General features: G+C 37.4%; 2 protein-coding genes across 2 annotated transcripts in view; one reads left to right on the forward strand and one right to left on the reverse strand.

Moving 5' to 3' along the window:
* The first annotated feature begins 44,721 nt into the window (after nucleotides 1–44,721).
* On the forward strand, nucleotides 44,722–48,845 carry LOC107763389 (putative pectate lyase 5). Its single transcript, XM_016581883.2, has 5 exons — nucleotides 44,722–44,876; nucleotides 45,256–45,892; nucleotides 46,316–46,419; nucleotides 46,515–46,653; nucleotides 48,419–48,845. The coding sequence occupies exons 1-5, from the start codon at nucleotides 44,764–44,766 to the stop codon at nucleotides 48,638–48,640; spliced, it is 1,215 nt and encodes a 404-aa protein (XP_016437369.1). The 5' UTR covers nucleotides 44,722–44,763; the 3' UTR covers nucleotides 48,641–48,845.
* Nucleotides 48,846–66,752: 17,907 nt separating this feature from the next.
* The window catches only part of LOC107763390 (T-complex protein 1 subunit epsilon), a 10,262-nt gene continuing 4,925 nt past the window's right edge, over nucleotides 66,753–72,089 (reverse strand). Inside the window, exons 4-11 of the mRNA XM_016581884.2 lie at nucleotides 71,659–71,977; nucleotides 71,083–71,431; nucleotides 70,354–70,486; nucleotides 70,197–70,249; nucleotides 69,703–69,805; nucleotides 67,680–67,846; nucleotides 67,477–67,590; nucleotides 66,753–67,169 (exon numbers count right to left, since the gene is read on the reverse strand). Coding sequence (XP_016437370.1) covers nucleotides 66,999–67,169; nucleotides 67,477–67,590; nucleotides 67,680–67,846; nucleotides 69,703–69,805; nucleotides 70,197–70,249; nucleotides 70,354–70,486; nucleotides 71,083–71,431; nucleotides 71,659–71,977 — 1,409 coding nt within the window. The 3' untranslated portion in view covers nucleotides 66,753–66,998. The remainder of the gene's footprint in view (nucleotides 67,170–67,476; nucleotides 67,591–67,679; nucleotides 67,847–69,702; nucleotides 69,806–70,196; nucleotides 70,250–70,353; nucleotides 70,487–71,082; nucleotides 71,432–71,658; nucleotides 71,978–72,089) is intronic.

The following is a 72,089-nucleotide window of genomic DNA, read 5'->3' on the forward strand; positions in this document are numbered from 1 at the left end:
TGCTATGCTGAAATGAACACATCCGGCCTGATATAGAGCCCACATTCACATTTAGATCCATCCACGGACCTCAAGCCAATTCTGATCGTACCGCACTGGGCTAATAACCTTTCAAGGATCCACAGTAACCCTTTTTTCCCATGACACACAAGAACAACCGTCAAATCCAGAACAAACTTCCACAACCAAATGAACTGAGCGCCCTTCAGGCATAAATTCTTACCTTAGCGATAGTACCACAATCTCCATACTTGGTTTTAAATCTTTAATCAATAAAGTGGCTACATGTCACACTTATACAATCTTTCCGTGGGATACACTCCCACGACCTTCCGCATCAGGTAACAAGTCTGCACATCCATACCACCGGCTACACTAATGCTGTAAAGCAAATCAGGAATCCGCGATCAGTACGTAAAGCCCCTTACACATAACACCAATCTCAGGTGACGCTAAAGACAATACCAACTTACTCTAACTATCTGAATCCTTTCCTACTCATCCGAGCTCGTGACATTCTTGTCGATACCAAACTGTAACCTTGATCCTCAACTTTCAATTCCCATGCCGCTCACTGCACCTAACATACCAATACGTGAGAGTACAAGAATTCCATCATGACTCCTGATCCACTAATAGACTAAACACTCCATCACATAGCAACCTTTTACTTAACTCATTTTAGGAGAACCATTGCAACACGCGACTGAATTCCTATAACCGCAGAAAATACAATCCTCAAGTAGTGGTCTAAACTACCTTAACTCTTCCGGGATCCATCTACACATAACAGGCCATAATACTCGAATGCCTCCAAATAAAATCAATTACGGCGGCCGTTAAGCCTTGCACGTGTCACCACAAATCACATGTATAACTTAACACATTGAAGGAACTGATCATTGCCACTATCATGCCAATTCAACCATTGCTAATCAATCCGACTTCTTCTAATTTACTCTGGACTTGCCTTAGGAATAATAATAGCTCCATTCAAAACATCATGAACCCAAATCCGTACTCATCCTGAGTGACCTTATTTCACGAGACCACGTTATCTACAAAACCCACGAACCATCTCATACCCTCTTTATGCGCATATTCGCATCTTCAACTAGTACACCCATTTTGAAAATTCCTCTATGAGTCCGAAGTTATTTTCTCCCATTCCTCCAATGCCACACCGCAGACCGAAGATAACGTAGAACACTCCAAGCCACTTTCATAATCCGCTACTAAAGCTCGATACTTAACCATACTACGGACTCGAAATCCTTAGGCACCACATTTTAACTTTTAAATCCACTAGGACCGTTGTTGAGAGTCACCCACTCTGGCTTGGTTCCGACTATAATCAAACTCCAAGGCCCTGTTAGCACATGAACACCCTCTCAAAGAAGCACCCAACTGGATCACTTTCCTTGTACATAACCTCCACACGAAGCATAAACCCTGAGTCTTCCCAAAGCCTGAACATGAATCGATAAGGCCAATTACAACAAACATTCCTTAAATCCTTTGCTCAAATTACCACTGATGTTCTCTTTCCTTAGTCGTAATAACCCACTAATATGCCGATAACTAGAAACCTCACAAGTAGATAACCATGCAATCCAATCGTAGGCGGTGAGGCTCTCCCACTTAGCTTGGAGCTACCATTGCATATCTATGGAACCCATCAAGACTCCTTATCCCCCATTGACATGATTTTGCACAATCAACCCTCCAAATTCCTCGAAATCCTTCTGTTAACTCTTCATGAACACTCTGAATCACTAGCCACATTTACATATCTGACCTTTTACCGAATAGCCAGTAGAATCCTTCATAGAAGCTTCGTCAACACCACACGACCGCTAACCTACTCACAGGAGGTAACCCACATGTGGAAATTACATGTCGACATCATCCAACAGCGTTGCACCGAGTACAATTACTACGAAATCAATAAACCATCCTGAACCCGTGCTCATTCACCAGCTGTACAAGTCCGTTCACTCCCCATTGACATCAACTAAAGGTGCGACGATACATTCCAATCCAAAGTCATGTTGCATCCCTCTTCATATTAAGCAACTTTCTCATGTCACACCCAATCTTCTTCAATGTGACACCCAATATTCTAAATTAAGCCCGTAGACCTAGTCACTGTCCACCATGAATCCCAAATCACTCTAACTCCCCCCCAAGCCGTGTGGCTATCATACCACAGAACTCGTATGCTACTCTTCCACTCTCCCACTTTGGTCAAACCCTCTCATTTAAGCCACTACTCGACTTCTGTTTCTCACACTTAGCCTTCTAGAATTTTAACCACCACAAGACACCTCTCACATATCCTTCCTCATCCTTCGCTGCCCAGTTGTTGCCTTAAATCAAAATTTATCTCTGTAGCACTTGAACCAATCGATCACTACAAACTTTAAACTTTTTCGAAGATCATCTTTCTCGAGCCATCAATACTAGAAACACCGATTCGATTCCGAAATTGCTACACCCCGTTATTTCTAACACCACTTCTCTGGCACCATTTCACAATACCCCGCGTCGAAGGCGAATTGAAGAAGACCACAACACCGGCGAACTTAACGCATCCAATCAAGGATGACAACACCACATCACAGATTAAAATTCCACCGCGCTCGAAATACAAGTCTCGTTACTCCATCAACCCAAACCTGAACGTTCGTAGTCTGATTGCCTCTCCTACGCCGGAACAAAATGCTGAACCTCTAAGCCGTGAAATGAGAAGTCCTTCTATCAAGTCATTTACTGCCGCGATCTATAGATAAGCACCCTACCATTACACCAACACTATGCGATAACAACGCACGAATCATCATAACAATCAGTGTCAAATCTCAAATTATAGGCAATACTGATACTGAGCTGAAATGACAGAACGACCTTCCGCAAGGCGATGACAATAGCCCAATCAAATATGCAGGGAGAAACATCCCGTACCACATCTGCAGTACCATTAAAATTTTCTCGATCCCAAATTTATAACAAGCGTTTCACGTCGCATAAGATTGAATAGGAAGGAAATGAAGGCATAAGCCTCAAAGGAATCAAACCACACAATGAGGAATCAAGAAGGGAAGTGCTCCTAACCGCCCTGTAGCCTCTCGAAGATAAGTACAGACGTCTCCGTACCGATCCGCAAGAATCTACTAGACTTGCTTATGACTCGTGAGATCTAAGTGAACCTAGTGCTCTGATACCATGTTGTCACGACCCAACATCCATTATAGGTCGTGATGGCGCCTAACACCGCTGTCAGGCAAGCCAATAATAATTAATTAACTTAATTACTCATTTTAGTATTTAAAATCACGATTTTCTTCAATTTAATAACAAAAGATGGACTTTACAAATTAAATAAAAATATTTTCACAATTTCAATACCAAACAACCCATAATCACCTCAAAATCCGGTGTCACAAGTGCATGAGCATCAACTAGGAAGTAAAATAAAATACAGCATTTATCTGGAATACAAATTGGACAGGAAAAATATAAATACTCTGAAGAAGACTCTGATGGCTGCGAGTCGTAATATAGAATGCAGCTCACCTAGGTCCCCGCATTTAACCACGCCTATGCTCTCACGAGGCCACTAGATATATATGTACCTGCACAAAATATGCAGCAAGTGTAGTATGAGTACGTAAATCAATGTGTACCCAATAAGTATCCAGTCTAACCTCGAAGAAGTAGTGACGAGGGGTCGACTCCGACACTTACTATGGACTAAAAATAAAATGCCAATCTTATATTTAAGCATGGAATACTTAACATAGCTGAAAATTCAATAACGGGAAATAATCAACAATTTTTTTTACTAATAGAACTTCCCAAATTCATTTTCATCATTTAACAATTTATATCTCAAGCCAATAAAGCAGCGTCAATTATTATTAGTTCCAAATAGTTATCATGCGCAAGTCGTGTCGAGGTCGTACGGTCCGATCCAACATATAAATATAAATTGTGCACTGCCGAGGGTCGAACGACATGAACCATAGATGCATCTATTAGCCCTCCTTTTCGAACGACCCGATCTCATAAGAGTAGTGTAAATTTACCCCGCTCGCGGAATATATTTATGACGCAGTGGCACATAGATTTCTTAAGTTATTATAATATTCTTAAATTCTTTTTCAAAAAAATAAGAAATTCAATGAAAACTTTCAAGTCTTGAAATCCTCAATTTCAACTCTTTTCAAGGCATTTAATAAGCATAGCCGATCTCAATTCTTTTCAAGATAAATAATAAACATAATCAAATAACGGTATCAACAAGGCATGGTGTAAACCTAAAACTATCCGGACATAGGCATAACTAGTAGCTACGTACAAACTCTCGTCACCTCGTGCGTACGTAGCCCCCCTCCCCTCCCCCCCCCCCGTACGCCCCCCACAAATGAAAGCACATATTAATTCAATTCACCTATGGGGTTAATTCCCTCTTACAAGGTTAAAAAAGAGACTTACCTCGCTCTGAAGTTCCATAGCTGGCTCCCAAGCCTTTCAAACGATCCAATTCAATGCCCGACGCTCCAAAACTAGTCAATAAATGAGAAAATCCATAAATATATATACTCTAATACTCATTATAATCCTATTTACAATAATTTTCAACTCCGTTCGAAAAGTCGATAAAATCACCCTCGGGCCCACGTGCCCGGATTCCAAAAAATTTCGAAGATAAACTTTACCCATGACACTAGGAACTCAAATATATAATTTATCCCAAATTCCTTGTCCAATCTCGTGATCAAATTCCAAGAATACCAAATTCTAGGTTTTTTTAAAAAAATCCCAAATTTCTATAAATTTTCATGCTTGCATCCATATAAAAACCATGTATTTAACTTACAATGGATGAGAATAACTTATCTTGGCATAGATGATGAAAAACCCCACTTGAAGCTCTCCAAAAATCGCTCAACCAAGAGAGAGTGGAAGAAAAATGGGCCAAGTCCCGTTTTTAAAAAAATCTTCTCTGCCCAGCGACCCCTCGCATCTGCGGTCCTGAGTCCGCTTTTGCGGACTCGCTTCTGCGGCTGCATTGCCGCTTCTGCGAATCATCCCTCTCTCCTTCTTTTCTCTTTTGCGACCCTTTTGGCCGCTTCTACGGCTCCGCACCTGCGGCCAAAACCTTGTAGGTGCGGTTATACCAGAAGACAGCAGCCCCGACATTTCCCCTAAACACAAATTTGATCTGTTAACCATTCGGAATCCACCGAGGCTCCCGGGACCCCGTTCAATCACACCAACCAGTTTCAAAACATAACACGGACCTGCTCGAGGCCTCAAATCACATCAAACAACGTCGAAATCACGAATCATAACCCAATTCAAGCTTAATGAACTTTAAAACTTCAAACTTCTACATTCGACGCCGAAACCTATCAAACCACGTCTGATTGACCTCAAATTTTGTACATAAGTCACATTTGACATTATGGACTTACTCCAACTTTTGTAATCGGAATCCGACCCCGATATCAAAAAGTCCACTCCCGGCCAAACTTCTCAAAAGCCTTCAAATTTTTAACTTTCGCCAAATGACCCCAAAGTGACCTATGGTCCTCCAAATCCACATCCGGACGCGCTCCTAAGACCAGAATTACCATACGGAGCTATTTTCAGGCTCATAGTCCCAAACGGACATCGATAACATTGAAATATACCTCGACCCAAATTCATGAAATTCTTTCAAAATGCCAACTTTCCACAATAGGCTCTGAACGCTCTCGGGTCATCCAAAACTCGATCTGGACATACGCTCAAGTCCAAAATCATCATACGAACATGTTGGAACCTTCTAATCCTGATTCCGAGGTCGTTTACTCAAAAATAACCCTTAGTCAATTCCTCCAACTTAAAGCTTCTGAAATTAGAATCTTCTTTACAAATCAACTCCGAACTTTTCGAAATCCAATTCTGACCACACGTACAAGTCATAATACCTGAAGTGAAGCTACCCATGGCCTCAAATTGCCGAACTACGTGCTAGGGCTCAAAACGACCGGTCGGATCGTTACAAATCGGATATTATCTCATCTATCCATTTGTGAAAGCACCACCGAAGTTTTGTAAAACTGCAAAACGAAAGTAAAGAAATGAGTAAAAGTCTCTCTCTTACTTTATTCTTTCCTCTTTTTTTAACTAGTTTCTCGGCACGTGCGTTGCACGTGTATGCCGAATCATATAATGCACGAGTTTATACACTACTATCAATATTATTAAAATAATACTTTTAATAAATATACTTCAAAGAATAAAGTACATGTTTCTATGATCAATATGAATCATCGTACGATGACTTGTTTACCGGGGTGAATAACCTTGGATATCATTTGAACCTATGAAGATGAACAATCACAGTTTAATTAGATATATACATGTGATATTTTTCTTATTTTTTATTTTTATGCAGTACAAACATGTAATGAAGATTATCTCAAACTTCCTTATATTCTTTATTATGTTCCTTTCATCCGTTTCGATTGCTATGTCATGACCAAAACTATTAATACACCTTTCACACTATAAGTATATTACTTGGTATGAACAATCCTTAATCATATTCATTGTCACACATCGAAAGACCTGTAAACTCCTTATTAATCTCTATCTAGTAATAGAGAAATGATTCACCTTTATTATGTCAAAGAACAAAGAGGTTCTCTATCAAGAGAGATAAAATGATTTTTTTCGTGTTTAATATTATTTTTTAAAATTTGAAGCGAGGACATGCAGTTATTTTTTTTTTTTAAGTATGAAGTGTTGACCAAGATTATTACATTTCATTCTTTAAAGCAAATTATTGTCATTTTTCCATTACAACTCTAATCTATTTTAGCCAGGAGGACAGAGATGTGACTTGAAGTCACAAAACTCTTGCATGCTCTAATAAATGTTGAATTGTGCGGTAATCTTATCTAAAAGCTTAAATTATTAGAGACTATACTTGTAATTTCTTAAATTACTCTTTATATTATCTGATCAATACTATAGATTAGCCTCTATATGTAGAGCATGAAGGTTTCACATTTATACATGACGAGGCATGAATGCACACAATAGTGATGTTTGTTATGAAAATAATAGGATAGAACCAAAATCTATGATCGAGTTCTGAACAAAAATGCTGGCAAATACAATGTTAATATTAGAGCCTTATGACAATTGAATGTACTAAAATGGTTATTTGTTCCTATACAAAAGAAATTCAGATAGTAAGAAGAATGAACATAATCAAAATGGTACAAAAACTCTTTAATACAGGATGTTATGTTTAACCTAGCAAGAAAATATTGAAAAGAAAAAGTTCAAGAATCTGATAGCAAGAATAAAAATGACATATTTTTGTTTAAAAAGTTTTCTGATTAAGATCCCAATCATCTCGTCACTCTTTCTAATTCCCAATAGCAAAACCCTTTTTAATTGCATCTTTTATCATAAATAATAACATAAGTGCTATATCATGAATGTTGCTACATTTTGAATGTAAAATAATAATCAAGCCATGGAACATAATTGGGATCTTCTTCCATTCATTATGACCCATTGTGTTTCCATCTTTCTAATACAAGATGGTATATCATCACATTTTTTTAAAAAGTAAATAAATTTTTATGAAGTTTAAGTTCTTTCCTTTATCCTCATTACCTTTTTTAACGTTTTGGAAGCAATAAATCAGTCATTCTATATAGTAGTTCTTCGAAACCGACAAGTTGAAGGATTGAACTTCAAAGGAGGATATTGGCTTATAGATTCCATTTAATATGCTACATTTTAACTTAAGTACTAAGATCGAAAGTGTAATATAAGATTCATATCTCCTTTCCAGTTATGTCTGTAGGCTATAGCCATTCTAAAGGCTTCACACATCAATTGTGTTATCGTTGATTAGCAATTATTTGTAAAAGAAATATAATAAATTTTTGCTGCAGCAAGAATGAGCATTCTAATCTAACGTAGTATCGCCTTTGTAAAGGCAAATGAGTTATTTCAGATCCAAGCTAATGGCAAGAAAATAATTCCATATGCTTACCTTTACCAATGAACTCTATGATATTATATATGCACGGTGATCGTCTTTTTATATACTTATCATAACAAGGCTTTGTTCTCATTTTAAAAAACCAGCCAAAAGTTTCTCGGTTGTTATTTAAAAAGGCAGCAACGATCGAAAACAATTTTTTTTTTTTAAATGTACCCTAGGTTAGAAACTATTATGAACATTAGTAACTAATTTGAAGGGTAACATCCTCCAAATACATTTGATTTCTTTATTTAACTTTTCTATAAATCGAGGATTTAGATTTTTTAGAAGAGTGTTTAGATTTTATTTTTTAATATTTTAGTTTTGAGGTTCTAAATTTTATAATAATTAATATTAAAAATAATTTTCTAGAGATAGAAGTATTGCAAGAGAGAAAAGAAGTACAAAACTTCTACTGATAAAATGAATGAAAAGTATATTCAACTATTTGCTTTTGTTTATATTTGTCGAATATCATGTGTTTAGGCATCTTCTTAGAAATATATTTCTTTTGTTTTTTTGGGTCAATATGTTTCTTTTTACCTATCAAAACAAATAAGTCGTGTAAATGAAATACCTTATTCTTAAACATCAGAAAGTATCTAAACAAAGTACGCCAGAATAAATCGAGAAAGATAATGAGGTAAATATGATCACACCTCTTCCAATATCAAGAATGAAAAAATCTTGACTTTGTAGTCTACCAAATGGTTTCATATTTGAATAGATTTCTTTGTATATATCCACAACAATTATGCGTTATACGCTAAGTTACACAAAGAAGGAAAATAAATTTTTGATAGGCATTTTGATATACAAAAAACAAAATTGATATAAAGTTGTGATATACATTTTGGTATACATATTATTTGATGTATAATACATATAATATAATTATTTTTGTGTTATACACTTGGATATAGAGATAACAACAAATTATAGACAATTGTATCTATAATTTCATATTTTAGATATACAAATATCACGACCCGATTGTCCAACCTCGGGGCCATATGATGCCTAACGTCTACTTGCTAGGCAAGCTAACATTAGATAATCAATTAACCATTTTTAACAATTTAAAATAGAGTAGTAACAATTATTAACGATTAAAATAAGATGTATTACATAAGATAAACCCATAATATAATATGATCTAGTCTAATCCCAGAAATCTGGAGTCACCATTACATGAGCAACTAGAATACTACAAGTATGGCTTGAACAAAATACAATTGTTTAAAATGAAATAAACAGTAAAGATAGAAATAGAAGGGGACCTCCTGGATTTGAAATGAAATGGGCACGCCGTGCCGGTGGATAATCTCCTGGATATAAATTTGAGCCAACCGCTCTGAAGAATAGGAAGTTGCCAACGGAATGAAGTGTGCGGACTTAGTCAACCGGTCCACAATAACCCAGATTGCATCATATTTCCTCAAGGTCTGTGGTAAGCCTACCACAAATCCATAGTGATTCGCTCTTATTTCCACTCAGGTATCTCCAATCTCTGAGTCAATCCACCCGATTTCTGATGTTCATACTTCACCTGTTGACAATTTAAGCACGGAGATACATAAGCAACGATGTCTTTCTTCATTCTTCGCCACAAATAATACTGTTTCAAGTCCCGGTACATCTTCGTGACACATGGGTGAATGGAATAGCACGAACTATGAGCCTTCTCAAGGATCAACTCTCTCAAACCATCAACATTTGGGGAGAAAATCCGCCCTTGAAGCCACATAACACCATCATCACCAATCACATCCTCCTTAGTACCACCCGTTGCACCGTGTCTTTCAACACCAACAAGCGAGGATCATCAAACTGGCGAGTCTTGATACGCTCCAATAACAATGATTGTTACACAATGCAAGCAAGAAGACGGCTGGGCTCCGAAACATCCAATCTCACAAATTGATTGGCCAAGGCTTGAACATTCATGGCTAGTAGCCTCTCTGCTACCGGTAAATATGCCAAACTACCCATGCTCTCTGCCTTCCTACTCAAAGTATCGGCCACTACATTGGCCTTCCCCAGATAATATAATATGGTGACATCATAGTCTTTCAGCTACTCTAACTATCTCCGCTGCCGCAAATTAAGGTCCTTCTGCTTGAACAGGTGTTGGAGACTCGGATAGTCGGCATAGACCTCGCAATGAACTTTGTACAGATAGTGCCTCTAAATCTTCAGCGCGTGAACAATGGTTGCCAACTCTAAGTCATGAAAAAGGTAATTCTTCTCATGAACCTTCAACTGCAGAGACGCGTAGGCAATCACCTTACTATCCTATATCAATACCGCACCAAGCCCAATACGTGATGCATCACAATACACGGTGTAAGATCCCGAACCTGTAGCCAGCACCAACACTAAGGCTATAGTCAATGTAGTCTGGAGCTTCTGAAAGCTCAACTCACACTCGTCGGACCATCTGAAAAGAGCACTCTTCTAGGTCAACTTGGTCAATGGAGCTGAGATAGATGAAAACCCCTCCATGAACCGGCGATAATAACCTGCCAAACCCAAGACGCTCCGAATCTCTGTAGCTGAAGTAGGTCTAGGCCAGTTCTGAATTGCCTCAATCTTCTTAGGATCCATATTAATGCCTTTGAAAGATACAACATGGCCCAAAAAGGCAACCGAGTCCAACCAGAACTCATACTGTGAAAACTTGGCATAAAACTGAAGATTCCTCAGAGTCTGAAGTACGATCCGTAGATGCTACTCATGCTCCTCTCGACTGCGGGAGTAAACCAAAATATCACCATTGAAGACGATCGCAAAAGAATATAGATAGGGATTGAACACCCAATTCATCAAATCCATAAATGCTGCTAGGGCATTAGTCAAGCCACATGACATTACTAAGAACTCATAATGACCATACCGAGTCTGAAAAGCTGATATAGGGACATCTGATGCCCTAATCTTCAACTGATGGTAGCCAAATCTTAAATCAATCTTCTAGAACACCTTGACATCCTGAAGCTGATAAAATAAGTCATCAATCCTCGACAAAGGATACTTGCTCTTGATATTAACTTTGTTCAACTGCCGATAGTCTATACACTTCCTCATCGTTCCATGTTTCTTCTTCAGAAACAACACCGGTACACCCCAAGGTGAGACACTCGGTCTAATAAATCCGTTATCAAGCAAATCCTACAAGTGCTCCTTTATTTCTTTCAAATCAACTGGGGCCATACAATATGGTGCGGTAGAAATGGGCTGAGTGCCCGAAACCAGATCAATAGAGAAGTCGATATCTCTGTCGGGTGGCATCCTCGATAAATCTATAGGAAACACCTCTATAAATGGGCGCATAACTGGTACCGAATCCATGGAAAGAACCTCCACTCTAGGAACATGGATATAGGCCAAATATGCTAGACACCCCTTTTCTACCATACGCCGAGCTTTCACATAAGAAATGACCCTGCTAGTGGAATGGCCCGAAGTCCCTCTTCACTCTAATCGAGGCAACCCTGGCATGGCTAATGTCATAGTATTGGCGTCATAGTCCAAAATAGCATGATAAGGTGACAACCAATCCATACCTAAGATCACATCAAAATCTACCATATCAAGAAGTAGAAGGTCTACCCTAGTCTCATAGATCCCGATAGAAACCACACGCGGGCGATAAACACGATCTGCTATAATAGAATCTCCCATAGGCGTAGATACATAAATAGGAGCACTCAAAGAATCACGAGACATAACCAGATATGAAGCGAAATAGGATGACACGTACGAATAAGTAAAGCCCGGATCAAATAAAACTGAGGCATCTCTATGAAAAACCGGGACAATACCTGTGATGACTGCATCAGATGATTCTGCCTCAGGTGTAGCTGGAAATGCATAGAAATGAGGCTGAGCCCCACCACTCTAACCTCCGACTTTCGGCCGGCCTCTCCCTGGTTAACCTCCACCTCTAATGGCCTGACCCCCATATCGGGCTGCCTGACCCCCGCCTCTACCTGGCTGAGCGGGTGGTGGGGCAACCGGTGTCGGAACCATGGCACGAGAATTCTGATGTGTCATACTTCTATGTGATTTGGGGAAAAACCTTGCGACGTGCCTCAAATCTCTACAAGTATAACAAGCCCTCGACTGCTATGACTGTTGGACCTTGGAACTGACCTTGTCGACCTAAATAACCATCCTGATAACTCTGAATCAGAGATGCACTGACCGGAGCTGAAGGTGTATTGCAAGCTAACTGCTCAGGATGAGACCCATAAAAACCACGATTGCCTGAAGCACCGTGGGATTCCTGAAGTGCTGACTAAAATGACCTGGGAAGATGGCCTCTGCCAAATGAACCCCTGCCTCTAGACGAGGCACCACTGAAACCACAAAAATGATGAGGCCTCTTCTTAGATACAGCCTCCCTACCCTGACTATGAATCATCTTGATTCGTCTAGCAATCTCTACCGCCCGCTGGAAAGAAATATCATCCCCAGTCTCCTTGGCCATCTGTAGCCTGATACCAAAAGTAAGGCCATCAATAAATCTCCTCACCCTCTCCCTATCTGTAGGGAGCAAGACAACTGCATGGCAAGATAAATCTACAAATCAGGCCTCGTACTGGGTAACAGTCATACTACCTTACTGGAGGCGCTCAAACTGCCTGATGTACTCCTCTCTTAGAGTAAAATGAATGAACTTCTCCAAAAATAGTTGTGAGAACTGATCCCAAGTTAGTGGAGGTGATCCTGCTGGTCTGGCTTGATCATAATCCTGCCGAAATCTCTTGGCGGAGTTGTGTATATGAAATATCGCAAAGTCAACTCCACTGGACTCCACTATACCCATGTTGCCCAACACCTCGTGGCAACGGTCAATAAAATCTTATGGGTCCTCAGAAGGTATGCCACTAAAGCGAATAGGAAATAACTTAGTGAACTTGTCCAATCTCTTCAACCTTTCTGACGACATAGCAGGCCTTTCCCCGGGCTGAGCAACAATGATAGGCTTAACTACTCCAGCTGGTAGGACCGCTGGAGTCTGATATATGGGATCCATCTACTCTGAAGTGTGGGTAGCGGGAGTCTGGGCTCCTCCCACAGCCTGAGAGACAGTTGGTGCCACAAGAAATGTATTGGCCTGGGCCACACTCTCCATAAGACTCACTAAGCAGACTAGAGCTTCCTAAAGTACCAGCGTAGCAATAAACTCCTCCGGTATCTGAGCTGGTCCAACTGGCACGGTCTGAACAGGAACCTCCTCCCCCTGCTCGATCTGAGGCTCTGTAATAGGTGTTGCTACACCTGGTCTAGGCTGAGCTATGCCTCTGTCTCTGGCTCGACCTCGGCACCGCCCTCTACCTCGAGTAATGGCAGCAACCTAGGGCTCCAGCTCCTGACCCGCCATGGATGTTATATGTGTCCTCACCATCTGAGAGAGAACATAAATGGAATGATTCAAACTTCAGTGATAGAAAAAAACCGCACGATAGAGAAATGAAGAAGTGAAATTTTCCTAAAGCTCTATAGCCTCCAGAAGATAAGTACAGACGTCTTCGTATCGATCCTCTAGACTCTACTAAGCTTCATCATGACTCGTGAGACCTGAGCAACCTAGTGCTCTAATACCAACTTGTCACGACCCGGATGTCCAACCTCGGGGTCGTATGGCGCCTAACGTCTACTTGCTAGGCAAGCTAACATTAGATAACCAATTAATCATTTTTAACAATTTAAAATAGAGTAACAACAATTATTAACGATTAAAATAAGTTGTAATACATAACATAAACCCATAATATAACACGATCTAGTCTAATCCCAGAAATCTGGAGTCACCAGTACATGAGCAACTAGAAGACTACAAGTATGGCTTGAACAAAATACAATTGTTTGAAATGAAATAAACAGTAAAGATAGAAATAGAAAGGTCTTGCGAATGCCTATAGCTCTACCTCAAGTCTCCGCTGCAGATATGATCCGAGCAGAAGCACCACTAGGCACAACCCAACCCAGAATTTGCACAAGAATGCAGAAGTATAACGTGAGTACAACCGACCCAATATACTCCTTAAGTGTCGAGCCTAACCCCGACGAGGTAGTGACGAGGCTATGACAAGACACCTACTAAAATCATGTGCAGATATATACATAAAGCAACAAAAATAACAAGTAGGATATTTAAAATAATAATGGGGAGGGAACATGTAGAAAGGAATGTACGATAAGAACGGCAAGTACAAAATCACCAGGTAGACTTTTTCCGAAATAAATAACAATGCAACCGATTAAATCACCAATCTGGAGATTAAATAAAGCAATGAAATCAACAATGATACGACATCACCATTCGTGCTTTTACTCTCATCCTCACTATATAATAATGATATAAAAAATGAAATGGCACGGCATCACCCTTCGTATTTTTACTCTCTTCCTCACATGATATGATAAATGATAATAAGCAATCAAATGCATGGCATCACCCTTCGTGTTTTAATCCTCATAATCTCTCAATCAATGATAGCAATATGCAAACAAGGCATGTTGCTTTTCACTCTTCCCCACCGAGCAACAACAATAATCCAAGGTACCAATGCAAGGTGAGAAGTAAATTTCACTTCAATCATAGTGTGATGATAAACAAACTCAACTTTCCATATCCCAACAACTTCGATATAAACAATAAATACGAAAGCGAACAATTAAAGAAATACTAATCTAACTAAGGCATGGAAAGCATAGTCAATGAAATAAGATAGTACAATAAAATATTTTTCACCCGCATGCATTAACCCACGACAACACATATATACTCGTCACCTTACATATATGTCGTCCCCACACATAGAACATATAACAAATACACCACCAAATCCTAATTTCCTCGAGTCAAAGTTAACCACGACACTTACCTCACTCTACAACCAAATCAATCAATTAACCACGGCCTTGCGCTGTGAACAAGCTTCTAAACCAATCAAATCTAGCCAATTATCGATCAAACAATTTTAAATAAGCTTTAGAAACTACCCACGAATGAAAAAAGTTCAATTTTGATTATTTTTTAAAAAGTCAACAAAAGTCAACCCCAGGCTCACTTTGTCGAAATTCGAGATTCGGACCAAAACCCGATTATCCATTCACCCCCGAGCCCGGTTATGCGATTTATTTCAAAATTTGACCTCAATTTAAGGTCTAAATCGTAATTTTATAAAATTTCTAATTTCTAACCAAAATTCCTAATTTCTACCACATAATTCAAAGATCTGATGTTAAAAACTCATGAAATATAATGAAAAATTGATAGAAATGAATTAGAGTTGCTTATCAATGAATTTGGGAAGAAAGAATTCTACAAAAATCTCCTCTAGAGTGTTTGGGGTTGAGAAATGGTGTAAAAATAAGCTAAATCCCGATTCTTTCCTCTTTTACCCAGTTGTAGGTATCGCATTTATTCGCAAATGTGATGCCCGCAAATGCGACACACTGGCCGCAATTACGATCAGTGTATCATACCACTCAATGTTGCAAATGCGACAAAATCCTCGCAATTGCGATTTGCCCTCTGACCACAAATACGAGCTAAGCTTCGTATTTGCGAAGCTGCCTGCCCCCATCCCTAGTCGCAAATGCGAACTCCTAGCGTCCGCAAATGCGATCTAATTTTTGCAAATGCGAAATACCAACCCACCAGCCCTTATCGCAAATGAGATCATTGAGCCACAAAAGCGAGCTCGCAATTGCGAGCCAAATGCGAGATCTGTAGACCTAAGACACCAGAAGTTTTGCACTAACCGTTCAAACTTCAACCAAACTCTTCTGTAACACATCTAAAGACTCACCGGAGCCCCTCAGATTCTAAATTGAACATGCACACAAGTTTAATAACATTATATAAACTTGATCGCTACCTCAAATCATCAAAATAACATCAAATAACATGAATCGATCGTCAAAACTCTAGAATTTTCAACTTAACTCAATTTTCACAATTTCGTACATAATGCGCCGAAATGCGTTCTGGTCACCCCGGACCCCAACCAGCGTACAAGTCTAAAAATATCTTATAAAACTACTGGAATCGTCAAAACACCGATCCGGGGTCGTTCATCCAAAATGTTGACCGTGGTCAACTCTAGCCTCATTTTTAGTCAAAATTTTTATTTTCTTCAAAATTTCACATAAAAGCTTTTCGAACAGCGACACGAATCATACACACAGATCAAGAAATATTAAATGAAGCTACGGGAGGTCTCGGATCATGAAAATTAAGCCTAGTACTCAAAATGACCTATCAGGTCGTCACAACAAAGAAGGAAAATAAAGTTTTCATATACATTTGATATACATAAAGAAGGAAAATAATGTTTTGCTATACACTTTAATATACACATTATTATTGTGATATATATTTATTGACTATCTGATGCCAATAAATGAAAAAAGAACTAAAACTAAGCGTTAGTAGACTGAGTTGATATACGGCACCAAATTTCCAAGATATTTCCATTTCGGCCCACAGTGGGTACATCCAGATAGGGCTGTCAAATTTGGCCCAAACCCATTTGACCCGCCCAACCCGTCCAATATTTCACGGGTTGGGCGAATGTTATATCTGATGATGGGTCATTATGGGCGTTACCCAAACTAACCCGTGTAATAAATGGGTCAACTTGGGCTGAGTCTGTAAACCCAAATCAACCCGTGAAATTTAAAACGGCAAAGGGCCAAATATACTCATGTACTTTCGAAAATGTTCTAAGAATACCCCTCGTTATACTATTGGGTTATATATACCCCTCCCGTCATACTTTAGAACAAATATACCCTTATTTTGGATGGAGTGCCACGTGACAACACCACATGAAAACGACCCATTTCTTTTTTTTACCCGATCCATTTTTAAAAACTCACCACCCGACCCGTTTTAAAATTCAATTTTTTCAATTTTTTTAAAGCATATATTTTGTAGAAACTGGAATTATGTTTTGTAAAAACTGGGGGAAAAAAAGAAATTTGCAAAATATATATTTTTAAGTCTTTTCAGTTTTTTTAAAGTATTTATTTTTTGTAAAAACTGAAAAATAAAATATTTTTTTGTTAAAACTGGAAAAAAAACTCTCCTAAAGCAGTGGACTACATATGCATTAGTTTAAAAAAATGAAAATATTTTGCAAAATCTTTGTGTTTTTTTTCCAGTTTTTACAAAAAACAATACTTTAAAAAACTGAAAAAATTGAGAATTATATATTTTGCAAATTCCTTTTTTTTCAGTTTTTACAAAATATATATTATTCAGTTTTTAAAGCATTTTTTAAAAAAATATTTTTGTGTAAAACTGGAAAAAAAAAAGAAATTTTCAAAATATATATTTTTCAGCTTTTTAAAGTATTTTTTTTGTAAATACTGGAAAAAATAAAAGACTTTGCAAAATATTTTTATTTTTTTTAAACTAATGCATATGTAGTCCACTGCTTTAGGAAAGTCTTTTTTTTTTCTAGTTTTTACAAAAATAAATTTTTTTTCCCAGTTTTTACAAAAAAAAAAATACTTTACAAAAACTGAAAAGAGTTAAAAATATATATTTTACAATTTCCTTTTTTTTTTCAGTTTTTACAACAAAAAAAAATCAGTTTTTACAAAATATATGCTTTAAAAAAAACTGAAAAAACTGAATTTTAAAACGGGTCGGGTGGTAGGTTTTTAAAACGGATCGGGTTAAAAAAAAAATGGGTCGTTTTCATCTGGTGCTGCCACGTGGCACTCCATCCAAAATAAGGATATATTTATTCCAAAGTATGACGGAAAGGGTATATATAACCCAATAGTATAACGAGAGTATTCTTAGACCATTTTCGAAAGTATAGTAGTACGGCAAAGGGTCAAATATACCCCTTTACTTTCGAAAATGGTCTAAAAATACCTCTTGTTATACTATTGGGTTATCTATACCCATGCAGTCATACTTTGGGTTCAAATATACCTCTCATTTAATTGGAGGGACACGTGTAATCGTCATGTTGGTCAATTCTAAATATCTCCTAATTAATTAAAAAGATCCATTACCCATACCCGAAAAATAATTTTTTAAAGCAAATTTTTTTTTTTGTAAAAATTGAAAAAACTGAAATTATTTTTTCTAAAAACTGAAAAAAACGAAAATATTTGTTTTCAGTTTTTACAAAAAAACTGCTTTAGAAAAAACTGAATTTTTTTTTCTAAAACAATATTTTTGTAAAAACGAAAAAAAATAAAGCTGAAAATTAATTTTCTAAAGCAACTTTTTTTGTAAAAACTGGAAAAAATTAAATTTTTTTAAACTAAAAACTGAAAAAAGCGAAAATATTTGTTTTTCCAGTTTTTACAAAAAAAACTGCTGTAAAAAATGCTTTAAAATATTTTCTAAAATAATATTTTTGTAAAAAGTGAAAACAAAAACTAAAAAATAATTTTCTAAAGCAATGTTTTTGTAAAAGTGAAAAAACAAATATTTTCTTTTTTTTCAGTTTTTAGTTAACAATATTTCAGTTTTTTTCAGTTTTTAATTGCTTTAGAAAATTATTTTTCGGTTTTTACAAAACTATTATTTTAGAAAATATTTTTTAGTTTTTTTAAAGCAGTTTTTTTGTAAAAACTGAAATTATTTTTTTTTCGTTTTTTTCAGTTTTTAGTAAAAATAAGTTTTAGTTTTTTCCAGTTTTTACAAAAAAAAATATTATTTTTCGGGTATGGGTAATGAGTCTTTTTAATTAATTAGGAGATATTTAGAATTGACTAACAGGACGATGACACGTGTGCCTCCGTTTAAATGAGGGGTATATTTGAACTCAAAGTATGACTGCAGGGGTATAGATAATATAATAGTATAACTAGGGGTATTTTTAGACCATTTTCGAAAGTAGATTGGTATATTTGGTCCTTTGCCAAATTTAAAAATCAGCCCAATGGGTCATTATCATTGTCAGCTGTTCTGTGCAGAACCCAAGGTGGGCATATACCTGATGGGTCAAGGACTCACAATCTTTATCCTTCTAGAATTCTTTTTTATTTAGAAAAGAAAGTATTTTTCTTTCTAATGCCTTATCATTTGTTTTGCACGGAACGAAGCGATTTGATGAGGAAATTACAGAACTATGCTTTAGGGAATTTTCAGTTTTTCTTTAAGGAATTAAACAAATTTATATTTAAGAAAAGATTAAATAAATACTACAAATTGATTTTTTTTGTAACTTCCTATATTGTTTTTGTTTTTAAATGTATGCTTTTTATTTTTGTCACTAGTATATCTATCACTTTAATTAGTTTTCTAAGTATATGATCTATGTTTACTAGAAGTTTAACAATGACTGATATCATTAGGAAAATTGACCATATTGACTCATCTAGAAGAATGATAAATTAACGTAATTATTTAATAAAAAGGTGCTTTACTTTTTTTGTGCTTTATTTATTAACTTATAAAAAAACTGTGAGTATAATTTATGACCTCATTTTAAATGCTAATAGTATTTATTCTAAAACAAAATGCACTTCCTAAATGCCGACTAAGCAAAAGAATTCTAGTTTTATAGCTGTGCACCTATATACTCTACATAAAATATATTATACTCACAATATTCAATATATGAAGATATCTATAAAATGTTTTGAAAATTTTAATCAATTAACAAGCTATTTTGACTTTCAAAATAATGATTTCTGAGATTGATTCTTAACTTCCTAAATAATTATCTATTTAGCCCATTGACCCATTGTTTAGCCCATCTTGACCCAACTCATTTTAGCCCAAGTAAGTTTTGGGCTGGGTTGGACAATAACTCATTTGGTTAACCATGTTCTAAATAGATAATATGGTTTTTATCCATATTCGACACGTTTTTAAAAAGTTCATTATCCAACCCATTTTTAATGAATAATACGGGTGGATAACTGTTTTCTTTTAACTATTTTGACACCTCTAGTTCAACCCATTTTGATCGGCCCAAATTTAGCCCAAACAACCTATTTACCACCCCTGCATCCATCCAGATTTAATTAGGATAAGAGCTGAAAGCTCTTTTTCCTTGATGGACTGATGCGGTTAAGGTCCTTCAAAACTTTGTATTTAGTCCCTGACTTTGAACTATTTTCCTTTCTTATATTTTTAAAAAGGATTTGGCAGAAATATATATATAATTATTCCTCCTTGAAAGATTTTTCTATTCCAAATGTTTGGACGGTATTACTGAAGTAAACGCTGCTCCTTTTATTCCTATTTGTTTGAAACTCTTTGCTTACCGAGAGTGAATTTGATCTATTTTAACTACTAACTAAATCACTTTTACTTAATATTAGTACTCCCTCTGCTCCCATATATTAGTACTCTAGTTGTCTTAGCAAAAACCAATTTGTTATTAAATATTTGACGTTTAAAAATATAAGATGTCACTATAATATGGACAGAATAGAGTGTTTAGTTGAAATTTAAATAACTTACAAATTTTATCATATTAAAATGGTGAAAAATATATTTTAAAATGACGGGTTTAAACTCTTGTTTGGCCATAGATTTTGGCTTTATTTTTTTTGAAAAAATTGAAAACATTATTTGTTTATGAAATATGATTATATTTTGGGAAAAAAATATCAAAAATTTTCAAGTTCTCAAAAACTGGTTTAGGCACTCACGAAACATCAATTTTTCTTCGAATAAATATATGTCAAAATACAACTTCAACTTTCAAAAATAAATTTTTAACATACCTTCAAAAACTCTTTTCTCAAGTTTCAATCAAATATATGTTATTCCCGCCAATATTGCTGTATTTGTAAATAATAATTCTGCAAAATATAAGTTAACGTAATAAAACAGTAATTACTTCGAGCCTACTGAATTCACAGTGTTTCCTTAAGGAATTTAATCCCCTCCTAGTACCCAAGGTAATGGATTATTTCCTCTCAGGATAGAACGAATCACACACTGGTGTAGCGGTACTTCAAACCCCAGTGTTTCAGCGAACACAAAGTTCGGTAGCAAATCACAGTTACAGTTGCTTTGTTTGAAGTTAAAAACAATGCAGAACGAAGGAGTAGAAACTCAGAAAATCGTATGGAAATGCTGAGAGGAAGGAGTGCAATGTATAGCCAAATCTGTTGAGCGATTTCAGTCTTGTGTATTGTGTGTTGTGTGTGTTTCTTCAACAACTGCTGCACATATATATAGCAGCCAGTGTTGAAGTAGAACAATCGTCCACCCTCCATGGTGGAGCAAGCATTAGCTTGTTTGTGGAGCAAGCACATTCATGGTGGGAAGAGCATTAGGCGGCTGCCTTGTGGTCAATATACGGATTGGAAAATATCCGTTACAAATGCGGATAATCTTACGTTAATATTTACTATTAACAAATAAATTTGGTCCAAAAAATTAATCAATCAATCATTTGACCGAAGCCGTAGCCGAAGCCGAGCCGAGCGACAACGACGACGGCGCTCGGCTTGCTTTGTTCTTAACTCTTTAAGAGTTAGAAGAAGCGCAATTATATATATACCCACCAAAAATCTTTTCCTCTTCCAATATGGAACAATGTATCATTGTCAAGAGGGGGAAACTTAAAATTTTACTCAAAATTTTATTTTCCCTCCATTTCCCATTCACCCTCATTTTAAAACTATTTCATCTTAAAAACAAAACCTCAACAATATATGTCCAATTTCAGAATTTTGTAGAAAACTAAGAGTGATAACATTAATTGTGGATATATATAGAGAGAGAAGTTGGTGATTGATGTGAAGTGAGGTTTATTTTCTTCTCTTCAACAATTGGTGGAGACAGTACCCTACAGACAAACATATGACCAAGATGTTGAATCTGCTACCATACATGCCCTTCACTTTTCTTCACAACAGTTAATACTCAGCACTAATAATTAATGCATCTTTAATTTCTCATTTTTCTCATACACTTTCTGCACTTCTTATGTCTTGCATGTGTTTCATTTAATGGTGTCTCTGCTGAATAGTGCAGAGAAATATTCTAAAAACGGAAACTCTAGCTAAAGTTGTCGGCAACACAATTAGTATCTTTTTAATCCAAGCCCTATATTTTAATCAATTGCTTTTTATGAATTCTTTCTGTTTTATAAATAATTAACTTCCAACGTTCTCTGTTATATTGAAGAGACTCGGTCTGTATAAGAAATCTTTTCTGTGTTCCAGCTGCTCAGCATAGAAAACTGCCTTCTTTTTTTATTTATCAAAATGGCAATTACAATTTTTGAAGAAAAGGTTCTTTCTCTGTTTGTTGTAACATCAGTACGTTGAGGTCTTGAAATGGATGAGGAAGTATCAGAAATTAATGAGCTATGGAATTATACGGAGAAAAGAAATGAAAAAGAGACAAGTTTCTTCACAAACTTTCAAAAACATTTATGTGTAAACTTCTTACTTAAATTAATAATATTCTTCTGTTCCACTTTAATTATGTGACGGGGTTTTGAGTATGAGATCAAGCTACCTAATTTTCAGTGCTAATTCAAACATAGACTCTATATAATTTTTGAAATAATAATTTACATATTTGAAAACTATATAGAAAGTATTATAATTCATAGTCAACAATTCAAAAATATTCTTTAACAAAATCAGGGTAGAAGAATAATGATTTAGTACTAGGAGATTAGTGGTTAAACATATAAAATAACTTATCCAAATAAAGTGATACATATAAAAACTACGTCCAATCAAATATCACTAGATTTGCAGATTATAGCAACTATTTGATCATGACATTTATCATTTGGGTCCATCATTGCTAGTATATTTTAATCATCAAATCATTTGCGTAGTGCAAAGGCAGAAATGTTAGCGTTCGGAATTTATAGTATTCCGCTCTGCTCAAAGCGTGAGAATAAGCAACTGACACTTCTTTGTTTCCTTTGATAAGGATTAAGGTGTATTCTTCACGCGAAGAAATAAGCTCAAATAGACATTATTAACATATCGCCTCGGCCTCGCCAGCAAAATTAGAGCTAATAAATTGGTTAGTTATTTAAACGTTATGTATATCATCACGGTAAAAGCTTATCTGCATCGGATAACATTACGATGAACTAATCTTTGACTCGCCTTGCTCTGCTTAATTTTTTTTTTATTATAGTTAACTTACTCAGCCCGGCCTTGTCAAGCATTTTCTCTGCTATGTCCTGCCCCGCCCTGCTCCATTTTCAGTCCTAGAAGAATTTTTTTTGTTCGGCTTCTCACTTTATATTGATTTGGAGCTCTAGGAATATAATTAAGAATTACAAGTTCTTAGAATTCTTACTTTACGCTTAATGAATTGATTTATAGCTATACAAATATTTATAATTTATTTTAGATTGTAAGTTCTAAAAATCTTTTTTGTTTAATTAAAATTTTGTATCGAGTCAAACGTGGAAGTAGTATGAAAGCACTTTGGCGATGAACTTCACAAGACGACTGTAAAATTATGATGTAACTTCCGCAGTTTGTCGATTTTGTCTTCATTATACCGTTTGCCGATTTTGTCTTCATTATTTGAATGAAGTAAATTGTACAATATGGTACTGCAGGTAAATAAGAATTCTTACAAATGAGACGTGTAATGCTAAAAAACGAAGCCTTTCCACTACTACCACGTACCCTAATTTGAAGAGAGAAACAAACGTCAAATCACGTGCACTACAGCAATGGGAGTGTTAGATCGCTGTCCAACTGTTTAATTCTATTAAGAGAATTACATATCATGCTTTGGGACCGGTGGTGTACGGGTTCGGGCGAATCCAATAATTTTTTTCAAAATTTTATATTTATATTAAAATATTTACTAAATCTATATAAATATATATTGCCGAACTCAATAATAAAATGGGTTTTGGTTCAACAGTAAGGGTTGTGAATTTGCATAGAGATTCGATTCCCGTTTAAAACATATTTTATTTTAAAATTTAGAAATCACACGCTTAAATCCTAGACCTAGCTCCGCCTCTGTTTCGGACGACTATTAGAAAGGACGACCAATACATGCTTACGCACATGCTGCTGGTTTATTATTCCTAAGGTGGATGTATATTTGTGGACGTAAAAAATGCACTAACTAGAGGAAAATGACGTACACTAACTGCGTACGTCATGCAATATTAAGATAAATAAAATTAGATGAAGATAGCATTCTTAATTATTTAATGGGACATTTCCAGGCTATGTCATGTACGATGCTACCGTTGTAGCAGAAAAGGTATGAACAAGAGTGATTGAGAGAAGCTATCAAAGTTTGTTAACGGAGAAAAGCAGAGGCGGATCCATAAGCGGACTAGTGATATGTGCAGAACTTTTTTATAAACGGTGTCACCACTTAAAAAAAATGAACGTACAAATCCGTAACATCATATTGAAAAACACACGTTCCTATAACTCTCCTTGACAAGTTTTCATTTGAAATATACCTCCATAATAGTTAATTCAAGAATAACATCTTTTACACCACCTATTCACTGGTGCAGTTTAGATCAATGTTTCTCGACTTGGAGGATGTGACTAGTTCGAATCATCTCCATATATATCCAATTTAGACAAATATATAGTTAATGAGGTAGGTTAAAATGAACTGCAAAAATAAATAAATAATCCAGATAGAACGAACCCCCGACCACTAAAGTAACAGAAGACGAATGGGGCTCCGACCAGCAGGCTGTCTACATTGGGTTTTGTTGAGCGGCGTCTTTAGTTTAATTTATTTTCACCCACCTAAATGGGTGGAAATGGTTGACAAGTGAGTGGAATCGTATTTCAATATAGTTTTGGAGTCCGTTAGTTGTAATATGTTGAAAGTCGTTGTGATTCATCATGGACGTATGGTTAGTCAATACGTCAATAGTGATGTTGTCTCAAGGAGTTAATTTCTCCTCTAGTCACTCGACTAGTTAATGAAAAATATGCAAAAATTACTTTTCTTTATTTTATAATACAAATTAACTTTATTTTTTGTCATTTCACCTACAAAATTACTTTTTTGTTTTGGTAACAAAAAAGTTACTGTATTTTTTATATTTCAGCTATAAACTCATGTTGGATGAGATGACGAGTTGTGTCTTACTTGGATAAGCGTAGTTAGATTTGGCATGGGATTACTGTTGGGTTAGGGCCAGGCTTATATGGGCTAAAAATTACCATAATTATATGTGGACCGAGTTGACATTAACACGCGTCGTCAACAGGATATAATGATTTGGTTCCAAAAGGTTGATGTCATGAGGAAACGACACGTTGTCGACGTGGTCGAGGCGGTTCAACAGAGGACGAGCACGAGCACTCCTTTTATTAATGCTTGCAATAATGGCTAGTTCTGTGATTACGATTCCCAATATTCCTCGCAGTTGTACTATTTACGATTTTGTGACCCATGTACCCTTATAAATAGAAAGATGTGTAGTTATAGAGGGAATTGGACATTCATTATAAAAAAATAAAATAAAAAATACATTGACATTCTTTGAAGATTCTTCCTTTATCATACACATACAAAAATTACTTTTTTATCATATCTTTATCTATCTTTTCTCTCCCGATCCAAAGTGGATCTGAATATTCAAAGGTTTATCATTGTCTATCCTTGTTAGAAGGATTATTGAGGAATCTCGCCTTTTTTCGGGTGACCTCCATCCATTTATTTATTTAAATATCATTTATTGTTACTTATTACTATCTTTCATATTCTATTTATTATATCATTATTGTCATCATTTATTGCCACTCATTAGCATACGTGGGATCTTACTACAAAAATATTTGGTCTATCTTTTGAATATTGATATTGGCGATTAATCCTATTTTAATATAAAATTTGATTGTACGAACCTACATCTAAATTTTGGGCAAACTTTGGCCTCCAGAATAATATTCATGCTAAGTTGGTAGCCTCACAAAGAAAATAGTGAGCGTAGAGGTAATACTTAATTCGCACTAGCTACTAATTAACTAATTTAAAATTCGTAATTTGCCACTGCATGTATGTGTGTATATGTATATATTCATCAGTGTTTGGAATATAAACGATTGGCTAGAAATTATTGAACATGCATGTGGCTAATGCCTCTATATCCATAATACATGGTTGCTTCAGTCTCTGTTACTGTTAGGAGCAAAATGAATGTGATTGTTGACATGTTCCACACATCATTTATGAAAACTCCTTCCCCACTACCTAATTATTCGACTACATTCGGTCCCAGCCTTCTCACCCAAAACTTTCGATGCCTTAAATAATTATTTATAGAAATATTTACCTATGTTTACTACATATGAAATGTATTTACTCTCTCTAATCAAGTTTTAACTTAATTATATGGTCATATACAATTTACCAATTATATACAAAATAGTTTTAAATGAGTCTCCCTTGATTGTAGTCCATTAATTTAGTAAATTCGTCAATCACGGTACTTTTTTACTCTTTCTCTCTTTGAATTAAATCAACCATCTTTCTGCAAGATTTTTTCTTCAAAAAAGCTCATAATTTTCTCTAGCAATAGCGAAGAAAGGAATTAATTTTTTATCGATTTGAATTTTTTCATGGCTGGAGTTTCGATCTTTTCTGGGCTTCCCTTTTTCTTGTTGACGTTCCGATGGCGGGCTAGCAACAGACGGATGTTAATCAATAAATTTTAAAGGTATTTGACTCTCCACCATTGACAACCATTAAAAAAACTTCGAAGCCTTGATTTCGAATTCGGATTTTTCAAAAAAATATTATTTGTTTGGATTGGGTGTTATTACAAACGATTGAGAATATTTTATGAAGTTTATATCTCGATTTTGAGGGTGTTTGGTGAAAATTACATTTGATTTGACTTGATTTTCAGATTAAAAATTCGAAGAAGAAACAACAGAACACACCGCATATAAAATATATACAAATCATATATAAAAATACATACAAAAGACATATTGTATAGAATTTATATGAAAATTGCATTTAAGTTGTATGATGTTGTAGTTATATTTAACTGGGTAAGAATGTTGTATGAAAATTGTAGATAAGTTGTATAATTAGTTGTATGAAAATTTATTTTTAATATGTATGTTATCGTAGATATATCAAATTTTGTATTAAATTTGTATGAAATTTGTTTTTAATTTGTTCCCGCTGTACAACACATTATTACTTTCTTAAATAGGTAATTATTGCAAAGAGAGAGAGAAGAGTTGCGCTAATTATGGCTTAAAATAGGTAACACACAACTGGAATGAGTCTTATTTAGATGAAAGGGCAATTTGGACTTCGTTCCTTAAGTTACGCCTTTTTTTCAAGCAAAAAATTTCATACATTAAGACACTAATAATGGATTGCATATAAATTGTAAGAAAAACTTATTTAAAATAGGTAAATTTGGACAATTTTAATAAATAAGATTCAAATATTGTATACGAAGAAAAAAAAATCTACTCTTAAAACGAGAAAAGAATATCAATAAAAGCCCCTCAAGAGATCTTCTATTCACAATTTTTTAAGCTCTCTCCATCTTTATTTATAAGTGTTCCATTTAGCCTAGAAACGAGCATTTACTTTATAATTTTAATATGGTAAATTTAAATAGTGAATCCAAAAAGTGAAGACAAAGTTTGAAAGTTTTAGCACAATAATGAAACTCGAGGACTTATTTATTTTATACTAATAAGAATTTCATAAATATCAGTGTAGTATTAATTGTTTCCAGAATAAAGCAGAGGATTGTATTTGTGGCAGTGGCTAGGGACTATAGGGATTGGGGAACAAGTCACATGGAGGAACGTGACTTCCCCCTAAAGTGGCCACGTCATCATCTTTGACATTTTTAGCCTTCTTTCAGTACGGACTATACGGTGTTTGTTTACGTGGGGCTCCAAAAACCAGTTTCCTACGCATTTTTCATTCTTTCTTTTCCTTTGGTCAAGTTTCTCCAATTCTAAATTATTATTATTTTTTAAAAAAGTACTTTTTTTTTTAAGTTAGAAGTATTTCGCCAAGTTTTTGGAAGAAAAAATATGTTTTTGAGTAGAAGTAGAAGCAGGGTTGGAGAAGCAGAAAAAATAGTTTGTATCCAAAAACACTTTTGAGAAAAATACACTTAGAAGTAGTTTTTAAAAGGTTGACCAAACACTAATTGTTGCTCATAAGTGTTTTTTAAATAAATTAGCTAAACACAAATTATTTCTCACCAAAAGTACTTTTGAGAAAAATACTTTTAAGAAAAAGCACTTCTCAAAATAAGCTGATTTTTACAGCTTGGCCAAACAGGCTTTTATACACATGGGCACCTACTTTGTCATCACTTTTTTTCTTTAAATATGTATATGATCTTCTTAACTTTAAACAACGAAAAGAGAAGATAAAATTGAAAATAAAAAGCTAGAGAAAGATATAGTGTATCTAGTTCAGTTTGATTCAGTCTTTTTCTTCAATAAAATTGAATTATCTATTAATTTACTAAATTCATAATCCAAATCAAACCGGAACATTCTGCTTATTCGATTTTAAATTTTTGCTGATTAATTTTTATTTTTTTGGTTATTGGTAAAAGTTACTAAGTACTACTCTAGATATATAAAGGTGGATGCTCTCTATTCTGTCCCATTTATCCTCCCTAAATTTGAGGCCTCACTCTCCAAAATATACACACTCCCCCTCTTCTATATCAATCAATCAATCAATCAATTATTCTACAATTCCAAACAAAATGAGAAAACATTTGTCGAACTAAACAAATTAGCTAGGGTTTTTCAATTCGAAAGGTTCTCTAATTCCATTATGTTAAGTCTATTGATTTTGATAAATTGAATTCCTTTTGATATTGGGACTAACCGGTCTAGTGAGCCAAATCCACCTAAGATTTATTCCCCTATCTCCTTTTTGTTGGTTTTAGGTGCTACTTTGGCTATGGATGGGAAAGAAAATAGGCACCACAAACGTATCGGATCACCAAAATGGTCCCTTTTTACCTTAAAAGAAATTGTCCTTTGTTAGGCTAAAAAATATTAGCCATGTAGAAATGAAAGTTGTAAGTATTTAAGCAACAATAACAATCCAGTATAATCCCACTAGTGGGATATGGGGAGGGTAGTGTGTACGCAGACCTTACCCATATCTTGGAGGTAGAGAGACTGTTTCCGATAGACCCTCGGCTCATTCCCTCCAAGTACTCTCCACCTTGTTCTTAGGGTGACTCGAACTCACAACCTCTTAGTTGAAAGTGGAGGGTGTTTACCACTAGAACAACCCACTTAAGTATTTAAGCAAAAACATGTTAATATACTCTTGGAAAGAAAATTTTAAGGAAGTAAATTAACCTACCGACAAATAATTTTGAATTGTCGGTGCTTCTATAGTATTCAATATTCATGCCTAAAGACTAACCTATTGAGATTTGAGGCCCTTATGTGTAATCTGTGCTTTTTTTCATTTTGTCCAATATTTTATTTTGTCATTTTCAACATCTTTTTCCCACTTTTTCTGTATAGCTTCTTAGAGAAAAGAAAACAACCCATCTTCATCAAATAATAGGTCCTATTTTTCCTAATTTTACGCCAGCCTGAAGAAATCTATCTATCATTCCATCATTTATTATTATTTTTAATTTAATGCGATATTTTCATATCTTATTACAGCATTTGTATTATTGAAACAAATATGTAACAAACTCAAAAATAATAACACATCTAAAAATCAACTCAATGCATATAAAATGGGAGGAGTTCAGGAGGACCTTCTGTCTTGCTTGTTGTTATATTTTACTGCTGCAGAAAATAATTAAAAATTTGACGGTGACATATCTTTGAACTTTTTTGTTAAAAAGAGAATAAAAGAAGGTAGGAAATTTCTTATGGAGGTGATTAATTTTATATTAAAAACTTTATGTCAACCAAGAGATAATCTCAATCATAATAGGTGAAATGATTGAAATATTCAGTCAAGATCTAGTGTAAAAGGATGCTATTGGTTATTCATCACAAATACTGCTAACTAGAGACTAAACAATGGAAATATTTATAATAGTAGAAGAATTTAGGTTTTATACATTAATGGTGTAAAAATATATTTATAATAGTAGAAAAAATTAAGTTTTATATATTGATGGTGTAAAAATATACATACAATCAAACTATTTATAAAGTAATTATAAATGATTCTTTATAATTCATATAACTAACTTGTTATCGCGAGTTAGAGCACTAACAATGATATAAAAAATATTTATTTTATCTGTATATAAAACATAAATCCAATAAACCATAATCTAAAACATAGATCAAGATTCTGTTTATACAACCGAGGCAAACTTGATCAAGAACTAACAATAACATGGGAGGTTGAATAGGACATTATTTCCAAATGAGGCCAAACTTGATCATGTGCGTCATAGTCATCTATTCTTCATATATGAGTAATTTCGCTTTTCACTCGGATCCCTTTTCTTTGGCAAAAGTTCTTACTTCTCAAACTGTATAATCACGAGTCACAACACTTTGTTTTACTAGACTTTTGTTTGTTTTTTGAACTCGAGTTTGTTTGACCAAAAATATAGATCTTGGTTCAATCAATTATATTTAAATAAAGAAGAGTTAATTTTAGTTAAAAATAATATCCTAAAGGTAAAGCTATCGGTGTTATGATAAATAACTAGTATATTTGTCCGGATGGCAACGAATAGAAGCAATAATAACAGTATTTAATGATCCAAAAAGATGGAATATGACATTAAATAGTAATAAATGGCAATTAAGTAAACAAAAACGTGTGAGTCACCCGAAAATGGATGAGATCAGTGGATATTCTATCTGACAATGACGAATGATTGATAAGCCTTTGAACACTTAAGTTGTTCTTGGATCCGGTGAAAATGCTAGACAAGAATCTTAGTAAAATGTTGTTTTTGTATGCTTGCAATAGGATCAGATTCTCTCTATAAAGTCAATGTATTTTTTTACAAATGAATATCTCATGTCCTCTACCATTATGTCACTTTCTATTTATAGGGAACATATTCCTAGAAACCTTAATAGTACATGTGCAGAGAATATCCACTAAAATATTCTCTTTTATGTCTTATCTTAGAACTAGCTGTTATAACTCTGTCTAAGATGCTCGACCTCGACCTTGAACTACGATGACTTCACGACCTTGATCTTTGTTGACTCTTCGACAACACCCTTCATCGCTTCGAGACTATTTTGCCCTGGGGCCGATCTTTGTAGGTACCTTACTGATAGCACGTGGTAGTCGATGAAGACTATAATGGTGTTGAAGTGGCTTGTCTATATCAAATATATTTTTTGGCCCATACAGTTAGTCCCTCCGCTTATCAAGATTGTCCTAGCGGGTGAGGTCAATGACTGGATAGTGCCGTTTGTGGTCTAGATTACCGAGCTGGCTATACAGGTCGTGGTCGTCGTAATCATCAGGCAATGTGGCTTTCTGATGACCGCACATTTTGAATTCTTCGAATTTTCCCGGAAAGTCTGTTGGAACCATCTGGTCCAAGAGAAAAAGCGACGTAATGATGTCATGTGTCATGATAACGCCGTTTCCCGACGTGTTGCGTCAATTCACGTGTGACCCTTGATTGGCTCTGTCATTTAGATCTTTGTGCTAATCATGGCATGTCGTTTCGATTCTGGTGCCCCCAAGTCTTATAAATAGGGGGTTGTTTTTGGATTTTGAAACTTTTCCACACTCCTTCTACTTCATAAGCTGAGCTTCTTCTTATTCGCAGAACCCTTTTATCTCTAGACGTTGTTTTTCTGACTAGGGGAAGATGGCGGAGCCACCATTGAAGAGGAAACCCTTCATACTGTAGAGAAAATCGTACCTCCAAACCCCGAGGCTAAACTCGATTTTCACAAGGCGCCGAAAGTGGTGACGGGGAGGTTTGAATCAATGATGGCGGTTGAGCGATTAACCCGAATTCAAGGCTAGGCTCGGCTTACCTGGTCACGTGGAGTAGGTCCCTGCGGGCGACGACGAAGTGCAGGTCCATCGTCGCGGTTTCTGCGCCCTTTACGCGTATCCGTTCATCATCGACTATTCGTTCCCCTTGCCACCGTTGATAGAAGAGTTATGCCGCTACTACAATTTGTGCCCGACGCAGCTTCCCCTTATATCTTTAAGGTGATTTTGATATTGATGAAATTCGTTGAATTGGCCAACGTTGACATAACAGTGCGCCACCTGATTCACCTCTTCGCCCCTTATTTCTACCGAGGGACGTTGCTGAACCTTCGCCATCGTGGGAAAAAAAATTTGGTGGTGAGGATGGATGACAAGATTAGTTGGGTTTTTTCGCTCGATTATTTCTTTATTAGGACGGAGGTTGTAGTATCCGCTGCCGCAGGCTTCCCTGAGGCTTGGAACCCTACTCGTAAGTGCTCATACATGTTTAAATATTCTTTTAGTTTTCGATGTTTTCTTTACTGTGGGTTGGTTAACCTGCTTTTCCCTTTTTGTAGCTACTGCTCGACCTTTCCAGATGGTGACCCACATTGCCGATTGGGTTAGACAGATTCTTCCTCATACGGTGGGGATACGTGATTGGTCGAGTTTTTCTAAGAGATTCTGGTCATCTCTTCCCTCGGTAGGTAACCTATTCTTTACCGTTGACGTCGTGGTTTCTTCGCATACGTCTGTTGCCTTTACTGATTACTTCCTTTCTCATTTTTCTTTAGCTTCGGTCAGGGGGTCTACGAGGAGGTCGAGATCTCCCACGCCCTCATTCCGAAAGAGGAGGGTCGTTGCGCCTTCAGTCTCTGCCCCTGCCTCGACTATGACCGCTCCTACCTTCGTTCCAATTCCACTCGTCGCTACATCCGCCTCTGTTTCTGCTCCGGTCGTTGATACTTCTGCCCCTCCTCTATATTCACTCATTGACGAGGACGATGGGCATTTGCCCAGCGACAGAGATCTTCAACTTCGAAAGAGGAGTCCTGTGGATGTGGGTAATGGAGTCACTCTGGCCATTGACTTGGCGGAAAGGGACTTTTCGTTGCATAAGAAAACGATAATTTTTGTTAGTGATGACGTTGAACCGAGTCTCGAGGCTCCGAGGCCAATGGAATCCGATGTAGGCATGTCTTTTCATTCCAAGGGGATGGAGACCGAAGGGGCGGCTGCTGGCGACCTTGACCTTTCGCGGTGAGAAGAGGCTTCAACCTCTCAGACAGCCGTGGATACTTCTTTGCCTGCCGATGATAGGGGTAAAAGTATTACTGAGGAGGGCGTCGAGTCAGGTTTCGATGTGGACATAGACGACCTGAGAATGATTGAAGAGGGTCTTACCCATCTCGAGGTGAGGTTAGAGGGGGGCTCGAGGACTATCACGATCCTTATGGATCGTGATTTGTTGGTGAACACTGAGGAGGTAGTCTCGACCCTCAGTCCTCTCTGTTCCGATGTTGAGGGTAAGACCCTTAAGGAGACAAATGATGGTGCCTTGTCGAGGAGCATTGCTGGTCTCGCTCTTAGGGTGAGTATCTCTTATATGAATTATTTTCCAAATTTTTTAGAACATTCTAAGTTCTAACCTTTTCCTTTTCTTTTTTGGTTTGCAGACGGTGATTTTAGAAATTGAGAGTGCCCAGAGGGAGAAAAAGGCGCAAAGAGATCTTCGTGAAACTAAAATATAAGTATCTTGAGTATTGTGGCAAGTATCGGGATCTCTGTAGTCAGTTTGCGAGGGCGGCAATATGCGGGCCCTGAGGGAAGATCTGAAGAAGAGGGACGAGGAGGTGGTGCAGGCCATCGAGAAGTGCAGCATCCTCGAGGGTACGTTGAGAAGTAGGGAAGAAGAGCTTGAGGTTAATAGGGGCGTAGAGGCCTAATGCAGTGATCTTCAAGTTCAAGTGGTTGAATTGCGAGGGCAGCTTGAAGAGTGCCGGTTTCAGTTGGAAGCCCTCAACGGCGAGGTTGCCGAGAAGCAGGAGGAACTTAAGAAGGCGGAGTCTTTTTATTTGGATGCTCGGAGGAAGGCAAAGATGTTCGAGTTGGCGAATAAAAATCTTCAAGCCAGTCGAGAAAATGATCAATCGACGGCGAGAGCTAAGGAGGACCAGGTCGAGGAGAGTATCGGGGAGCTGGAGAAAGACAACTTTGTCCTTCATGATCGAGTGACCACTCTAGAGGCCGAGAAGGCTGAACTGCTTGCACGGTCATCCTCTTCCAACGCTTCTGATTTTCCCAATGTACCTCGGGAGTTATAAGTGGATCCATGTCGAGGCCTGGTTAGATGTGTTTTAGGACTTTCACGCAGCAGGCTTTGTTCCTAAAGTTGCCCTTGAGGATGCCCGGGTTAAGGCTCATGAAGCTCGAGTCACTTGTGGATATGATCCCGCTATGACTTGACCTGACGAGGAGGATGGGGAAGAGGGGGTAGACCGTCTTGAGGAGGATGCTTGGTATGATACCGTTTATCCTCAGGGCAAAGGTGGTGAGGATGCCGGGGACCGAGGCGGCGAGGGTCAGTAGTTTTTCTCTTAGACTTTTTTGTGTATTTTTGTCGGCATCTTTAAGGGCCCTTGTATTGAACTCTTTATTTGTTTAAATGTGGCTGAGGGCGGATAGGTGTCGTTTGAACTTGGTCGAACTTAACCTTTTATTAGTATGCGGCCGAGGGCCGATAGGTGTTGTTCGATCTGGGTCGAACTTAACCTTTGTTTAGGTGCGGGCGAGGGCCGATAGGTGTTGTTCGAGATGGGTCGAACTTAACCTTTTGTTAATCGCGTCTGATGGGCGATAGGTGATATTCGAGTGAGGTTGAACTTAACCTTTTGTTAATCGCGGCCGAGGGTCGATAGATGTTTCTGATAAATGTAAGTTTCTTATTACTTTGACGTTGTTGCTATGATTGCATGATTGGAGAAAGTTACAAATTTTGGGTATTGGATGACGTTTCAGTCCTAGTCTCAGCATATCTAGTCCCTTAATTGCTTGACTTGGAGAGTATGGAGGAGTCAGGCAATGAATAAGAAACACAGTCCCTCCCTCGCATACTTCGGCTCGAAGTGTCCCATTTGTCGCCTCGTTAAAAACCAACTTGAGAAAACCCTAATGGAAAAAAACTCAAGTGAGGGAAAAAAGAGTACGACTCGGGGACACTTCTTCCTTTTAGAAGTTGAAGTATTTGAGGTGGCTGATGTTCCAATTGTTCGGTAATTGCTTTCCTTCCATTATGTCTAATTAGAACGGACCCTTGTTTGCTTTGGCTATAATTTTGTATGTGCCGTCCCAGTTTGTTCCCAGCTTGACTTCCCATGGGTCTTAGCTCGCTTGAGTTTTGGCTTTGAGTACGTAGTCCCCGACTTTGAGCGGCCGGACCTTTGCTTTCTTGTTGTAATAACGTTCTGTTGGCTTCTTTTAGGCGACCATCCTTATGTTCACCATATCTCTTCGTTCATTGATTTCATCGAGTTCCTGCCTTTTACTCTCATCATTACTAGTACCGCTTTCGTAGGAGTACTTTAGGCTGGGTTCTCCGACTTCGACTGGTATGACTGCCTCGGTCCCATAGACCAAAGAATAGGGTGTTTTTCCTGTGCTCATCTTCGGAGTAGTTCTATACGCCCATAATACTTGTGGCAGTATCTTCAGCCACAGTCCCTTAGCGTCTTCAAGCTTTTTCTTCATGATGTTTAATATGGATTTGTTAGAGGATTTTACCTGTACGTTACCCACCAGGTGATACGAGGTTGGAAGTATCCTCTTAATATACCATTTCTCGAAGAATTCGACGATTTTCTTTCCCGTGAACTGGGGTCCGTGGTCGCAACTGATCTCCTTGGGTAGGCTGAATTGGTTGATGATGTTTCTCCATATAAAGGTGATTACCTCTTGTTCGCGTATTTGGGCGAACGCTTCTACTTCCACCCATTTAGAGAAAGAGTCAGTTAAAACCAAAAGGAACCGTACATTACCTCGCCCTGCTAGAAGGGGACCCACGATGTCCATTCCCCACTTGATGAACGACCAAGTAGAGGTGACTGAGTAGAGGTGTTCGCCTGTTTGGTGAATTATTGGGGTGTACTTCTGACATTGTTCGCATTTCTTCACAAACTCTGAGGCATCCTTTTTCATGGTGGGCAATAGTATCCTGCCCGTATGAGGCACATGATGAGTGCTCGATTTCCGGAATGAGCACCACAATGGCCTTCATGGACTTCTTCGAGGTCGCACTGGATTTGGTTTGGGCCAAGCATTTCGCCAGAGAGCCACCGTATGTCCTCTTGTACATGTCGCTATGGAGGAGATTGTATCTGGTTGCTTGCATTCGTAGTTTCTTGGCTTCCTTTTTGTCGTTTGGGAGTGCACCATCCTGCAAATAGGCGATAATACGATTGCTCCAATCCCAAGTTAAGCTTACAGATCTTACCTCGATTTGGTCTATCGATGAGTTGAGGAGGTGGACTACACTTTTATCCCCGGTCGTGATGCTTTTGGTAGCTGCGGCCAATTTGGCGAGGCCTGCGGCCAATTTGTAACTTTCTCCAATCATGTAATCAGAGCAACAACGTCAAAGTAACAAGAAACTTACGTTTATCAGAAACATCTATCGACTCTCGGCCGCGATTAACAAAAGGTTAAGTTCGACCCCGCTCGAACAACACCTATCGCCCCTCGGCCGCGATTAACAAAATGTTAAGTTCGACCCAGCTCAAACAACACCTATCGGCCCTCTGCCGCACCTAAACAAAGGCTAAGTTCGACCCAGCTCGAACAACACCTATCGGCCCTCTGCCGCACACTAATAAAAGGTTAAGTTCGAACGACACCTATCGGCCCTCGGCCACACCCAAACAAAGATTAAATTCGACCCAGCTCGAATGACATCTATCGGCCCTCAACCACACCTAAACAAAGATTAAGTTCGACCCAGTTCGAACAACACCTATCGGCCCTCGGCTACACATAAATAAAAGGTTAAGTTCGACCAAATTCGAATGACACCTACCCGCTCTCGGCCACACTTTAACAAAGGTTAAATTTCGAACCAGCTCGAACAACATCTATCGGCCCTCGGTCCATGATTTAAGGAAAGGTTAAGCTCGACCGCGCTCTTGTAACACCTACCGGCCCTCGGCCACAACTTGGCAAATGATCAAAATCAACCAAGTTCAAACAACACCAATAAACCAAATCTAAATAAAAAAGCACACCCGACCTATATAAACAAAGGGCAGACACGACCCATAAATATTCGCCAACAAGGCTACAACCAACTAGAAGACAACAGCCATAGAATGAGCAGAAATCATAACAAGCAAACAACAAAAGCAAAGTACACAAGTGCTGAAACAAGTAACAGGTATGGAAGAAAGCGTAGAAAATAACTTATACATTTATACACGAATAAAGAGTTCATTACAAGGGCTCTTAAAGACTCTGACAAAAATACACAAAAAGTCTAAGAGAAAGACTACTGGACCTCGCCGCCTCGGTCCCCGGCATCCTCTCCACCTTCGCCCTAAGGATAAACGGTATCATACCAAGCGTCCTCCTAAAGGAGGTCTACACCCTCTTCCCCATCCTCCTCGTTAGGTCGAGGCATAGAGGGATCATATCCATAAGTGACTCGAGCTTCACAAGCCTTAACCCGGGCAGCCTCAGGATCAGGGCCCACTGCGTGCAAGTCCCGAAACACATCTAACTGGGCCTCGGCATGGATCCACTATTCATATAACTCCAGATGTATATTGGGAAAATCAGAAGCATTTGAAGAGGACGGATGTGCAAGAAATTGAGCTGTCTCGGCCTCTAGAGCGGTTGCTCGATCATGAAGGACAGAGTTGTCTTTCTCTATCTCCTCGATCCTCTCCTCGAGTCGTTCCTCCTTAGCTCTCGCTGTTGATTGATCATTTTCTTGCTCGGCTTGAAGGGTCATATTCGTCAACTCGAACATCTCCGCCTTCCTCCGATCATCCAAACGAGAGGACTCCGCCTTCTCAAGTTCCTCCTTCTTCTCGGCAACCTCGCCGTTGAGGGCTTCCAACTGAAACCGGCACTCTTCAAGCTGCCCTCGCAATTCAACCACTTAAGTTTGAATATCACTGCATTAGGCCTCTACGCCCCTACTAACCTCAAGCTCCTATTCCCTACTTCTCAACGTCCCCTCGAGGATATTGCACTTCTCTATGGCCTGCACTAGCTCCTCATCCCTCTTCTTCAGATCTTCCCTCAGGGCCCGCATATCGCCACCCTAGCGAAACCGACTACGGAGATCCCCATACATGCCATGGTACTCAAGATACTTATTTTTCAGTTACACAAAGATCTCTTTGCGCCTTTTTCTCCCTCCGGGCGCTCTCAATTTCTAAAATCACCAACTGCAAACCAAAAAAGAAGAGAAAAAGGTTAGAACTTAGAATGTTCTAAAAATTTAGGAAAAAATTCGTATAACAGATACTCACCCTAAGAGCGAGGCCAGCAGTGCTCCTCGACAAGGCACCATCATTTATCTCCTTAAGGGTCTTACCCTCAACATCGGAACTGAGAGGACCGAGGACCGAGACTACCTCCTCAGTGTTCACCAACAAGTAGCGAGGCCAGCAATGCTCCTCGACAAGGCACCATCATTTATATCCTTAAGGGTCTTACCCTCAACATTGGAACTGAGAGGACCGAGGACCGAGACTACCTCCTCAGTGTTCACCAACAAGTCACGATCCAAAGGGATCATGATAGTCCTCGAGCCCCTTCTAACCTCACCTCGAGCTGGGTAATCCCCTCTTCAATCATTCTCAGGTCGTCCACGTCCACATCGAAACTTGACTCGTCGCCCTCCTCGGCAATACTTTTACCCTTATCATCGGCAAGAAAAGAAGTATCCGCGACTGTCTGAGAGGTTGAAGCCTCCTCTCGCCGCGAAAGGTCAAGGTTACTAGCAACTGCCCCTTCGGTCTCCATCCTCTCAAAATGAAGAGACAAGCCTACATTGGCTTCCACCTGCCTCGGAGCCTTGAGACTCGGTTCAACGTCATCACTCACAAAAATCATCGTTATCTCACGCAACGATTCCGCCGAGTCAACGGCCAGAGTGACTCCATCACTCACATCCACAGACCTCTTTTTTCGAGGTTGAAGATCTCCATTTCTGGCCAAATGCTTATCATCCTCGTCAATGAGTGAATATAGAGGAGGGGTAGAAGTCTCAACGACCGGAGCAGAAACGGAGGTGGATGTAGCTACGAGTGGAATTTGAACCAAGGTAGGAGCGGTCATAGTCGAGGCAGGGGCAGAGACTGAAGGCGCAGCGGCTCTCCTCTTCCAAAACGAAGGTGTAGGATCCCTTGACCTCCTCGTAAACCCCCTGACCGAAGCTACAAAAAATGAGAAAGGAAGAAATCAGTAAAGGTTACAGACATAAGCGAAGAAACCACGGCGTCGACTGTTAGGAATAGGCTACCTGCCGAGGGAAGAGATGGCTTGAATATCTGAGAAAAACTTGACCAATCACGTATCCCCGATGTATGAGGAAGAATCTGTCTGAACCAATCGGCAATGTGGGTCACCATCTGGAAAGGTCGAGCAGTAGCTGCAAAAAGGGAAAAGCCAGTTAACCAACCCACAGTAAGGAAAACATTGGAAACAAAAGGATATTTAAACAGGTATGAGCACTTACGAGTAGGGTTCCAAGCCACAGGGAAGCCTGCGGCGGCGGACACTACAGCCTCCATCCTGACAAAGAAATAGTCGAGCCAAAAATGCCGACTAACCTTGTCATCCATCCTTACCACCAATCATTTCCCCCCCCACGGTGGCGAAGGTTCAGCAACGTCCCTCAGTAGAAATGAGGGATGAAGAGGTGAATCAGGTGGTGCACTGTTATGCCAACGTTGGCCAATTCAGTGAATTTCGTCAACATTAAAACCACCTTAAAAATATAAGGGGAGAGCTACGCCATGCACACGTTGTAGTAGCGGCATACTCTTCTATCAACGGTGCCAAAGGGAACGAATAGCTGATGATGAACGGATACGCGTAAAGGGCGCAGAAACCGGGATAATGGACCTGCACTTCATCTTCTCCTGCAGGGACCAACTCCATATGACTAGGTAGGCTGAGCCTAGTCTTGAATTTGGTTAATCGCTCAACCATCATCATTGATTTAAACTTCTCCGTCACCTCTTCGGGCACTTTGTGGAAATCGGGTTTAGCCTTAGGGTATCGAGGTACGATCTCCTCTATAGTAGGAAGGGTTTCCTCCTTTACGGCAGCTTTACCATCTCTTCCCTCGGTCCAGAAAAACAACGTCTAGAGGGAATAGAGTAATCTTCCATATGGATATCTGATGGTAGGTCCGACATTATTATGGAAAGGGATAGGGAATCAAAGAAAACAACAGTGAAATAAAAGGGTTTTCGAAGAAGAAGAAGAAGAAGAAGCTCTGCTTATGAAGTAGAAGGATTATGGAAAAGTTTCAAAATCCACAAGCCACCCCTATTTATAAGACTTGTGGGCACCATAATCGAAACGGCAAACCATGATTAGCATGAAAATCGAAACGGCAGAGCCAATCAAGGGTCACACGTGAATCAACACAACGAGTTGGAAAACAACGTCATCATGACGCATGACGTCATGACGTCACTCTTTCTCTTGGACCAGATGGTTCCAACAGACTTCCCGAAAAAATTTAAAGAATTCAAAATGTGCGGTCCTCATAAAGCCGCGTTGCCTAATCGTTACGACGACCACGACATGTATAGACAGCTCGATAATCTCGGGCACAAATGACTCTATCCACTAATCAATCTCGCCTACGAGGACGACCTCAATAAGCGGAAGGACTAACTGTATGGGCCAAAAAATATCTTTAATATAGGCAAGCCACATCAGCACCATTATAGCCTTTATCGTCTACCACGTGCTATCGGTAAAGTCCCCAAAAAGATCGGCCCCAGGGCGAAGTAGCCTCTAAGCGATGAAGCGTACGGTCGAAGAGTCAGCAAAGATCAAGGTCGTAAAGTCATTGTAGTTCAAGGTCGAGGTCGAGCATCTTAGACAGAGTTATAACGACTAGTTCTAAGATAAGACATAAAAGAGAATATTCTAGTGGATATTCTCTGCACACGTACTATTAGGATTTTTAGGAACATGTTCCCTATAAATAAAAAGAGACACAATGATAGGGAATGAGATTTTCATTTGTAAAAAACATATTGACTTTATAGAGAGAATCTGATCCTATTGCAAGCATACAAAAACAACCTTTTTATTAAGATTCTTATCTAGCATTTTCACTGGATCCAAGAACAACCTAAGTATTCAAAGGCTTATCAATCATTCATCATTGTCAGAAAGAATATCCACTTATTTTATCCCTTTTCGGGTGACTCACACGTTTTATTTACTTAAATATTATTTATTGTCATTTATTACTATTTAATGCCATATTTTATCTTTTTGGATCATTGAATACTATTATTATTGCTTATATTCGTTGCCATCCGGATAAATATACTAGTTATTTGTCACAACACCGATAGCTTTACCTTTAGGATATTATTTTTAACTAAGATTAACTCTTCTTTATTTAAATCTAATTGGTTGAACCAAGATCTATATTTTTGGTCAAACAGAGTTTGAGGGGAATTAGAAACTGAATTAATGGATCCCAATGTTAATTTATAGTAGAGGTGGCAAAACGATTAAAAGAAAACAGTTATCCACCCATATTATCCATTAAAAAATAGGTTGGATAATGAACTTTTTAAAAACGGGTCGAATATGGATACGAACCAGACTATCCACTTAGAAAATGGTTAACCAAATGGATAACCAATGGATAACTAATGTGTTTAACTTTTACATTTGTAAAGCCTCAAATTGGAGGTTCGTCAAGTTTGGGAGACTAGGAATTCTCCCATAAGTAATCATATTCAAGAAGCCATGGATAATATGGATATCCATATTATCCGTTGGATAATCCATTTTTTATCCGTCTCAAATACGGGTCGGATCAGATAATTTATCCATTTTTTGAATTACACATTTCTGACCCGCCCGTTTGCCACCCCTAATTTATAGCCCCTATATCCTGCGCAGCAAATGTTCACAAGCCTACCACAAAATGAAGCAATTTCCTTGATTTATCCTTATTCTTTCATTTTAATATAAACACAATCTTCAACTATCAAAAGTATATATTTAGCTAGCATTTGGACATAATTTGGTTGAAACTTTTAAAAAGAGTTTTTGAAGATGAGATGAACCATGGTTTTTGGAAGTTGAAATGGTATTTGGACATGCATTTTACTTTAAAAAAAAATTGAAGTTTTGTGAGTAGAAAAATTCAAAAACTTAAAAAATTAATCTAAACCATCTTTTTGAAACTTGAAATTGTTATTCCCGCCAATATTGCTGTATTTGTAAATAATAATTCTGCAAAATATAAGTTAACGTAATGAAACAATAATTAATTCGAGCCCACTGAATTCACAGTGTTTCCTTAAGAAATTTAATCCCCTCCTAGTACCCAAGGTAATGGATTATTTCCTCCCAGGATAGAACGAATCACACACTGGTATAACGGTACTTCAAACCCAAGTGTTTCAGCGAACACAAAGTTCGGTAGCAAATTACACTTACAGTTGCTTTGTTTGAAGTTAAAAACAATGCAGAACGAAGGAGTAGAAACTCAGAAAATCATATGGAAATGCTGAGAGGAAGGAGTGCAATGTATAGCCAAATCTGTTGAGCGATTTCAGCACATTCATGTTTGTGGAGCAAGCACATTCATGTTTGTGGAGCAAGCACATTCATGGTGGGAAGAGCATTAGGCGGCTGCCAAATAGTCAATATACGGATTGGAAAATATCCGTTACAAATGCGGATAATCTTACGTTAATATTTACTATTAACAAATAAATTTGGTCCAAAAAATTAATCAATCAATCGATCATTTGACCAAATCCGAATCCGAATCCGAATCCGAATCCGAATCCGAATCCGAAGCCGAAGCCGAAGCCGAAGCCGAAGCCAAAGCCGTAGCCGAAGCCGAAGCCGAGCGAGCGACGACGACGACGGCGCGAGGCTTGCTTTCTTCTTAACTCTTTAAGAGTTACAAGAAGAGCAATTATATATATACCCACCAAAAATCTCTTCCTCTTCCAATATGAGACAATGTCTCATTATCAAGAGGGGGAAACTTAAAATTTTACTCAAAAATTTTATTTTCCCTCCATTTCCCATTCACCCTCATTTTAAGACTATTTCATCTTAAAAAACAAAAAACCTCAACAGAAAATTCATCTCCAAAAACTGCCCAACAAATGATCACTGTTTATAACCAAACATTATTTCAAATGATCGATTGATTGATTAATTTTTTGGACCAAATTTATTTGTTAATAGTAAATATTAACGTAAGATTATCCGCATTTGTAACGGATATTTTCCAATCCGTGTATTGACCATTTGGCAGCCGCCTAATGCTTGTGCAGCAGATGTTGAAGAAAGATACTCAACACATACTCAGCATTTCCATACGATTTTCTGAGTATATACTCCTTCGTTCTGCATTGTTTTTTAACTTCAAACAAAGCAACTGTAAGTGTGATTTGCTACCGAACTTTGTGTTCGCTGAAACACTGGGGTTTAAAGTACCGCTACACCAGTGTGTTATTCGTTCTATCCTGGGAGGAAATAATCCATTACCTTGGGTACTAGGAGGGGATTAAATTCCTTAAGGAAACACTGTGAATTTAGTGGGCTCGAATTTATTATTGTTTCATAACGTTAACTTATATTTTACAGAATTATTATTTACAAATACAGCAATATTGACGGGAATAACATTGATATGGTCCTACACATATTTGATTTCATGAACTAATTTTAAGAGTTAAGTACGACGACTATAACCATCTTCTATACTCTGTTTAATTGTGCATATATATATTTTCTTTGTTAGAAATATACTATATATTTATCGCTTTGTTCAAAGTATCAAAGCCCTTCAAATTTGCATTATCTTAAATTGTCTAAACTAGGACAAAGATGGAACCAAGTAATAAAAAATCTAGTTACACCACAAAGCCCTAGCTTTTTAACTTTATGGCAATTATGATTAACCTACCTCTACATATTCTCCACCGACTCCATTTCTCATCTTATGAAAAGCCTAAGATGTGGGAATATATGTAATCATTCTTATATTTCGTTCCTTTCTTTTTCCCAATTCCCTTTGTCACACCAAGACTCTAAAATTTTACTATATGTGGGTACCTAACTAATAATTTGTCAAATGAAGGTGCTCATAACCAAAATAAGTCGTATTATTTAATAGTAGAAACTTTTGGTGAATAGAGAAAGAGATGGAGTCGAACTTACTATCGTGTTACATGAAAGAAAAATGGTACTTTTACCCTTCCTCTCTCGTTTGTTATTAGTTTCTTGTATCTTCTTTTGTGATTTTTATGCACCGCAAATTTTTACACCATTAAGTAAAACAATTGATAATTGATAAAAAATAATCATAATTTAGTAGCATAAAAATTATAGCAAAACTCTGTGATGTAAATATTTTTAATGTATACGTATAAAGTGCGACTCATAAATGGTGATAGAAGTGGAGGGAAATACCAAATTTATGGGACAGGTAGGTCCAAGTGGTGTTTGGTTGGTTCATTAACACAGCCCTTCATCCTGTTTTCCTCTGTATATAAAAGTCCCACATCCTCTTCATTCCAAACTCCATACATTGCAAATGGGAATACCAATTATCTTCCTTCTCCTTCTTGCTCTTTTAGCTCCTCTCTTCACGTTCTCAACGTCTGTGGCTGTTCCTGACCCTGAAGTTATAGTCCAACAAGTTAACGAGTATGACACTTACACCCTTTTCTCACATTTTTCTTATTATCACTATGAATCTATAGTTTCGACATTCAAAGTTTATGATAATTTGCTTATTTTTATGTTAACTGTTAACGCACCATAACCTTCATCTTGTTAAAGTAGGAAGTAAACAAATCAAGGTTTTTGCCTACTCACATTATGGAACTCTATGCCCATGCCCATAAGAATTTGTGGCACCACATTAATAGTAATAGAATGAGTTACTGTTTCTTGATCACTTATTCTGCCCCAAACATCTGAAATGGAACATTACTATCGAAATTGTATTTTTTTCTTGACCGACTATGCTTCTAGGCAGAGTTAAATTCTTCAACTAAGATTTCACCTTTTTAAATTTTTGCAGCAAAATTTTCAATGCATCAAGAAGGAACTTAGGCTATTTATCATGTGGAACAGGCAACCCCATTGATGATTGCTGGAGATGTGACCCCAATTGGGAAAAAAACAGGCAAAGATTAGCTGATTGTGCCATTGGATTTGGCAAACAAGCCATTGGTGGAAGAGATGGCAAAATTTACATAGTCACTGATACTAGTGATGACCCTGTAAATCCAAAGCCAGGAACTTTAAGATATGGTGCAATTCAAGATGAACCCCTTTGGATTATATTTGCAAGAGACATGGTTATTAAGCTAAAAGAAGAGTTAATTTTGAATTCATTCAAGACAATTGATGGTAGAGGTGCTAGTGTACACATTGCTGGTGGTCCATGTATTACTATACAATATGTTACAAATATTATTATACATGGATTAAATATTCATGATTGTAAACAAGGAGGAAATGCTTATGTTAGAGATTCACCAGAGCATTATGGTTGGAGGACATTATCAGATGGAGATGGAGTTTCTATATTTGGAGGAAGCCATGTTTGGGTTGATCATTGTTCTTTGTCAAATTGTAGAGATGGGTTGATTGATGCAATTCGTGGATCTACTGCCATTACTATTTCCAATAATTACATGACACATCATAATAAGGTAATCACTAGCGGACGTAGCAGTAGCTTTGACACACCACTTGGTGTCTTCCGTAGTTTTTTTTTTTTTTTTGGGGCTTGTTTTCTGTTACTACTTGTTAGTCTTGTTTCGGTTATCTGAATGCATTACTTTTTGCTAGTTTTATATTTTGCTTTAGTTGCCAGATCGATTTGCTTGTTATTGCCCTTTCCCTCCTCCTTCCTGAGTCGAGGGTCCTCCGAAAATAGTCTCTCTGCCTTTTTAAAGGTAGTGGTAAGGTTTGCGTATACTCTACCCTCCTCAAACCCCACTTGTGGGACTACACTGAGTATGTTATTGTTATTGTAGTATCGGATGTAGCCTTTCTGTTCATTTTCAATTGGACTAGTAACTCCAGTAATATTTTGTACGTACTGACCTTAAATTTTGAATCCGCCTTAACAGGTAATGCTTTTGGGACATAGTGATTCATTCACTAGGGACAAGAACATGCAAGTTACCATTGCTTTTAACCATTTTGGAGAAGGGCTTGTACAAAGAATGCCAAGGTAAATAATAAAGAAATGTTGGATCTAATATTATCTGTTGTTTTTTTTAGTACATTTATTTGCGTAATGAGACAATATGTTTGTGAGAATTGCAGATGTAGACATGGATATTTCCATGTGGTGAACAATGACTACACCCATTGGGAGATGTATGCAGTTGGAGGAAGTGCTTCTCCAACTATCAACAGCCAAGGCAATAGATTTCTTGCTCCTAATGATATCTTCAACAAGGAGGTAAAAATACAATTAACACTTTTGAAGAAAAATAATTTTAAAAGGAAAGAGGGGACTTTTATTGTTTAAAGCTCACAAAGGTATTTAACCCCAAAAAAAAATTAGAAAAAAGACCAATTCCTTCTTAAAAACATTTAAAGAGTCAAATGTAAGAAAGATGACATTTTTTCTTACTTTTTCAAGATTGCAAATATTTTTATGTCAAAATGTAGACCAAGTAGGTGACTAAGAGCCCGTTTGGACATAAGAAATTTTTCACTATTTTTCAAAAACAAAAAAATTCACTTTTTTTCGAAATCAGCGTTTGGTCATAAAATTTCCAATTTTCACTTGAAGATGCATTTTGTAATTTTTCGAAAATTTGAAAAACTCCAAAAAGCTGTTTTTCAAAATTTTTACTCAGACCACTCACAAAACTTCAAAAACAACCTAAAATTACATTCATGTCCAAACACAACTCTAATTTTTAAAATACCATTTTCACTTGAAATTTTTTTTTTTTTTTTTTTTTGAAATTTTACAATTCTTATTTCCAAACGCCCACTAAATTTCGTGCATTTTGTCGCCTTTGTTACTGTAATACTTTTTCTTTTTTTTTCGCAAATGTCCTGAGTAGTCACTAGCTACCATAGTTCATGTGTAGCAGGGGCGGTAATTTGAGCTCAAACTCATTGATCGGCCTAACTCGTTCAAGGTTGGATCGGTCATTGACCCGTCGATTTATTGAACTCAGTTCGTCTTGATCCAACATATCTCAGTCCATATAAAGTTAGGCTGATTTTAGCCTAAATTGATCCATGAGTAACTTTGCTAAAATATCTTTAAAATATTTTTTTTTGGTTTGATATGTTATATATGACCATAACAAAAGAAAAATATCTTATTTGATAATTTAACAATTAATAAGAAAACAACACGTTAATTAAAGCTTTATAAGAGTTTGGGGGATTGGACTATGAATTTTAGCCCATCTTGATCCAGTATATCTCAGTCCAAGTAACTTTTGGACAGATCAATAAACCGCTCATTTATTGACTCAACCCATTTTAATTCGTACAAAATCAGTCTGATCCGCTCATTTGACACCTCTAATCTGTAGTAATTCCAATTTAGTAACATTTGAATAGATTTTTGCATGTTGAAAATAAAAATGTTTTGAAATGAAAACTTTGCTTAGCCTGCTTTTAGATGGTATCTATTGCACCAAACTTTGCCTAATTAAAGTTGAAATGGTCAAATGATAGAAAAGAGTTTCAAGGTTTTATGCACTAATGGTACAAATACTCACATAATCAGGTTATATGACATATAGGGTAATTATAAATAAACTTTTATGATAAATATTAACAATTACCTGATAAAAATAATAAATAATCACATAATAAACTGCATTGTACTTTTTCTGGTCCATTTTAAGTGATATTTTGACCTTTTTTAGTGTTCCGCAACATTTGATTTTTTCAAATATCTTTCCAAAGTTGCCTTTGGAGTAAAGAGTTCAGGAATAGTTCGTTATATTTTCAATGAGCAAATTAAGATTAATATGACTAATTTTATTGTTAATTAATGCTAAAAAATGAATTTCGTAAAAAGAGCCAAAAAAAATTAGTTAAATTGGAGGGGAATAAGGAACATTAATGTCAATGAGCTAGTACAAAAATAATGGTAGTATAGAAATAACAAAGTTTGATAAAGATGCAAAAAGTGGGTGAAATCAAAAGTATGGTTACTTTAACCAATTTGTGTTTAAATGTTGGGTAAACAGGTGACAAAACATGAGGATGCAGCAGAAAGTGAATGGAAGAATTGGAACTGGAGATCTGAAGGAGATTTAATGCTTAATGGAGCTTTTTTTACTAGGTCTGGTGCTGGAGCTTCTAAAAGTTATGCTAAAGCTTCAAGTTTAAGTGCAAGGCCATCTACTTTAGTTAGTTCTATTACTGTCAATGCTGGTGCACTTGGCTGCAAAAAGGGCAAAAGATGCTGATTTATTTATTTATGAATATCAAATACTATATGTTGTAATTCTCTTCTTGGGAAATTGTGAAATATATATTATAATCTCACTCAATTGCCACATAGTAAATGGGTGTGACAAAGTACAGGTTAATGAGTTGAGACTTGACCCCCATTGTAATGTTATGTGATAATCAAGGCTCCAAGTGTGAATACTATTACAACATTTTCAACTAGAATAATTATTTGTCCCCAGCACCTCCTTCCCTACCTACACATTTAACTGATAATTAATAATTGTTGTTTTTCTATCACTTATATGTCCTTCCATAAAGGTTACATTGATGATTTTGTCATTTGATATCCCTAACTTATTGACAGCAACTTTTATATATATACTCCCTTTTCACTTTTAATGTCCACTTTGGACTTTTCACGCCCCTTAATAAATGATAAATAAAATATAAATTTTATAATTTATCCATAATAATAATAATTTGGAAAAATGACGTTGTATAATAGCTGTAAAAATAATAGTCGAAAAAATATATAAAATTTGTATATATAAATTTTATACACTTTTTCGGCTACCAGATATAAATAGTTTTTAGCGCGAGCTAAAAGTGATAATACCCCAATGATTTGGGGAATAAGTGATTAATGATAAGGGTAAAATAAAAAATAAAAAAGATTATCTTTCTCTTGATTTAGTATAGTAGACAAGTAATTTTAGTATAAGGAACAATTAAAAGTGAAAGGTGAGAGTACATAGTATTCAAATGATAAAATGAAAACCTCAAGTTCCATATACTCCTTTCCTGACTTCAAATAACCACTTCTCCAAATAAACGTCTATTTAAGATCGGTTAATCCCGTTTTAGCCCAGAACTATTATAAGTTATAGTCATTTATTGAAGATGTCCCACTTGAGAGGTTTCCCTCACATGGGGTGGTAGATCAACATAAATGCAACCTCCTCAAGGAAGAGGACCATCATTTGGTAGACTGAAATTGCAGTCACCAAAAAAGAATGCAACTTTTGACAAAAGTTGCAATGGCTCCATCAATGCTCAGATCTTGTTCTCACGAAGAGCAATTGGTGCCCATATTAGATACTACTACTACTACATATTCCACAAACCGTTCAACTACCACTAGCAACTAACCTGCAAATTTTAAGACCTTCTGTCCCATGGACCCCATCAATTCCTCAAATAAACTACCAGACGTAAATTCATAACAATTCTGGCACCACCCTACCCATGAATAGCATATCAAGGCTCTCTCTCCCATGAAACTTGTGCATCTATAGGATATATCTAGGTAAAGCTATTGTTCTAGCCTAAACTCTAAAAAGAATATGTATGTTGATTCAAATTAAATTAATTAGAAATTAATTCTAGGGAAAAGAGACTGATACAAATTAATCAGTCCTCTACTCTGCCAACTAAGCTATCCCGACTATTTCCAATGTAGTATCCTCATTTTATAAGAGAACAAGGGTCTATGTCAATTAACAATTTATAACGATCCGGCCAGCCGTTTTGTGCATTTGAACTCTGTTTCTCATATTTGATGCTCCTCGTATGTTGTTTGTTGCTTTGTGACTTGCGGGGTGATCGGTTTGGCTTCAGGAAGGTTTGAAAATGAATTGAGACACTTAGTCTTATTTTGGAAGTTTAAATTATAAGAGTTAACCAAGGTTTGACTTTTGAGTATACGACCTCAGATTGGTGATTTCATGGTCCCAATATGTTCTTATGGAAATTTTGGACTTAGAGTACGTTCGGACTTGGATTTGAAGGTTCCTATAAGGTTTTGGCTCTAATTATCGAAAGTTGGCAATTTAAAGGTATCGAGAGTTTATAGGTTTGACCGGCAATTGAATTTGATGTTATTGGGGTCTGGTTGGTGTTTCGGGACTTTAGTTAGGTTTATTTGATTGATTGAAACTTGTGTACAAAGTTTGGTCAAAATCTGAAATGTCTAAGTGTGATTCGGACGCGTTCGGCGAAGTTGGAATGTTAGGGAGTCAAGAGATAGATTTTGGGCGTCGATTTTTGATTTTGATGTTATTCGTGGAGTTTCGAGCCCTTGGATAAATTTGAATTAGGTGTATGTACTTGTCGGTATGATTGGACAGGTTGTCGGGAGACTCGGGTGTGATTCGGGGTGGTTTTGGACCATTACCCTTTGTTTAGGAGCTGTTGGTTTTCTGCTTCATGTTGATGCTTCGCGATCGTGGGGAGAGTAACGCGATTACAGATAAAGGGAGGTTGGCAGGTGGTTTTGTTCATCGTGTTCGCGTAGTGGACCGGCTAGGAGCATGGCAATCGCATGGGCGCAATCGCGTTCGCATAGGGTCGGAGCCGGCTGGGGGTTGGTCTTCACGTTCGCATAGAGGGGTCGCGTTCACGGAGTAGATGTTGTTTGGCTTTCGCGATCATGCAGGGTATTTTTGGATAGCAGCGGATTTGTGCTTCGTCATCGCAAAGCTTTGGACCACGATTGTGAAGGGTATGCATGGGCAGACCACTTAAGTGACTTATTTCGGAATTTACCCAATCTCTTATATTTTGAATCGTGGACTTCGAGAGGTGGAGATTTTGAAGAGCAATTTCACTACACCATTGGAGGTAAGGAATTTTTACTTGGATTTGATTTTATATCTTGATTTTTCATGAATTTCTACACCTAAAATATGGATTTATAAAGTGAAATTTGAAATTTTTGTCTACAACTTAAGAGGGTGTATTTTGTAAATTTGAAGGTCGATTAGGATTTGATTTTGGGATCTAATCACATATTTGGACTCGTGGGGTTATGGATAGTTGAGATCTACCCTTTGACTCGAGTTTTGACCGTTTGGCCCCGAGGTGATTTTTGTTAACTTTTAGGGATCTGATCAAAGATTCGAGCTTTATTATTTGGAATAAATTTTTATGGTTTTGTTTGACATTTTTGGGTTATATTTGACTAGATTTGAGCCGTTTAGAGGTGGATTTCGATGATTTAGCGATTTTTGGGTTGATTTTTAGCTACCCGGTGAAAGTAAGTCTGTTGGCTAACATTGTTAAGAGGAAAACCACCTAGGATTGACTTGATTGCTATGTGTTTGAGGTATTAGGGATGGTGTATATGCTGGGTGGCGAGCGTATATACACGTACCAAGTTTATATCATGTTTGGAATAATTGAGATACTTTTTGCCTTGTTTTGATTATGTTCTCATCTTGATTTATGATTACTTTGGCTTATATGACTACATTTGCTCTCTTATTCATATTAGAGATCATGCCTAGGTTTATGATTATTTATGAATGTATAGAGCTTATTCTTATATGTTGAATTGCTTGAATTATTCATGTCATATAAAAATTCCATGAGCATATATCCGTATAATTATTATTAAGTCCTTGTGCATCTTTTATCTATTAATTTTTGGGTATGTGCATACGTATCATATTTGGATACTTGATCTAGACTAAGATTGTGGCACAAAACATAAGGTCATGCGGTTGAGATACAGTTATGGGCTTATGGCACACAAGACATTATGAGTGGATATTTGATTATAAGTGAGCTATCAAGCTCCTTTTTGCCCTTGGATAAGGATTCGTTCCTCTAGAGTCAGGTGATAACTCATGTTACTTTGGGCCTTATGAGCGTCGTCGACACATGAATTGTATATCGGATTTCAGTAATACATAGATTGTATATTGGGTTCAGTGATACATAGATTGTGTATCGGGGTACATAGATCATGTATCAGTTATGGTGAGTAATAGAGTTTGAGCATGCATAGACATCCTTGATTCATTTAGAAGCATTCATTTAAATGCTAACTGTTGCATGTCACTTATATATGTCCATTGGGAGCCTTGACCCCATTGATTGAAGTATGCCATCTTTAAATGTTATATCTGAGTAGTGTTATGATTATCTCTTGAATTGGAAAAGCATGTTTTATACTTTTCGACTATTACATTTTTAATACATGTTGTTTATGAGATTATTTACATTTTCAGTTCTGAGCTCTGTTATTTATATCTGTGTTGTAAGTATCTTGATGCTTATAGCCTCGCCACTACTTCTTCGAGGTTAAACTTGATACTTACTAGGTACCGATTGTGGTGTACTCATGTTACGCGTCTGCGCATCTTTTTGCGCAGATCCTCATGTGGGTACTAGTGAGGCCTCTTGTTGAGCCTATGAGTTCGCTTGAAGACTTAGGGTGAGCTGCACTACATGGATTCATTTCGCAATGCCTAAGTACCTATCTTTTATTATCCTCTGTCTACTTTCGTTATCTCAGTCAGTTTTGATCATGTATTCAAACTTGTACTTATTCAGTAGTTGCTCGTGTACTTGTGCCACCTAGTCCCTAGGGGTTGTACTGTTTTGGTCGTATTCGGACCGTGTTATGATTGTATCAAATATTATGATATTTTGAGATTATTCCTATATTTATTTATAATTTGACTTTGTTAATCAAAGGAATATGGACTATATTATGTTGATTGTGAGTTGACTTGCTTATCAAATACGGGTAGGCACCGTCACAATCTAAGGTGGAATTTTGGGTCGTGACACAATTCGTCGTTTTGAGCATTTGCATTCCGTTCAGCTATTTGAAGTCTTGAGTAGCATCGTATAATCGATCTTGGTTTTCAGGTTATTCGGAATTGATTTGGAAGAATGAATTTCATGATTGAAGCTTTAAGTTGGAAGAGTTGACCAGGTTTGACTTTTTAGTATATGGCCTCAGATTGTAGTTTTGATGGTTTCGTTAGGCCCGGATGGGGATTTTGGACTAAGTCATATGCCAGGATTCACATTTGGATATTTCTAGAAGGTTTCGACGCTAATTGGCGAAAGTTAGAAATTTGAAGGTTTGAAAAGTTTATAAGTTTGACAGAGAGTTGACTTTGAGGATATCAGATTCAAATTATGGTTCCGGGAATTGAAATAGTTTTGTTATGTGATTTGGGACTAGTGTGCAAAATTTGAGTTCATTCCGGGTTGATTTGTTATGTTTCGGTGCGAGTTTTGGAAGTTGAAAGTTCATTAAGTTTGACTTGACGTGTGATTCATCGTTTCGATATTGTTATGTGTGATTGGAGGGATCGAGTAGGTCCGTGTTATTTATGGGACTTGTTAGATGTATGGACGAGATCCCGAGGGGCCCAGGCGTGATTCGAATTGTTCTTGGACCATTTTTCTTCATAATTTCACTGTTGGTTCTGCTGATGTCTGATGCACCCAGATTTCTTCGCGATCGCGGGTTGAGGGATGCGATCGCATAAGAAAAAAAATCTGCAACTGAGTGTTTCTTCTTCGCGTTCGCGAATATGGGTCCGTGTTCGCATAGGTTACTGCAGATCGAGCATCGCGTTTGCGTAGGTGTGCACGCGTTCGCATTGTAGAACTGAGCTGGACAAGTCTTCATGGCTTCTTCATCGTGTTCGCGAGCCTGGGGCCGCGTTCGCGTAGGTTCTTTTTTAGGCTAAGTAGTTTGTGCTTCGCGATCGTAAAGCTTGTCTCGCGATTGCGTAGTGCACTTTCTTCTTCGTGATCGCGAGAGTATTTCCGCGATCGCGATTCATTGATTCGCGCAGTGATTATAAGTGCTCTAATTTTGGGGAGCTCGGGCCATTTTTGCATATTTGGAGCTATGGAGCTCTGATTGAAACAATTTTTGAAGCAATTTTCACCATGTGGATTGGGGTAAGTGTTCTCTACTCATTTTTTATTGGTAATTGATTGAGGATTTCAAGAGAGAAAATTTTGGGGGGGGGGGGTTGTCTAAAAATTCATAGAGTGAATTTTTGAGTTTTGAATGTCGATTTAGAGTCAAATTTGACTAAAACTAGTATGGTTGGACTCGTAATTGAATGGGTTATCGGATTTTGTGAGTTTCATTGGGTTCAGAGGAGCGAGCCTGGGTTTGTCTTTTTGGTTGACTTTGGGCTTTTGATTAAATATTCGACCTTTAACATATGAAATTATTTCCTTATGCATTATTTGATGTATTTGAGTTGCTTTTGGCTAGTTTCGAGCCGTTTAGAGGCCGGTACACAAGGGATGGCATTTTTGGAGTATCGTTTGCCTTTCTCAGTATTGGATTTGGCTTGTTAGAGGTAATAAGTAATACTTCTAAACTTGGTGTTGAGGGTATGAACCCCTGAATATACGTGATATGTGTTTGGTGTTGAGGTGACGCACATGCTAGGTGACGGGCGTATGGGTGTGCACCGTGTGAATTATAGCTAGATTAATTATGTGGTACTGTGTAGTGACCTAATCTCATTTCTATTCATGAAATTTCTATGTGCTAGAGTAATTGAGTTGTGATCCATGTTAGAAACCATGTCTAGGCTATATGCTTATCCTATTGAGACTCACTGAGGTCATTTTTGCTTTTGAATTAGTTTCTTACATTGCAATTACATACTCAGTCATACTCTTTCATTTGCATATCCTATCTCAGTCTTTGTTTCCATTTATTGATACATCATATCATCATTTTTGGGCTGATTTTCATGATATTGTGAGCCCGAGAGACTGCAAAGATTGATAACTGAGTTGAGGCTTGAGAGCTGGATTATGAGTGATATGATGGGATCGGGCTACACGTCGCAGCAGGTATTATTGATTCATGATGGGATTGGGCTGCTCGTCGTTGCAGTTATTATTGATTCATGATGGGTTCGGGTTGCACGCCGCAACAGGTATTATTAATTCATGCCATGATTGGCTTATTATAGCTCTTGGGCTGGATCTGCCCCTCCGGAGTATGCACACCCATAGTGAGCGCAGTTGCTATTGATTCATTTGGGCCGGATCTGCCCCGGGTTGGATCTGCCATGTACAGTGCTGAGTGACTGAGAGTGTTGAGGGTTGGATCTGCCCCGAGCTGGATCTGTCCTGTTCAGTGGTGAGAGACTAAGTGTGTTGAGTGATTGAGCGTGATGAGTGAAAAGTGTGAGACAGTGAGATTGAGTACTCTAGGAGTGTGAGTACATGAGTTCATCACTGTGATGCATTGCATTTGACATGCATACTTGACATACAGGCATAGAGATGCATTTCCTCATGCTATGCGATTTTGGTGACATTCATGATTTCTCATGCACACTGATATGTAGGCATAGAGAAGTACTTTCCTCATGTTATCTGACAATGAAACATCTTATTCATTGTTAAAAGGTTTAGGGAAAAATCATAGTTTTTTTCAAACTTACTCATATTTTGGTGATTTCGGTAAAATATTTGGATTTTACTGTTATACTTAAAAATCATGACTATTTTTCGTAACTTTGAACTAGTTAAGTATCACATCTCTGAAATATTTCTTGTACCATTTATATTATATCGTTATGAGTTGTCGTTGGCTATTGGTGTTGGACTCTGACCTTTGTCCCAGGTCGTCACTACTTTCAATCTAAGGTTAGGTTTATTACTTATTGAGTACATGCGGTCGATTGTACTCATACTACATTTCTTCACCTTGCGTGCATATTTGGATGTTGATGTTGCTGTGTATGGCGGGAGCTGGTATTGAAATTGTACCTACGTTCTGGTCATATTTCCCTCTTTTTCTTGGTAGCTTTAGAATTATTAATATACTCATGTATATTTCAAACAGATGATGTATTTATTTTATTCCAGCTTTGTAAACTCTAAATCTTAGAAGCTCATGATTTGTACTACCAGTCCTTGGAGTTCTTTGTATAGAAATTCGGTTATATTATCATTACATTTCTCAGTAAAACTCAATGAATTGGATTATTATTTGTAATTGGCTTACCTAGCGGGTTGGGTTAGGTGTCATCACGACTAGTTAGATTTTGGGTCGTGACAAGTTGGTATCAGAACTCTAGGTTCATAGGTTCTATGAGTCATGAGCAAGTGTCTAGTATAGTCTTGTGGATCTGCATGATGACGTCCATACCTATCTTCGGGAGGCTACAGGGCATTTAGGATATACTTCTCATCTTTCTTTCCTTATCTTGCGACATTGATTCAACTTGAAGCGTAACTCTTTGAATCCCTTCCACTCACTCGTATGCATATGTGAGCGCTCGCTATCAGCTGTGCATCGATGGCTTGTGGATTCCATGGATGAGGTACGAGATGTGTTTTCGGTGTTATGGTGATGGGCCAGTCTGGAGGACTTGAGGCTAGGTCTATACCGCAGCTTAGGCTTGATAGTTTCAGTTGTGTGAGTATATGTTTTTGGACTTATATGTCCGGCAGTGTCCCTATGAGTGGAATTTATGTCTTTTGGACTTATATGTCCGGTAGTGTCCCTATGAGTGGAATTTATGGCTCGGTGAACGGTTGGATGGCTATATAATGAATTATGATGTGACTACGTAATGTGTTCAGATGGTTTGAATGTGACGAGAAGAGTTTGCTTGAGATGCAAAAGGATAATTGGGTGCTTTATTTCTGTCTTGATGTGACGTATAGTCTCGAGTTATGAGTGTATTGAAGGATCTTTCATGTTGTTTAATTGTGGAACGAATTAGATTCTCATGTCTTGTTGATGAGTTCAGAATCAGGAAGATTTGGTGATTGCGTAGTAGTTGTGACTGTAAAAGGGTATAGAGAGATATCAGTTTGAGGCAAAGCATGTGGGTTATCACATGCGGGGCAATTTACGGATGTGTGATCATTATGATGTTGTATGGAGGCTTTCTTTTCTACCAGTGGGCTATAGGTATTGTGATTTGAGTTTGGATTTGTTGAGAAAGTTGACCTGATCGTCACGAGGATGAATGAGAGTTTAATAGATGATTTGAGGTACTATATGGTTTGTGCTATAAGAGCTTATGAAGGATTTAGTTGAATCTCACTGCGGTATTATGGCAGTAATAGAGTATGGGTATTATGAGCTATCTAGTATTTTGTTTTATAGATTTGAGCCAAGTGGGGGAGTCTGCTATCAACGATTTGAATGCACGATTATGTGTTGTATTGGTTTTGTCTGAGGCATACTTGTGAATCGGTAATGACTTGCAGATGTTGGTTTTGAGGATGACTTAAGCAGGGAAATTCCTAGATGCATGATGTATTACACTTTAAGGGCATGTGGGGATCATGGAATGATTGAGTTGTTATTAATGGAAGATGTAGTGTGTATGGAGTAGGAATTTGCTTGGTTGCGTTAAGGCGGGGTTACTTCTTTGGGTGTTGTCGTGTTAATGGGGCACAGGTCGTTCGGCCTGTTTGGGCGGTGCAATTGAGATTTGAGCAGAGTGGATGAATCTTGAGAAGGTTCTAATGGATTCAAGATTTATATGTAGAAATTGAGAATTTTTTGGGCTTATATATGGCTAGAATCTGAGATTTGCATCGGATGGTGTCGAGACTCGCGGTATTTCTGTATCACCATGTATTCTACATTTCAGTATCAGGAAGGTAAAGGAAACAATTTTAGGTTCACATAAGGTCCCTTCACAGTGGGTGTCTCGATTGTGGTACTTTGGGGTGCTAAGAGGGAATACAACGGCTTATGGGCCTTTGGACGGTGTGGTTTTATGCTAGGATCTCTTGTGAGCTTTGGGTAAGGATCGTGGTGTTCTAGCAAGGATAAGTGTTAACTTAAGGGTAATTCGGAAGGAACTCAGAGAAATAGGACAGCTTGGTAGTAGGTTGGATCAGCATGGTAATGGATATGATCGGTTCTTTGGGTACTTATGATGCGGTGAGTCTCTACAGGTGTTTTGTGGCAATACTTTTGGGTATGGCGACGTGTGTGGCTTGGTTGAGTTAGAGAGATTCAGTTTTGATAGCTTGATTATGTGCAAATGGGTTTCAAAGAGTTCTCGATGGTTTCTACCACGGTTTGAGATGTATAATTCCTACCGGCGTGAAGAGCACGTTGTGTATTGTGATTTTCTACTGGATGGGGTCATGTGAAAGGTTCCTGGATAATTGAGTATGTAGTTTGCTTGTGACTCAGGGTTGATAATGAGGTTCTCATGTTTTCATATGATGGCCTAATAGAGGCGGGGCGTGGTGTGAGATTGGGATTTGCATCTGCAAGTATACGATTCAGTTTTAAAAGGAAGGTCATGAGTTATGTAGCACAGACTATTTCAGATGTTGGCACTAGTTGGTAATACCTGAGAAGTGTGTACATTCAGAAGGCGCATTGAGCTTTGACTTACAGATGGTTCATTGGTATTGCGGTACTCGCCTTGTTGATCAACTGATGATATTCAAATTTTTGCTATGTGGCACGGAAGACTTATAGAGGTATTCCTCGTGGGATAATCGTGTATGAGAGATGTGTTAGATATTCGAGTGGTGGAGTTGGTATCAGCTATGGTGATTCGTGTGTTCTATGGATTTGGAGACCGGAGTTATCAAAAGCAGATTGTTTCGTGGTTGTGGACTATGAAAATGTGGCCAAAGTTAGCCAGCTGGTAGTATGTGTTATAGTTAGGTCATCGTGGACTTTTGGAGGGTTAGTTATCTATTTGAGGATGACCGAAGTTGATTTGGGGGTTCGTTGGTAGGCTCAATGAGGATGTGTATTCTACACCGGGTCGAATTTGTTGACTCAGACTGTTAGTGTTGAGGGGGAGTCATTCAATTAGAGTTGAGCTTGTTAGTGTTCAGATATGTTCTATGTGTTACTCCTCTATGCTACGAGAGGTTGTGATTTATTGGTTATATGCACGCATGATGTGGTTCTGTACCGGTCTTGTAGCGGAATTTGAGCGAGATGCTTATTTGGGTGTCGAATGGTTGATTGTGCCTTGGTTATGGTCTTTCAAGTTGGTGGTATATTGTGCTATCCATTTCTCCACAGTTATGATCATGCACTTTGTGTATTTGATGTTGAATTATTTGTGGTTATTGATTTAGAACATTGTGGCTTGAGGTATTTCATATGGACCAGTGTTTGGATGGGGCCACACATTGAAGCGGGGTTACATTAGGATATGATCATTTATAATATATTCGTGTGTTTTGGTTCTACTATGTGTGATGGGTTCTTAGCATTGCGTTATGGTGGTACTTATTGAGCTTGCTGGACGGTTCTCTCATTTGAGTCATTTTTCATTTTTGAGTGCATTTGAATTGTCGCGTATTGGTGCACGGATTGCACGATTTGTGGCTCTAGGTAGTATTGGTGTGGCATGTCAGTAGGGTAGCTTGTATTTGATGAGATGTAGTCTTTGGGCCTGAGGTGGTTGCTATCGAATTTGATTACGGTGTGTTCGGAAGAGTAATATCGGAAGTCAGCTTAGAATTTGGGTTATAGTTCTTGTTGGGCGAGAGAGCTCCGTAACTAGTTGATCTGATGAGTAGTTATGAGTTTTGCGTGTTTCTTTCATCATCAGCAGTGTACGAAGGTTTTAGAACGAGGTTTTTGTTTGATATGAGGTTTATTACCGGAATTAGGTTTGTTTTAGCAACTACTGTGGTCATAAGTTATTGTTGTGAGCATCTAAGTTATGTGGTACATCATATGACGGCATCTTGGGTTTTAGTTATGGCTTGACACAGCTTGATCAGACTTGTACAGCGTGTAGATGCGACATTCGGGTCTTGTAAGGAATTCTGGATGTTGGGAATTAGATTCCAAGGTTTATGGGCTAAAGCTGAATTAAGGATCTTCAGTTAGGTTGTGTCGCCAGGCTTATATGGATTAGGGTGACGTGGGATCACCCCCAAGTATGTGCATGGTAAGGTTACACAGTGATTTGATGGCTTTGGAATGACTCTTGGCACATTCGAGGACGAACGTATGTTTAAGTGGGGGAGAATGTAATGACCCAGCCGGTCGTTTTGAGCATTTGCATTCCGTTCAGCTATTTAAAGTCTTGAGAAGCATCGTATGATGTATTATGACTTGTGTGAATCGTTGGTCTTGATTTTCAGGTTATTTGGAATTGATTTGGAAGAATGAATTTCATGATTGAAGTTTTAAGTTGGAAGAGTTGACCAAGTTTGACTTTTTAGTATTTTACCTCGGATTGGAGTTTTGATGGTTCTGAGGTACGGATGGTGATTTTGGACTCGGGCGTATGCCCAGATTCGCATTTGGATATTTCTAGAAGATTTCGGCACTAATTGGCAAAAGTTGAAAATTTGAAGGTTTGGAAAGTTCATAAGTTTGACAGAGAGTTGACTTTGAGGATATCGAATTCGGATTGTGGTTCCGGGAATTGTAATAGCTTTGTTATGTAATTTGGGACTCGTGTGCAAAATTTGAGTTCATTCCGGGTTGATTTGATATGTTTCGGCGCGAGTTTTGGAAGTTGAAGGTTCAAAAGTTTATTAAGTTTGATTTGAAGTGCGATTCGTCGTTTCGATGTTGTTATGCGTGATTTGATGCCTCGAGTAGGTCCTTATTATGTTATGGGACTTGTTGAAATATCCGGACGAGGTCCCGAGGGGCTCGGGAGTGATTTAGATTGTTCTCGGACCATTTTTCTTCATAATTTCACTGATGGTTCTGCTGATGTCTAGTGCACCCAGTGTTCTTCGCGATAGCGGATTGAGGGATGCAATCACATAGGGGGGGAAATCTGGAGCTAAGTGTTTCTTCTTCGCGTTCGCGGATACAGGCCCACGTTCACGTTGGTTACTGCAGATTGAGCATCGCATTCGCGCAAGTGTGCACGCGTTCGCATTATAGAGCTGAGCTGGGCAGGTCTTCATGACTTCTTCATCGTGTTCGCTAGCTTGGGGCCGCATTCACATAGATTATTTTTGAGGCTGAGCGGTTTGTGCTTCGCGATCGCAAAGCTTGTCCCGCGATCGCGTAGTGCATTTTCAGGGGCAGTGCATTTTCTTCTTCACGATCGCAAGGGTATTTTCGCGATCGAGATTCATTGATTCGCCCAGTGATTATAAGTACTCTAATTTCGGAGGTTTCGGCCATTTTTGCATATTTAGAGTTATGGAGCTCGGGTTGGAGACGACTTTTGAAGTGATTTTAACTATGTGGATTGGGGTAAGTGTTCTCTACTTATTTTTTATTATATTTCATGAATCTATCTTCATTTTTGGCATTTGATTGAGGATTTCAAGAGAGAAAATTGGGGGATTTTGTCTAAAGTTTTATAGAGTGAATTTTCGAGATTTGAACATCGATTTGGAGTTGGATTTGAGTTAAACTAGTATGGTTGGACTCGTAATTGAATGGGTTATCGGATTTTTTGAGTTTCATCGGGTTCAGGACGTGAGCCCGGGTTTGACTTTTTGATTGACTCTGGGCTTTTGATTAAATATTCGACCTTTATCATTTGGAATTGTTTCCTTAGGCATTATTTGATGTATTTAAGTTGCTTTTGGATAGTTTTGAGCCGTTCAGAGGTCGGTACGCGCTGGTTGGTATTTTTGGAGTATCGTTTGGCTTGCTCTGTATGGAATTTGGCTTGTTCGAGGTAAGTAACACTTCTAAACTTGGTGATGAGGGTATGAACCCCTGAATATACGTGATATGTGTTTGATGTTGAGGTGACACACATGCTAGGTGACGGGCGTGTGGGCGTGCACCGTGTGAATTATGACTCGATTGATTCTGGGGTACTGTGTAGTGACCTAATCTCGTTTCTATTCATGAAATTTCTACGTGCTAGAGTAATTGAGCTATGATCTATGTTAGAAACTATGTCTAGGCTATATGCCTATCCTGTTGAGACCCACTGAGGTCATTTTTGCTCTTGAGTTACTTGCTTACATTGTAATTACATACTCAGTCATACTCATTCATTTGCATATCATATCTTAGTCTCTGTTGTCATTTATTGATATATCATATCATCATTTTTGGGCTGATTTTTATGACATTTTGAGCCCGAGCGACTGGAGAGATTGATGATTGAGTCGAGGCTTAAGAGCCGGATTGTGAGTGATATTGATGGGATCGAGTTGCACGCCACAGCAGGTATTATTAATTCATGATGGGATCGGACTGCACGCCGCAGCAGGTATTATTGATTCATGCCATATTTTTTATTTTAGCGCTTGGGCTGGATCTTCCCCTCCGGAGTCAGCACACCCACGGTGAGCGCAGTTGCTATTGATTCACTTGGGCTGGAGCTGCCCCTCCGGAGTCTGCACACCCACAGTGAACGTCGTTGTTATTGATTCATTTGGGCTGGATATGCCCTGCGTTGGATCTTCCCTGTACAGGGCTGAGTGACTGAGAGTGTTGAGGGTTGGATCTGCCCCGGGCTGGATCTGCCATGTTCAGTGCTGAGCGACTGAGTGTGTTGAGTGATTGAGCGTGGTGAGTGAAAAGTGTGAGACTGTGAGATTGAGTACTCTGAGAGTGTGAGTACATGAGTTCATTACTGTGATGCATTGCATTTGACATGCATACTTGACATACAGGCATAGAGATGTATTTTCTCATGCTATGCGATTTTGGTGACATTCATGATTTCACGTGCACACTGATATGTAGGCATAGAGAAGTACTTTTCTCATGCTATCTGATAATGAAACATCTTATTTATTGTTGAAAGGTTTTGGAAAAAATTACAGTTTTTTTTTAAACTTACTCATATTTTGGTGATTTCGATAAAATATTTGGGTTTTACTGTTATACTTGAAAAGCATGACTATTTTTCATAACTGTGAACTAGCTGAGTATCACATCTCCGAGATATTTCTTGTACCACTTTTATTATATTTTTATAAGTTGCCGTTGGCTATTGGTGTTGGACTCTGACCTTTGTCCCAGCTCGTCACTACTTTCAATCTAAGGTTAGGTTTGTTACTTATTGAGTACATGGGGTCGGTTGTACTCATACTATACTTCTACACCTTGCGTGCAGATTTGCATCCTGATGTTGCTGTGTATGGCGAGAGCTGGCATTGAAGTTGTACCTGCGTTCTGGTCATAGCTGCCTCTTTTTCTTTGTAGCTTTAGAATTATTAATATGTTCATGTATATTTCAAACATATGATGTATTTATTTCATTCCAGTATTGTAAACTCTAAATCTTAGAAGCTCATGATTTGTACTACCAGTCCTTGGGAATTCTTTGTATAGAAGTTCAGTTATATTATCATTACATTTCTTAGTAAAACTCAATGAATTGGATTATTGTTGCTAATTGGCTTACCTAGCGGGTTGGGTTAGGTGCCATCACGCCTAGTTGAATTTTGGGTCGTGGCAGTAGCTTTGTTTGTAGTAGGCAACAGGTACTAGGTAAAATAGTCAAAAAATACGTAAGCTAAACCGGACACCATTATCTAAAATAAGTTTCAATAATAATTGTGAGGGCGTAACGGATGGAAGCTGTGATCTCGGAAAGATCTCGGGTATCTCTGGATTCGGCATCGAAGGCAACAAGTTTGTTTCGGATATATACTTAGTGAATGAATGAGGATGTGGGTTGAAAATCATGAGGTTTCAGGCTCAAATTCTGTCGGAGGCAAAAATACTATCCAAGCCCTTATAGATAGAGTTATCCAATATCTATGTTGATGGGAGATAATAGCTAAGTATACTCTTCTATGTTGGCATGAAGTTCAACTTGAAAGACCAAGGAAAAAGATCAGCTTTAGTACCCAGATGTAGGGATGTACAAACCGAACCGGAAAACCGCGCCAAACCGAAAGTCAAACAAAACCGATTAAAAACCCCGATTAGGTTTTGTTTGGTATTGAGTAAAAAAACCCGAACCAAACCGACATATAAATATATAATTTTTATATATACTTTTAACACTTTCATAGAATTTTCTTTTAAAAAATGTCTAGAAATATTTGTGATTCTCTTATGAGATGTAATATTTAGTTAAATATGAAGTGCTCTATTTTTATTAACTTTAAATAATGGGTTGTATGATCACTTTCTTATCAACTGTTAGTAAAATGCGTCAATCTCTTTGTTCTTCCATATTCATAAGTCAAGATCTAAAATTCTTATATCTTTTTGGAATTTAAAGTGGTATTTCGATAATTTAAAATTAAATAGAACATATCATTATATAGGTATCATATTGATTTTTATGTTTAGTTATTAAATTCAGTTAACCTTGAAAGTGTTTATCAACGAAAAATTATTGTCAGACGACTAAAAATTAACTATCATATGTTACTAAGAATCAAGCATTATCCGGGAATTAGGGGTGTTCATGGTTCAGTTTGGGTCGGTTTTTCCCTAAAAAGAAATCAAACCAAGTAAGTCGATTTTTCAAATATTTGGAACCAAACGAAACCAATTAAGTCAGTTTTTTATCGATTCGGTTTTTGTCGGTTTTTCGGTTTTTTGGGTTATTCATCGATTTTTTTCTTAAATATGAGACATACACTATAAAACGCATATTCCGACGACTACATTTTCAATGTAACACTATCAAATCAATTGCTCTTTGAGAAATCTATCATTTACCAAGATATATTGATGATAATTGAATCAAATAGTGATGAATAATTAAAGTACTCAATTAAAAATCAATTATTTTTAACAACAATAACCCAGTAAAATCTCATTAATGGGGTTTGGGGAGGGTAGTGTATACGCAGACCTTACCCTTACACCGAAGGAGTAGAGAGGCTATTTTCGAAAGACCCTGGGCTCAAAAAAAACAAAAGGACAAAAAGAAGACAATATTAGTATCACAACAACAATCATAGGAAAAATAGGAACACCATGAAATCTAGAAGAAACATACAAAGCAAAGGGAGACAATATTAGTATCACCACAACAATCATAAGAAAAATAAGAACACCATAAAATCTAGAAGAAAGATGCAAAGCAAAAGCAATAGCTAGTAAAAAAAATCGATTATTTTTAAGGTGAAATAAATTGTTGTACTTAGCAAAAGAAAACTATCAATCAAACTAGAATGTAAAGGCAAAGAATTAGATTATTATAATAGCGAAGAACTAGACTAAAAATATAAATGACTAGTATGTACCATAAAATTTTAGAAACTTTATATAAAAATATACATAGTATAATATTAAATATTATACTAGGTGTAATAATAAATTTAAATAGCTACTTTTATAATCGGTTTGGTTCGATTTTTTCCGATTATTTTTTTATTAAAACCAAAACCAAACCAAATTTGATCGTTTTTAAAATTCAAAATCAAAACCAAACAAAACCAAACCTAAAAAGTATGGGTTTTTTGGGTCGATTTGGTTCGATTTTTCGGGTTTTTAAGAACACCCCTACCGGGAATGATTATCCGGAAACTGGAAGATGGCTGGTTTTTAAAGAGCAAGCTTGAAAATAAATGGAGAGGTCATTCATTCTTAGCAGAAAAGGCGCTCACTCACTTGTATTTGAAAAGGCAGGCGAGGGGGTCTCTATCCTTAACATCAGATTTTTTTTATTTTTAATAGCCTAGGTGACACTCTACCGCTGAGTTATATCCCTTCCCCGCCCCATCGAGAAATAGAACTGACTAATCCTAAGTCAAAGGGTCGTCTCCCGTAAAAATATGTTAGTAGATCATGTTAGTCAATTTTTTCAATTTTTACTAAACCGATATAGTTGATTTGGTTTGGTTGTTGATAAAAACCGAATCAACCCGATCCATATACACCCCTACCCAGATGGATGAAACGTGAAATTAAATATCATAATAATTCAATTTAGGTTGAAATCTTCTATAGGAATCCAAAACGATAACCTACTTCCAAACGTACAGCCAATGTACATGTTGTGTTGATTACTTGAACTACAGGGGCACAACTTATAAGGCATCTTACGATGTTAAGGCGACACTGACTGAATATTTTCGATGTAACAATAACCAAAAAGACATCGAAAATGAAAACCACAGAAAGCAAACCTTAGATCTGAACGTAGGATGACAAGGAAATGAACATGACTTTACTTATTCAACTTTCTTAGCACGCAATGACCAAACCATCATCAGCACAATGCTGTTAGCCTGTTTACTAAATTGCTGCTGGTTTCATACATCTCACGTTTCACATTTACAGCTAAAGACAAATAGTTCAGTGGCATTTAAATGCCACCACGTGTTAATACAGTTACAAACACTTCTAGAGCACTGTTGCTAGCAAGAGATGATAGAATACTTCTAAGATGTTCATTACATAAGGAGCCACCAAATTCAGATGAGAGCACACGCAAACTTAAATTTTTTAGCATTCTAGCTGAGTAAAGTGGCAAAATCTGAGACTAGCAAAAGATAAGCTTTTGATAGAGCATACAGTGACAGACACTGATCATCAATCAAATTGAAAACAAATGAATGAGTACAGTTCATCAACCTAACAAGCTGTACTCAAATACACAACATAGAAACCAAAGCAAAAGATCATGAAATTTTCACCCAACAAAACTTACGGGTTGGCATAGCGAAAAAGGAAAACATTCATCTCCTTTTTAGTCAAAGAAAAATATAGCATTCTAGTACTTAACATCAATACTCAGATGGAGAAATCACGTCATCAATCTTTAGAATCATCTTGACAACCTGAGTTGCAAGCAATATCTGTTGTTGCTTCCCAATTAGAGTCTCGAAGACATTTTGCTCACGCATGTCGTTTGTGCCAACATCATTGCAGTCTATTCCACAGCAGGGATTGTTCTCCTGCGTAAAAGATTTGAAGTTACAGGTTATAACAATTGTTTTGAAAACATCGGATACATACATGACAGAAATGGGAAGAAGAACGTCTGAAACTTTTTTCTTTTTCTAACACTCAACAGCCTGGGACATGTCATAAGGTTATAAAAAAATTGTTCTAAAAACATTGGATACATAGGACAGAAAATGGAAAGAACAGCTTCTGAAACTTTTTTCTTGTTCTTACTCAACAGCCTGGGATGTCATAGTATGACTCTTCAATATTGGACTGGTTTAAATATTGATCCTAGGTACTAATAAGCTGGATTACCTTAATTTGCTGAGCCTTAACAGCAGATAGAGTTTCAATGGGCTGGAGACCACTGTTCTCAGCAAGTGCCATTGGGACAGAATCCAAAGCATCAGCAAATGCCCTGATCGCATACTGCAGAGAGAAGGATTGAGGCCTCAGCTAATGACAGTTAAATACAAAAGGCATATAAAGAAAAATTGAAAGAGAAAAAGTAACGCTACCTGCTCAACTCCTGGGTGTTTATCAGCAGCTGCTTCCACAGCAATTGAGCAAGAAATCTCTGCTGAACCACCACCATACACAATTGAATTGTTGCGAATTAGATTTCTAGCAACGCATAAAGCATCATGGATACTACGTTTTGTCTCCTCTATCATCATCTTGTTGCCTGTACAAATGATCAAATAACAACTCAGGCATCCAAATTCATGATGGTTCTTGCCGTATGTAATGTCATTTCACATACTGCACCATAATCTTTAGAACAAGAACCTCAAATTTGCATAGGTTAAAACACACTGCACCATGAACTCCACCCCGAACAAATGGCACCAACCTTGATGACAGCAAACTATGCATACTTTTAGATTAATTCCCAGGTTAGATACACTTAGACCGGGGGGGGGGGGGGGGATTTTAATAAACCAATCTATCTTCTAGAAATTGTACCGTTCGTTTTGGTTTTGAAAAATAGAAAGGCCATAGAGTTTCAATTTTATTTTGGTTATCAATTTAAACCGTAGAAAACCAAACTGATCTATGTATTGCTTATCCTAAATAAGCACTTTTTGAGAAAATGCTATTCACTGAGCATTTAAAATGTGCTTTACTTTTTTGTTAAGACTTTTTTTGTGGTCATGGATTTGTTTATTAGGTATATTTTAAATGGCATGTCCAAGTTGACAAGTAATTACAAAAGCATGTTCGATTTTAACGAATGATTTTTCACTTTCATACAATGTAATGTTACGGGAAAAAGATTTTTTTTAAATGTTAAACCAAATCAAATCAAACCAATGACATTGCATACAGCAAGAACCATCTGATTTAAATATTATTCCCTCCGTCCCAATTTATATAGCACTCCTTCCTTTTTATAGCCTGTTTGGGGAAGCTTCTCTTTGGCCAAAAGTGCTTTTTTTAAGCCAAAAGTGATTTTTTCCCAAACTAAGGTTTTGGCCAAGCTTTTAGAAGGACAAAAAGTGATTTTGAGTAAAAGCAGAAGCAGTTTTAGAGAAGCAAGAGAAACAGATTCTCCCTAAAAATATTTTTTTGAAAAGCACTTTTGAGAAAAATACACTTAGAAGCACTTTCTAAAAGCTTGGCCAAACACTAATTGTTGCTCAAAAGTACTTTTCAATTTAATTAACCAAGCACAACCTAGTTCTCACCAAAAAGTACCTTTTTGAAAAGCACTTTGCCAAATAAGCTTATTTTACAAGCTTGGCCAAACAGGCTATAAGTTTATCCCAAAAAGGATGTCACTTTTCTGAATTTAGAAATAAGTTAATTTTAAAATTTTTGGTTTACCCTCAATGAGATGATTTCTAGCCACACAAATCTCAATGGCTTATTTTAGACCACAAGTTTCAAAAATCTTCTTTTCTTTCTTAAACTCCATGCCATGTCAAATGGTGCCACATAAATTGGGATACAAAGGGAGTATTTTGACTCGTTTGGTTTTTATTTCTCAGTCAATAGTGGTTTGGTTTTTCCTGTTTGGGTAAAGTCTGGACCATCTGAACCACGCAAACACTTAAATAGACTGACAGACCAAACTATTTCAACTCAGCACGAATTGAGTTGTCCTCAAACTCTTGAGGGGAAAAAATGCTTCAAAAGAGAATTAATGCTTGATTACCCTCAACAAAAAATCTCCTTGAAATTACAAAGGCATTATTGAAAAGGTCATGACATTATGTACTGTCACCTAGATCCAAGGAGCATCAATATGTAGAGTTCAATAGTAAATGATTAACTGTCACAATCCAATGAACATGCACAGACAGGGCAAGGGCAAAGTACAGAATATCCAAATACAAGTTATAATTGTGAATACAGATTAACAGCTAAAAAAATGACAAAAAACTACATGTAATTTCCATCAGCAGCAGAATGAACTAATAAGGCATTTCAGCAGCAACATTGATTAACAATTAAAAAAGAGATCAAAATCCAACAAATGCAAATTTCCATCAATAGTAGAATGTACTAACAAGGCATTCTAGCAGGCAACCAACTTACCACCACGTATGAATATAGTTACTGCCCTTGAATTTGCACAATGTTCAATGTATATCATTCTGTCCTTTGTAGTACCAAAAGACTTCTCCCGAACTATACCAGCCTGAACTTATAAAACATCATATTTAGCCGGTAGAGAGAAGTACAGATCCATAAGCACATGGAGTAACATTAGTAAAAATAGAAAGATTAATGAAATGAAAAGGCTCTCATGGAATACTTAGCAAGCTATGAATGTCTGTTGTTCCTAGGTATTACTGGACGAGAAAGCCTTTCACAACATATTTGTGCATTTCATTAACAATATATGCAAAAGATGCATAACCTATCCATAACCTTTAAGATAAGCCGGTTATTTGCTTTGAGAAAACTAACCAATCCTCTTTTTAACAACTTCCACACAAAACTTAGACCATACATGTCCACGTTGTTTCATAGATACATAATATACGTCCACAATTAGAGAAGAAAGAAAGGTGTCTAAAGGGGTGTACCTTGCCAAGTTTTTCAGGTGTCAACTCTTGAAACCTTGGTACTATTCTCCCACCTAATCAGATGCACAAATACCAAGAACATGCAATTAAAGTAGCAGATCCAACAGAAACACAGGAAGATGAAGGCATCATATCAATAAGAAAAGTAGACACAAACCTGTGGCAATTGCTATTAGCTCCAATTCCACACCACCTACCCATCTAACAGCAGGCAAATTTCTATGCATTAACAAGTGATTTGCTTCATCATCAAAACCCCACTGGCAGATAACTAATGTAGCACCAACATCCTGTTAGGTATTGGCACAGTTGTTAGACAAATGAAGCTCCATATAAGATCAACTGCATGTAAAACCACATACTGAATAGGCCCTAAAACCTCACATCATAGATATCGCACCACCAAATGAAGGTCCTTTATATACGAGTCAATGATAATTGTGAGCTAAACATTGGCATCGACTGCCTCTACTTGTTCATGCTAATAGCAGACCACACGGTAGGAGAAGGGGAGAACAGATATCTCTGCATTGCATTCTTAATTTAGTTTTGCATATGCGAAAAATGTCTGGAAACAACAAATTCCTTTGCTTAAAGAAATAAATGTATGTGTGAGAGAACTGAGAAGGGAATTGGTTTTGCAACATTATCACCTGAAAATTCAGGGAAAAAACTACAGTTTTAGCTGATCATAGACTTTACATTACTCCAATCCATCTATAAGGGCTAGGGCTAAGACACATCCATTAAGCTTTTATTGCCCCAACCCTCCCATTTTCATTGCCTTATTGGAACAAAAAGAATAGGTTCAACTCTTTCTTCTTATTTTCCTGTAGAGAAGGTTTCTCAACCATCTATAACTCATATACAAATGCTGCAGATTTACCTTGCATTTCTGAACCATGTCATCAAAATACTTCTGCTCTTGTTGGCGTAAAGTTTGAAACTTTTCCACAGAATCAATGTCAACCTTATGCTTGGTCTTTGGCTTTGGAGGCTCAAAAGGACATGTCAGAATCGCAATTTTGGCATCCTCTATTTGCTTTGGCATCTGTGGATGACTCATATCTTTGTCAACTACAATACCATAAATTAGCTCTGTGTCCTCTAGTTTTCCACCAACTTTTCCTTCAACTTTAATTAAGTCCAGGTTTACATCCTTCCTCTCTAAATCAGCAACTGCTAGAACTGCTTTAACAGCAATTTCAGCCATGCTACGCTTGCATCTATTCACACTGCAGTAAATCATTCATATCAAAACAAGTAAAATTTTGCTGCAGGGTTGTCAGCATTGTAATCAGTATCAGGAGTAGCAAATAGAATCCATGATGCATTTCCTGAATAAATTACAGGCCTGTCCGCAACGTGATAAAGTACAATTACACAACATATGAAATCCTTTTTTAATAAGGTCACAACATATGAAATCCTAACCAGACACTGAAATTGACATGTCACTTACATCTTGGATGACAAAGTAGTCATGCAGGTTTGAATCAAAGGCTCAACATCATTCAGACCGAATTCAAACTTGTTTGCTACACGCTCCAAATGCTCAACTGCAATCCTTGAAGCCATTTCATACCCTTCTGCAACCCGTATAGGATGAATACCACGTTCTAACAACTTCTCTGCTTGTTCTAGAAGTGCCCCAGCCATGACAACAACTCCAGTGGTTCCATCACCAATTTCGTAATCTTGACTTCGTGACAACTCAACCATCAACTTTGCAATCTGATTGTCAACATCCATCTGCTCCAAAATGGTTGCACCATCATTTGCTGACAATACAAATCTCCAATATTAGAAAATTCCAAAAAAAAAGTGATGAGATTTGTATGCATAGATTGGATGAAGAAAAAGAAGAGCTCAAAGTAGTGTCAACTATTCGTT

Source organism: Nicotiana tabacum, chromosome 15 (genome assembly GCF_000715075.1).
Source record: "Nicotiana tabacum cultivar K326 chromosome 15, ASM71507v2, whole genome shotgun sequence".
NCBI lineage: Eukaryota > Viridiplantae > Streptophyta > Magnoliopsida > Solanales > Solanaceae > Nicotiana > Nicotiana tabacum.

What these genes read in the sequence shown, in the direction of transcription:
- LOC107763389 (XM_016581883.2), top strand. Translation starts at nt 44,764, where the DNA reads ATGGGAATACCAATTATCTTCCTTCTCCTTCTTGCTCTTTTAGCTCCT. An exon ending in ACATGACACATCATAATAAG is followed by an intron (nt 45,893 to 46,315) that starts GTAATCACTAGC and finishes CCGCCTTAACAG; the next exon opens with GTAATGCTTTTGGGACATAG. An exon ending in CTTGTACAAAGAATGCCAAG is followed by an intron (nt 46,420 to 46,514) that starts GTAAATAATAAA and finishes TGAGAATTGCAG; the next exon opens with ATGTAGACATGGATATTTCC.